The 72,089-nt window shown below is 37.4% G+C and overlaps 1 protein-coding gene across 2 annotated transcripts; it reads left to right on the forward strand.

The window, feature by feature from the left end:
* The first annotated feature begins 18,199 nt into the window (after window positions 1–18,199).
* On the forward strand, window positions 18,200–53,431 carry LOC135770956 (sialate:O-sulfotransferase 1). Of its 2 annotated transcripts, XM_065280915.1 has the most exons (10): window positions 18,200–18,559; window positions 33,459–33,566; window positions 33,700–34,158; window positions 34,345–34,459; window positions 39,736–39,920; window positions 41,901–42,022; window positions 45,379–45,550; window positions 48,145–48,309; window positions 49,020–49,220; window positions 49,585–53,431. In XM_065280915.1, the coding sequence occupies exons 3-10, from the start codon at window positions 33,741–33,743 to the stop codon at window positions 49,935–49,937; spliced, it is 1,731 nt and encodes a 576-aa protein (XP_065136987.1). In that variant the 5' UTR covers window positions 18,200–18,559; window positions 33,459–33,566; window positions 33,700–33,740; the 3' UTR covers window positions 49,938–53,431. The 2 variants fall into 2 exon arrangements, with proteins under 2 accessions (XP_065136987.1, XP_065136988.1); XM_065280916.1 differs by having other exon boundaries at window positions 18,200–18,513; window positions 33,459–34,158.
* Window positions 53,432–72,089: the final 18,658 nt, after the last annotated feature.

Raw genomic sequence — 72,089 nt, forward strand, 5'->3', positions numbered from 1 at the left:
CAATCAGTTACAGGTCCCCTGTCATGACTGTCAGCCTCATTACGTCAGAATTTTCCCAAGAAGTCCTTCACCCGCGCTCCCAAAGGAAGCCTCCGACATTGGCGCAGTAATAATGATTAAACTGCCATCAAATGCATGGCTGGACTCTCAAGTCCTCCGCTACTAAAGCTCAAGTGTTCAGCGAATAGTTTTTAGGTGTACTCATGGAAACAAGGAGAGAAGGAGCGTGAGCGGTGCATGGGGGAAGATGAATTTAATTTATGTTTCTGTAATAAAAGGGTATTTCATGGTTCAAGGAAGGATGGCTAATGCAGCGACGGGTCTACTTGAAGAGTGACATTATTTTAATTGCAGAAAAAACTCCACTCCAGGACGCGTTCAAGTGTGCGATGTCAGACAGAAAGAGACACAAACATGGAGGTGAGTTAGGGAGGCTGGCAGTGCTCGGTAATGAGAGTGTTTCATGCATGCAGAACAACCTTACAGTGTTGTGAGAAATATCACGCAGCTGAATTGAAAATCCTGGTGAGGGTTTGGTTACTATTATATTATATCAAATTGAATGATGGATTCTTTTGCACTTTTAAATTCAGACATACACTGACCTAAAGGATTATTAGGAACACCATACTAATACTGTGTTGGACCCCCTTTCGCTTCAGAACTGCCTTAATTCTACGTGGCATTGAATCAACAAGGTGCTGAAAGCATTCTTTAGAAATGTTGGCCCATATTGATAGTATAGCATCTTGCAGTTGTTGGAGATTTTTGGGATGCCCATCCAGGGCCATTTTAGTACAGTGAACTCATTGTCATGTTCAAGAAACCCACTTGAAATGATTCAAGCTTTGTGACTTGGTGCATTATCCTGCTGGAAGTAGCCATCAGAGGATGGGTACATGGTGGTCATAAAGGGATGGACATGGTCAGAAACAATGCTCAGGTGGGTTGTGACATTTAAACCATGCCCAATTGGCACTAAGGAGCCTAAAGTGTGCCAAGAAAATATCCACCACACCATTACACCACCAGCCTGCACAGTGGTAACAAGGCATGATGGATCCATGTTCTCATTCTGTTTACGCCACATTTTGACTCTACCATCTGAATGTCTCAACAGAAATCGAGACTCATCAGACCAGGCAACATTTTTCCAGTCTTCATCTGTCCAGTTTTGGTGAGCTTGTGCATATTGTAGCCTTTTTTTCCTATTTGTAGTGGAGATGAGTGGTAACCGGTGGGGTCTTCTGCTGTTGTAGCCCATCCGCCTCAAAGTTGTGCGTGTTGTGGCTTCACAAATGCTTTGCTGCATACCTCGGTTGTAACGAGTGGTTATTTCAGTCAAAGTTATCAGCTTGAATCAGTCGGCCCAATCTCCTCTGACCTCAAGCATCAACAAGGCATTTTCGCTCACAGGACTGCTGCATACTGGTTGTTTTTCCCTTTTTACACCATTCTTTGTAAACCCTAGAAATGGTTGTGCGTGTAAATCCCAGTAACTGAGCAGATTGTAAAATACTCAGACAGGCCCGTCTGGCACCAACAACCATGCAACGCTCAAAATTGCTTAAATCACCTTTCTTTTCCATTCTGACATTCAGTTTGGAGTTCAGGAGATTCTCTTGACCAGGACCACACCCCTAAATGCATTGAAGCAACTGCAGTCTGATTGGTTGATTACATAATTGCATTCATGAGAAATTGAACAAGTGTTCCTAATAATCCTTTAGGTGAGTGTATAATACATACAGTAGAAGAAGATTTGGAAAAAGTGTAATAATCGCTGTTGTTTTCCCAAATGTGTGTCTCCTTTATCTCTTGCTGTCAAGCTCTTGGTATAATCCAGTTTATCCAGCACAGCAGAAAAATTGAAATTGTTTTCCAACACTGGACATAGACATCCGTCATGCTGGAGAGATTGTTTGTGTAAAGGTTTGAGCAACTCCTTGTTATGATTGCCTCTGGGCCAACACTGGTGAGGTCCAGACCCAGGTACCTGTCATAGCGTGTCTCAACAGAACCAGCTATTGGAGGAAGTGGCCTGTCAACAATCTAAGATAAAATTGGACTGAGAAATGCTCTATGAATTGCTCTTCTGTCATCATTATTGCGTTTATGGACACAGCTTTGACTTGGCACAGTATTGAGGAATAATATGTGGGCCTAGGATACAGTATATGATTATACTGCAACTAAATATTTCATACAATGTCAATAAAACTATAAGTTTCAGTGCTCTTAAATGAGCCATTAAATTTGCTTGCCAAGACTTGCCGGTCATTTAAATTTAGACTACACCATGAATTGATATAACCTTCACCTTAGATTATACTGTAGCCTTTCCAGTTGACATCTCATTGGTCACAGCATTGGGCCATTACAGACACCTGTGCAGATCAGAAATATACAACTAAAACATAAACCATTAAGCTGTTCATAAGCAATGAAGGTAATACAACCACAACTGAAATATTCATCACTGAAGTGTAGACAGAAAGAAAGAAAATCCTTTTATTCTCAATGACATTCCAACATCTTATCTGAACTACATCCTCTACTATCTGTCAACTTTTTCAGGCCAAGAGCACTTGAGTTTTGTGAATTTTGTGAAGGCACGATTTGTATTAAGTCTAATCCATCTATCTCCACCCTCATCCTCTGCAGGTGGTTGCATGGAGCTGGAACCTGTAAGTAAGTCTTTATGTATTTTAAAGCTCAAGTGTGTAATTTTTTTGAAGCTATATGGTTGGTGCACACTCACCTGCCTTTCAAGCCAATTAGGTACAATTACACAGCGAAAATTTAATAATTGTTCATGAGGCAAGATAAGGTTTAAATGGCACCTATGGTCCAATTCAAGATTTCCTTTGGTGTGTGTATTAGTACATGTTAACGAAATGAAAAAGGTACAAACCCCAAAGTAAACGTAAATCTCTTTTCTTGGACTACAACAAACACACGGATTGTAGGCAACACTTTACTTCCTGGGATTTATGATGTAGAGAAGACCGAAATTATCATAATTCCTCCCGCTTCAGACTCACAGCCTGTAAATTAACTCCTGTTAGCATTGCATTGTGAGTGAATCCTTTAAACATGGTAAGGAGCGTCAGATTTTCCGGCTGACGTCAGAGGTATTCACGCCAATCACAACGTACAGATTAGCTGGCCAATCAGAGACAGAGCGCTTTTCAAATCGATGAGTTTTGTACCAAATCAGTTCGTTTCAGGAATGAATGAATGATAATATGTCAAATAAATATTTGGTGTCCCTAGAGAACGCATGATAAGTTCTAGCTCAAAATATAATTTTTTTTATTATAGGATGTTAAAATTGAGACTTTGTACATTTGTCGTTTTTGGGTGTGTCCTTTAAAATGCAAATGAGCTGATCTCTGCACTAAATGGCAGTGCCATGGTTGGATAGTGCAGATTGAGGGGAGTATTATCCCCTTCTGACATCACAAGAGGAGACAAATTTCAATTACCTATTTTTTCACTTTTTCTTTAAATTTCTAGGTTGATAGAAGCATTGAGGACCCAATTATAGCACTTAAACATGGAAAAAGTCAGATTTTCATGAATGGTCCCCTTTAATATTCATCTCATGGTGAAACCTTGTAAGGTAGCTGGTCTAAGTGTCAGTCGTTTGTGGACACTAAAGCAATAAAAAGTCCAGGTGGTGCTGACAACCAGGATTCAACCTTTCTATACTGGGCTGTAATTGGTTTTGATTATTGAAGGTTTACTTATCCTCATTATTTTTTTCAAGAAAATATGCCTCTGTGAATTTGTCAATTATTTATGCCATGTGTTTTTGCTCAGTAGTATATTTTAAATTCTTGAGGATTTTATATAATATTTAAAGTCAGATTCTAACTTACTTGAATGAATGCTGTTTATATTAACTCACATCTAAGGCTCTTAGCTTAATTTGGTTGCATTAAAGCAAACTTCACACACAAACTAGTTTAATTTTAGCTGAAAATCACGTTTATTTCATATTTCCTATCCAAATTCTATTCCATCTTCACGCTGCAGTATAGAATATATCAGTTTAGCGTGCCTTATTAACATGTATCTTTTAAAACTCACACTCTTGAGTGTAAACTGTCGTGATGATGTGCTCGCCATGTGCCGTCCCTCAGGTGCATCTCTGCTCTCACTATCTGCATCCATTCTGTCTTCCTCCTGCTTCTGTCATCTCCTCTTCCTCCCCCCTCTCCTCCTCTTCCCCCCATTTCCTCCTGTGAGCTCTTCAGTGTCTGTGGAGTGTGGGCTTACAGCGGAGCAGGGCTTTTGATGTACAAAGAGCTACGTTTTCTGCAACAATAAAGACAGAAAAAACACCCACTCCTACATACAAACATCAAACGCACATCGGCATATATAGAATAAGAGAGAGGTGGGTCGGAAACTGACAACAGTGAATGAGTTGTGGGAGACTTCCAAAAACATTATAACATTGTGTAAAGCCTATTTTTGCACTGGGGAGAATCTTTTTATAGCATTATTACTATCATTAGGCTGACGACTAGTACTGTTAAGTTTCGGGGGCATGTTTTAAAGAAATGGTGCAATGTTATGCTGTTCATCATTTAGTTTAATAGTGATATGGCCCTGAATTTGTGTGTAGTGTAAACAAAGCCTTTGATCCCAATTTAATTCAAAATGGATTTGTAATTATCTTCTTGTAAGCGAACCACAGAGGGAGTTATGTATATAGACTCATATATGTTCAATTATCCAGCTGGCTGTGCCATACCGATTCATGCATGATTAGGATCTTTTACCCATGGAAATTGGCTCCCTGTGACACAGAAATATCACTTAATTTCTTAGAAACCTACAGAGCAGGTCGGCCGGCCATGTTCGTCAGCTGTCTCTGAAGCTGAAAATAGCCCTTGTGATGGGCTGATGACACCAAGCCGGTACAACGAGAGTATTTGACAGAACTGAAGTTTAATTACGGCCAATGCACAAGCTAATAAATGTTAAGAAACACCTTCCTCAGAAAAGTCTTCAAATCATATTGACATTGTTAACAAAATAATTGGTTGGAAGACTCATGATTTTATTCAATAAGGTTTCACAAAGCACTCCTGTCATCTTTTATTGTTCATCAAATAGATTTTCTTACTCTAAACGTATTCTAGTAAGTAAATGTTCGGTCTGAGTAAATTGTTTGGTCTGCTTAAACAGACAAAGCATTGTTTTGTTGGTTTCATAGCCACTATTTTTATACTTTAAATTTTTAGGTTTATTTCTAAGATGGTACCTAATGTATGGCTAAAATAGAAATATTAAAAGCTTTAAAGCTGCAATTTGTAACTTTATGTTAAAAATGAACAACAATGAGTTTTTGAGCAAGTACACTGTGAGGAAAAATTGTCACTGTGACAGTATATCAGGTACAGAAAAAGGCCCTATTATGTGCCATTTAGGTACAGATATGCATAGATTTGGCATGTACTTTTGAGATACTAATCAATATTATTATTAATATACCATTATTATCATTATTAATACAATTATCAATATTATAATTATTACTATTATATAATTATTACTTTTTATTATTATTTATCATCATCATTGCTATTTCAACTTCTACTATTATCAGTGGCGTGTTTACCATTTTGGGGGCCCTATGCAAAGTCCAAGAACCAAGGCCCCCCATGCCCCAGCATTGCCCAAGGTTTTTCAATTGAATGCACAACAATAATATTCAGTATATAAAATTAAGTGAGATATATATATAAACCAGGTTTATTTTGTTTTACACTGCTTAAAATAACACTAAACTGTTACAGTTTGGTATGACAAAAATTCTTGGTTTAAAAAAAAATGTTTCGCGCCCCTCTCAGATATATCTTTTACTTGCAAATGTCTTATAGGATGTATTTAAAACAATGTAATTAATACTACAACTTCAGCATCTGACATCTTACTAAAAAAACTAAATGAGGAAAAAGAGGAAGCATTAGATTATGATTCAGACTGATCTAACAAACTGACCTAAAAAACACCAGCAAACAATATTGTAAGTTGGTTTTTGCTTGAATTTATGGATGGGAATCACATAACTCTCATGTTCATATTGTAAAAACAAACTTACTGTGAGATACAACAAGCATATAGACTAGAAATACACTAAAGATGAGATTTTAATGACAATGATGAGATACAGAATATGATTTATGTATTTTAGACATGATTTAAACCCCTGCGTGGTGTCTTTATCATGTTTATACTTGTATGAGTGTGAAACAAAATATGTTTTTGGACGGAAACACTCATCACCTGAATGGTGACTTCACAAATTTAATTTACAACAGAACATCATCAATAATATAAGAGCTTAAACCTCTATGACATTTTATTAACAGCTATTTAAGTAGTGACAGTTGTTATCAGTTTTAATTCTGTGAAAAAGCTGAAAATAATCAAAATATTCAGGCGCAAAGGATTGTGGGTATTCCTCACAACATGATCTAATAATATCAAGTTCAGTTTACTTGAATGTTTTAGGTTAATGGATTTTGTACGCTTAAAAGTTAAATAAACTATACTTTTTAAGTATTTGGTCCAACACTCAAAATATTAAGTGATATTTACTTGATTGTTTAAGTAAAGACAATATCTGTGTTATACTTAATGGTAAGAAATCCTAGTAAAGTCACTATTAATGTTATGCTAACTTTATGAACATTTAGTGTACAATAAACATTTAAGGATTTCAGTTGCTTAGTAATTAAAATACTTTGCCAAAGTGTTCTAGAAAACCATTAAATAACCAGACTACCATTTTTCAGAAACAAATAAAATAAAACAAATAAATTTTTTTTCAGGATGGCAAATGATTTAAACTAAATATTCATACCTCACAAAGTCGCCAATGTCATCTCCTCAACGTTCAACATCTGTCTCTGACGCTGCTGCATTTATATGGTGTGTGCAAAGGGACATCGCGCTTTGGTTTTCTTGTATTTGTGAGTTTTACAAAACAATGATTTGTTGACTGAACAAAAATGCCCTAAGTAATTTTTTTAGTGCATCTGTAACTATTGTAATTGTCTGTTTGCAAAATAAAAAAAAAATGAGTTACGCACGTTTTGGTAACAAAAAATACTGCATATTTTTTACATTGCAGTGACAGCTAGGGATTATTTGTTGACAATTTTTCTGGCAGTAGTCAAAGAGTATTGCTTGTATTAATTCATTATTAGTTAAGTCCACTGCCAAAGAAAATGATGGATAGAGGCTTGAAAGCAGAAAATCTTAAGAGAATGGTGATTTTTAAAAAAGTGAATTTTTATAATGGTTGATATGCACTGCAAGTCAACAAATCAATATAACAGACTATGCCCCCTCCTCTCTCTTGTCACTTTTGTCAGCACCTGTGTGGACAATCCACCAACCAAATGCTATTAAAACGCAACATACTTCCTCTCAAAGCCCCCGGCTGGGAATTTTGGTTATGATGGGGTCTTGACTGTAAAAGAGAGAATGGGATTTGACTCTGTGCTTTATTCCACCTAATCCCAGATTAATTGCACTTATAGACGGTTTCATCGGACGCACGTGATACACGTCTGGATCCGAACTTTACTTCCGGTTTCGTTTTTTTAATGGTCAGTTGCTAAACTGATCTCTTGAACAAATTCCTCGTCGAAAATAACAAATGTTTTGCACTCCTAGGTAATCTGTGTGTTGTTGTTTTTTTTGCTTGTTATATAAATAAACTACGTTTAAAGTACTTCGTTGTTATTTATTATTAGCGGAGTTTAGCGGAAGTTACGTGCGGACCGCGACAGCGGCTTGTTTATGTTGTTACTGCTGAAACCGTCTATACAATGTACAATAAGAGATTTTAATGAATACATATATCATATCCGTGGCAACTTGGTTTACTCTCCCTTGTGTGTGTGTGTGTGTGTGTGTGTGTGTGTGTGTGTGTGTGTGTGTGTGCGCGCGCGTGTGTGTTTCTTGTGAATTAAAGCCTGGCGATTCATTGAAATGGCTTCCATGACATTGTGCCCGATTGCCCCGGGATTGAAGTGTTTCTGAAAAGGTTTGGACCGTGCTCTTTCTTTGCCTCCCATGTCTATTGTGAATGGAAGGTGTTGAAGGAAGATAGGGGTCCAGTGACAAACAGAACCTGGGTACCAAAGACCGGCCATGCGGATGCACAGTAAATCCAGATGGAATTGAGAAACGCCGCTCCCTTTCATACATCCATCAAAAGTTTATTTCTCTCAGAAACAGACATCACTACACTGCCCATGGTACAATGCCAAGTCCTTTAGAAATAAAATCAATGATCATTCAGTCTTTCCTTGTATTTTTGTTTTTGGGTGCTAGTGACAATGCACGCCGTGCTCTTTCGTGTCAGAGACGTTGAAAGAGGGAGTTGCGTCAACTCCATTTACTCCAGTGAAACTGGAAATTGCAGTTCATGGAGCCTCTCAAAGGTTCCCGGAAGTTACTGTTAGCTCCATAGAGCTGCATCAGAACAGAATGAATGTGATGAACTTGATGTTTAAAGAATAAGATTGTATATTATCACTACATGTGATAATAGCCCATGCATGATTCTCGGAGGTTAACTAAGCTTTGTGGTGATAAAAGGTTCTTCAGATTATAAAAAGGTAAAAAAGTATATTTTTAAAGAACGTTAAACTAAATGGTTCTTAGAAAAATAAAAAATAAAAATAAAAATTCTAGCATCACACCCCTTTAAAGGGACATTCCACGTTTTTAAAAAATATGCTCATTTTCCAGCTCCCCCAGAGTTAAACATTTAAATCTTACCATTTTGGAATCCATTCAGCTGATCTCCGGGTCTGGCGCTAGCACTTTTAGCATAGCTTTGCACAATCTGTTGAATCTGATTGACCATTAGCGCTAAAAATAACCAAAGAGTTTTGATATTTTTCCTATTTAAAACTTGACTCTTCTGTAGTTACATCGTGTATAAAGACTGACAGAAAATTAAAGTTGTGATTTTCTAGGCCGATATGGCTAGGAACTATACTCTCATTCTGGCGTAATAACTTTGCTGATGTAACATGGCTGCAGCAGGCGTAGTGATATTACGCACTGTCCGAAAATAGCTATTGAAAGTTACCTAGGGGACTATTTTCGTCAAGTTTTAAATAGGAAAATATGGAAACTGTTTGGTTATTTTTTAGCACGATGCTAATGGTCTAATCAGATTCAATGGTTTGTGCTAAGCTATGCTAAAAGTTCTAGCGCCAGACCCGGAGATCGGCTGAATGGACTCCAATACAATAAGAACCAAATGTTTAACTCCAAGGGAGCAGAACAATGAGCATTTTCAAAAAAAAGTGGAATGTCCCTTTAAGTACCTTTATTTTTAAGAGTGTATGAATAGGTGTAAAATCATAATAAGTGAATCACTTTATTTGTTCTTGGTTGTCTTGATTTCCTATAATTATCCTGTAAACCAATATTGAGAAGAATTGTATAAGCTAAAGAGGTAAACTGCCTGTAATTGAACCACCACAAATAGTGGCATAGGGCCTACAGTAGGCCATCACGAAATGTGCTAACAAAACCCTTGGTAGCTAAAGTGTCTATTTGGCAAAAATATTATGAAAACAAAACTCTCTGTTACTGTACTCGGGAGAGGTTGCGTGTGCCAGTAATCACGTTTTGCTCTGCTTTTATATCAACACTGGAACTGAAGAACTGGCAGAACTAAATGGATGCAGAGACACTGACAGTCAGATGGCCCAGTGGTGTAGTCTAGATTTTTGTAGTGAGTATACTGTGATTTTTCCCTCTCACCCTTATGCTTACTCGTCCTAGCGCGACACCTCATAAGGAACACCACACTCACAGATGCATACAGTATCATGTAACTGAGAGCATTCTGAAAGTGTACTCATAAACACATAAACTGAATGTGTTCTCTTTTTTAAGAAAAAAAAAGACTTTAGAGCCAATGGGTTTACAGCTGGGGAAACTGGACTGATTTTTAGACTGGTTTAGTGTTAATCAACATCTAACTCAGGGACAAAAGTTATTTAACTGTTGATTAAAATTAAATAAATCTTCAATCTGTGGCTAACACATGCATTGAACGAGAACAAAATATCCACTCTTTCAACAGCTATTATCTGACAACTATTGATAACATACCATGTGTAATTTAATGGTGTAAATGTTTTTAATTAATACACATTTAAGATGACCATGAATTAACTCTAATTTGCATAGTCATTGATATAAAAGCTTATTTTTGCATATAATATAAGCATTGTCTAAAAATGAAAATAGGCTTATACTTAATTATTATTACAAGACCATCATGTAGCCTAATATTAGACACCCAAACCAAAGTGAAGAAAATGATATTTAATTTGCAAGTCTTAACTGAACATCAACGCAGAGATGAATTTCCTCACAGAAGTTTAAGATCATATACATCTTGAACGTAGATATAAATGAACACAGAGAAGGGAAGTTTAACACTGTGAAGCACAAGCAAACATAACTGAAGGCAGCTAAAAACCATCAGGATATTATCACGAGCTTATTTTATTGCATTTGGAGCCTTACCTCCAGATAAAGTAATAAACTGGACTGATGATTTAAATGTTGTTTACTCACATGTGCGTTGTAAACTCTATGGATTTTATGTTGCAGCACTCGTTCACTTCTCTGGACTGTTTGTTTACAGTGTCGCGTGAGCAGCTACACTGCAGGTTCGACTTCATTTGGCGCTAAGCAGACCTCTTGGTGATGTCAAAGTACCGCGAGAGCGAGTCAAAGCAGATTTCCATGTGATAACTGGAGTCTCTCTCGCGGTAGGGGAGAGTGGGGTAAAGTGAGACATCGGGTAAAGTGAGACACCCCCTGTATCTAGGCAACGGAACACATTTGTGGTCCTATGACCATTATGTTTTTAAGCCCCTCAAATTTCCCCTTGGCCATGAAGGACAGGACCTCATGCTGCTGTGGTTGACATGTTTTTTTCACAAAAATATATTTTTTGCTTGTAAAAGTAAATTTTCTTGCTGTCAACTTAATCAACCGTTGTGCCAAAGCAAATTGATTCAGGTAGAAAAACTTATATCACACATGTTTATGAACTACCAACATATAAAACCTTGTGTTGATGCTAGCTGAAGATTAGCCTGAATTTCCAAGAGAGAGAGTTTTTTTCCAAAATGTGGTGGTGGGGTAAAGTGAGACAAATGATGTGGGGTAAAGTGAGACATGAGGCACAAGTTCAGTTTAGTCTAAAACATATTTTAATGTAATATTACATTACATATGTTTTATTTTTAATGTTATAAACATTGCAGAAAAACCATTATGCCTAGTCAATACACCAGGAAGACAGCCTGGGGAAAAACACCCCTGGAGGAGATGGAGAGTGCAGCTGCTTAGGTCAAGGAAGGAAAGAATTCTCTAATGCTATGTACACACCAAACGCGAGGCATCATGGTACTGTGGGTTCACACCAGACACAAGTTCAACAATTTGCGCAAGTAGATTACATACAAAGTCAATGCAAAGACGCAATCAGACACGTCCTCGCATGTGGCGATGCGAATGACGTGATATGGGTGGCGCGTTTTCCACGAAAACACGCGCTATTCGCCGCAAACATGTCTTCGCCCAATTTGAAAATATTCAACTTGAGCGAAAAATTCCATTACACAATGTTAAATCCTGCGAGTAATCTAGATCAAGTAACGCACTGCCCCGCATTTGGTGTGTACGTAGCATTATTCACTCTAGATTACTCACGGGATTTAACATTGTGTCATGCAAATTTTTCGTTCGAGATAAATATTTTCAACTTGGGCGAAGACATGTTTGAGGTGAATAGTGCGTGTTTTCGCGGCAAATGCTCCGCTCATATGGCGTCATTCGCATCGCCCCAGGCGAGGATGCGTCTGATCGTGTCTTTGCATTAACTTTGAATGTAATCTACTTGCACAAATCGTTGAACTCACGTCTGGTGTGAACCCACAGTAAGAGCAGCTGCAAGGGATAGAAATATTGATAGATGGTTCTGATTGTCTTTTGCGCTGACCCGCAGACACTAGCTGGCTCTAAGGGTCCTTTGTTCTGACCCCCAGACTGCGTTCTAATCTAACTGGTCATGTCATTTGAATGTTAATTAAAAAAATTTGAATTGTTGGAGCCAATGGTCTACAGTGGGCAGCGCTCCGACATGTGGTGCTTTCACACTTTCTGGGAGTTCGATTCCCGACTCATGGTCATTTGCCGATCCAATACCCTTCTCTCCTCCCTTTACTTTCCTGTCCTCTCCAAAACTCACCGTTAAATAAAGGCAAAAACTGGCCAAAAAATATATACCTTTAGAATTATATTATGTTGTATTTGATTTTGGTTCAGAGTTACTGTACTTTCAAGTTTTTAGAAAAATAATGTTCTTAATTGACCAATCCCCTTGATTCTGTTACTAGTCCAACATTAGTTCTGGAATGTGTGGTTGTCAAGCTAGCCGTCAGGATTTTATCTGTTACAATATGTGCTGTTATGGTAGTTTCAGAGTGTAAAAAGTAAGTGGATCAGTTTACCCCGAGCTGGTTCACTTTACCCCCTTGATTTTTCTGGTCTGTCTCAGTTTACCCCTAAGCTGGGGTAAAGTGAGACACAAGACCACTTTTTTTAAAACAATCATATTTTCACTGCTCTTCGTCCTGAATACATTCTGGTAATTTCCATAGCTAGGAAACATCCTGAATTAATGGGAAATGTGTAAATTTGACTGCTATATCATTTTAGCTCGCTTAGAGGGGAACAAATATAAAAAATGTCTCACTTTACCCCACTCTCCCCTACTTTGCTGTCACTCACCAGTCTGCTCCCCAGTTACTTTCGCGTCACTATAGTAATCTGATTTCATAGAAATTAGGCTTGTTTGAGATGAGCAAATTCTGCGCAGAATCGATCACCGGTGATCAGCGCAAGATGCATTCCGGTTAGAAAAGTGTCCGACTTACGTCCGACTTGCTCTGATGTCACGCTGACGTGTACAAAATAACTCTCGCGATGGAGAGGCGGGCTCGTCGGATTCTACAGCCGAGCGCAGTTGCTCTCCACCGACTGCGTTGACGAAAAGCACGATGGTAAAAGACTTGCTGACGACACAGCTTAATGCTCATTTGCCCGGGAATGTCAGCTGATGAGTTTTTAATTCTAAAAACTACACTTCCTGTAGTAGTTTTTATATTTATTCAACTTGTTCTTGACTTATGACATTTATATTATTAATAAATTCCTTTAAACTTTTGTATTGGTGTTGTATTATTTGTACTGTGTGCTGTTTATATTTCACACAGAAACGAATTTGCATTACGTCTAGACTTAGATTACATCCCAACATTTACTAAGAAGCCTTTTCCAATAATGAACAGTTCAGCTTTGTTGATTCTCCTTATAAACATCCTAATGTAAATGCATTTGTTGGTATTTCAGTTGCATCTATTTAATCCGCGATAAAATACGCGAACGCGATCTCTTCCATTGCTGACGTTTGCAGTCAACAACACAGCGAGATTCATGAATCGTCCGGCTTGCCTACACTTTTTTCACTCCTCCCCTCACTGCAGCCGGCTACTCTCGCCTATATTTCAGGCAAGGCAAGCTGCATCTCAGACAAGCCTATTCATACGCCGATCGGATCGCGCAGTTCGGCATGAAGTATAGAGGGGTTGCAAGTTTACAAACATTGCAGGGTGCGCGCGCAACCAAGGGGCAGAAAGACCGATTGGTGAGCTGATCTGCTACTGCAACAACCTTAATTATTGAAGCGTTCTTTAATGTTTGTACATAAATAAGACTTGATTTTAGTTGTATCTGTTTTTCTGTCTTTATTTTTGCAGTGTTACTGTGATACATGTATGAATTATAATTTTATAATTATAATGCTAGTAACGTAATAGTCGCATCTACTGGTATGTTAACATCAGGCACCCAGCACTGACTCTGTTGGTACTATTTTCCACGCAAAAATTCCTTGGCATTTTGACTTACAGACACCGCTACTAGCATACAACACAATGCACGTCTCTTCTTTCTGCCCCTCGGTTGCGCGCGCAACCAGTTAGTGACGTCGCCGTGCAACCCGTCTATACATGGGTTTCAGCTGGCGTCACTCTCTTGTCTTCCGCCATTGTGAGGACCTGAAGTGGTCGCAAAAGAACTAGAAGCTATGCCTTCAATATGTTGTGAGCATCAAAATCGCTATTTTTACAACACTAAGAAGGCTCGACAAAACATGATATTTTGCTCGAAGTATCGCCTGTGTCTCTACACGTGAACTCGAGCATTGAGAACATTGTTTGTGAACAAAGAGTTTACTAAAAAGAAGGTTTTGAACAACTGACTTTGGTTGATTTGGCTTCCGCTCGCCGCCATCTTCCCAGTCTAGATGTATCGATCTGCGAATGGAACGTAAGGAGGGAGGAGAGTAAAGATGGATAGCTCCTAAAGCATAGTTCCATATAAATGCACAAATAATTCGTTGTTTTGTCGCAAGTGAAAAACAATATTGACCTTCTAGTTGAAAAAGGAGCCTCATATGAGATTCATTCATTCGCATTCAGAAATCGATTATTTCCGTCTGGCAGGGATGACGAGCAGACACCATAACAGCCAAAATCAGTTGTACAAAACTTTATTTTTATTAAACTCTGTGTACACAAACAATGTTCTCAATGTTCGCGTTCATGAGTAGAGATCCAGGTGATACTTCGAGCAAAGTTTCATGTTGTGTCGTGCCTTCTTAGTGTTGTAAAATAGTGGTAGTTCGGTAGCCGCGAACAGCGGCTGGAAGAACGTATCGGGGATTGAGTAGGCATCACACCCAAACCAAGGTATATTTTTTTAAAGTCGCGTTTCTTTTCATGACAGTCGAGGTGCGACATGTTGTCTTTCGTAGCCATTTCCCGTATCCATAAGAATCATAGACAGTAAAAGATAAGAAATCCGTAAATCGTAGCAAGCCAGCCAATGCTTGTCAGTAGCCTACTGGTACTCGGTAGGTCCTCAAGATGGCGGCATAACGTAAAAAGTCACATGACTGAAACCCATGTATATAGCCTAATATGTATTTCAACCCGCTAAAGTAGCAAGTGTAGCATGCTATGGTCAATGCTTCACATCTATATTATGACTAAACTTTAAAAATGTCACAAAACCATGCTGTTACGCATCCTCGCGCTATTTTTTGTGGGTATACGCAAATCCTTGATAATTTCTAGTGGGTATACGGCGTATACCTGCGTATCACGTAGACTACACCACTGAGATGGCCGTGTTTGGCTCAGATTTGCATATGGACAATGATCGCTTTGTGAGATGTCAACTGATTAAAGACAGAGTTCAGTGAAAGAACAATACATGGGAAAAGTTTGTCTGTCTTTGAAACGTCCAGACAGGGTTTAGCATTTTTACAAAAGTGGTTAACATGACAGCCTATTAAGCTTCAATGTTGACATCTTGGTGTGAGTTGCCATTTATACTGAATTGCCTCTATTGATGAAAATATCTAATTTCATATTATCTTTCAATGTTTTGAGTGTTCTCCACATGGGGTTTGCATTCTAATTAATAAACTCCACCACCCATAGAGAGTTTATCCTCTTATGCTGATCTATTTTATCATGATCGCACCAAACAAAAAATGCATCCCCTGTGAGTCTTTCAATGCATGTGAACAATTACTTCCTTTACAATATAAAACGTACTAAACAAAGGCGTTGAGAGAGGCATCGTGGGTATGAAGAGATTTATGACAATGCTTATGTTAACTTAATGAAATTGTAAATGATAGCGCAAGTAGGTCTCTGAATGCTAATACACTTATTGGCTGGTGCTGTAAAACTCTATACAGTATATGAGGTAGAGCTCATTTGTTATAAACAGGGGGGTGATAGAAAAGACTTAAATTATCTACTAACCCCACTTTGAAAAATATGTATCTGGGCTCTATCCAATTACCCTCGCAAGCATGATAACATAATCGCAATCTTGTTGTTGAACATTCATCATATCTACGTTCGAACCTATAGATAATGTAGAAGTAGTGGGACATTACTCCAATGAAATCTTCACTTTAGCAATCAAGCAGCCACGACACACTTCACACATGGCGGCGTTAGAAAAAGTCTAGCTCTCTACTAAAAGTGATTGGGCAACCTTTTCCACCTTTCATGCATTAGACTGCATTCATCAGCGTCACAATCAATCTGCATACAATTTATCTTCCTACTCCCAGTCAAGTGCTGCCAGAACACGACAGACGTGCAAGCATGGGAACCTATCCATCGCTTTTCTTCCTTGGACTTTAATTCAAGACCCCTAAATTGCTTCGCATATATGCTGGGGGGCCTGAAAGAAGCTGCCAGTGTAAACTAGTCATCTAGCCAGTCATCTGATCTCTTTTTCCATCTAAAATGTAGCAGAGGGAGTTTTCAGTATAAATGGCAGTCCCTGTTTCTGTCTCAGACCTGGAGTAAATGGGCCCTGATTCATTTTGTGCCTTGCATCTAAATATGCTCATTAGGTTACAACAACAGTTGCTTCCCTCTCTCTCTTGCATCTGCAGCCGTGGTACTGTATGTAGGGCATATGTGCTGCTGTTTCATGCACATACATTTACATTTATTCATTTAGCAGATGCTTTTATCCACCCTGACTTCTAAAGCTCTCAAGGCATACTGTAAGTACTGTGTTCACCCTTGAAATATAACCGATGGTGTAGCACCTTAGCGCTTAGCATGTGCATTTGTGTGTAAGTTACAGAGGCATTGCACACACATGTTGGCATAATTCATAGACGCAATGCATTTTATACTGTACAAACTGTATATTTTATTCCTTTGACCTACCCCAGTCCCTTACCCCAACCCCACAAAAACCTGTTGTCAGTCTATGAAAAAGTACCATTTAGTACTTCCTGTGTCCCCGTTAACCATGTTTATAGCGTAATAAACATGTCATTATAGACTATTCGTGTCCCCGTAAAGCACATATACACCAACCCACACACACGCACAAATACACACACACATAAACATCAGTGAGTTTCATGATCATTAATTCACAACACTAGATGTATGTCTATTCTTGCTTCTCTCAGCCACTGTTTCTTTATTAATTCATAAATTATTTATTTCGTGTCTGTGTGGGTTTATGTGCACACAGCATTGGTGTCATATACGACTACACAGGCAGAAGTGTTTTTTTTTTGAGCTGATAAATGTTGGTACTTCTTTAGCAGCATACAGCGACTGACACTCAACTGAGAGTGAATGTGATGTGCTATAAGCTCGCTTGTTAGCAATATAATGCATTGAGTATTCAACCAAAAAACATCTACATCTGTTATCAATCAGCTTTGGTTTAAAAAAAATTTAACGTTGAGCTTCCTTATTACAAAGTATATACATTTTATTGAATGCATCACATTTCAAGACTCAGTGACAGTGAAAGAAATGCTCTCGTAGATGGTTACCTGTAAAACATGATTAAAAAGTTGTTATTTTTTTAGCTTTTCTGCACCTCCACACATACACACGCACATTAGCATACAAATATTTCAATATTTGAATAGCTCTGAGGCTAAGCTCTAATCTTATTGTCAGATTTTAACTCACTTTCCTTTCAAGCCAGCCTTCACCACTCTGATCTGAGATCATTGTTAGTAGGTTTACTGAGATATGCACTATTATTTCTTAGAAACAGAAAATGTTGTTTACAAGTTCAAATAAAAGAGCAAAGACAATGCTATGGTGTATAGGGATATCCGGTGTCTAGTATATCAGTTGTATTCTGTGTATGCACGAATAATATAATCTGATCAATATACTACAATCTGATGAATTTACTTTTTGATTTTATTTTTAGAGTGCTTGACGATCAATACCTACTTAAAATGTAAACACAGTGAAAATGAACTAAAAATCTAAATATGTTTAGTGTTTGGTTATGTTTATAACAAAATACTTGCTTGTTATGCCAAGTTAAATGATATTTTTAGTGTGTAAAAATTTAGTGGGGGCATCAAATGTAGTGTTTTGAAGTGATTCACAGCTCATACAATCGTGGTTTGCATCAAAGTGATTATTTTTTCATCCGAACTCTCTTCCCCTGGTGCGGTCTGGTCCCTTCGACTTCGGCGCATGCGCACACCGGCAGCGCTGTCCGACTTAAAAACAGCTGGGCTCTTGTGCGCGTTCCCAAAGAAACGTGGGACCGCACAGCGATGGGGACACAACAAGGATTTAGATAAGGATTATAGCGGTTTCACAGCCATGCGAAATAAGAAAACGCAAGAGGATTAGTGACACGCGTGAAGTGGAGCAAAATAGCGAAAAGAGAGTGAGATGCGGCTCGCTTCAGATGAGAGAGATGCTTGTTGCGACTGCTCGTGCTCGTCAAGACGAGTCTCAAAACACAAGCACATCTGAAGATTCGCAATGCGTGCGCATTGTTGCTTTTGTAAGCTGTCGTTTACTTTATTCTTCATTGCCAGGAGGTAAAGGAGGTAAGGGAAATATCTTCTTTTAAAATGCATTTCTTTAGGGTTCAATGTAAACACGTTTCATAGCCTTAAATGTATCGCAAAGTTTATGTGCTTTACATACAATTGAACTTTAATGGATTTATATATTTGTTCTGTATGATGGGATTTAAAATGAATGCAAACCTGTCTTGTGCAAATTAATAGTCGTGTTTTGTTACAGTGCTTAAAATGTTTCAGTTTCACTTAAATCTCCATGAGTAAAATATGACTTTAAAGAAATACACAGAAGAAGACTTAAGCTTGCTCTTGTGGTAGGTCATAACAGTTACTTTGTAAAAAATTGAAGTCGAAGGTTCTTGAAATCACTTCTTCTAATACAAAGAACCTTTTGTGCAACGTAAAGGTTCTGTGAATGTTCTTCATGGAACCATATAGCCCCACAAATAACGTTTTACGAAAAAAAAATTCAACAGTGTATTGGAATAATTTTGCCATAAAAGGTGAAATAAGTCTTACCGGCAGCACTGATGTGTCTTGAGTGTGTGCAGATGGCATAGATTTCATTAGGTCTCCCCCTCTCATTCTTCATCATTATATCTTTAGTTCTTCATAGCTATGAATGTGGAATATATTCAGACCGACTGTTAATGAGGCAGACTTCAGAATTCATGCCTCACACGGTTAATCAAGATCATTTTGTCACGGTTGACCTTTCAGCAGCATACATTTGCCGCCAATGGGGCAACCAACCTGACCTCAAGAGTGGCATCTGTGCTATAGAGTTGAATGAATACATAATCCTTCATGATTACATTGTATCAGGGGGTCTCTGTGTCAAAGAACTCTCATTGTGCTAGTGTTTTTCGACCTGCTCTCAAAAAAGGTGCTGTTAAAGGTGCATTGATCATTTTCTTGACTTTATGGAAAGTTTTTAAAATACCCAGCAGACCTTTACTTTTGACAAAAAGCCTCAAAGGTTTTCATTATGTGATTAATTCTCTGGCAACAAGGTCAAGTTAGTAATTACAGCAAGACATATTTTAAGTTAAGGCTCAGCTACTGTAACTGAAGCAGTCAAAGTGTTTTACTACAGCCTTGATCAGGTCTAAATTAGAGCTGGGCGGTATATTGAGTTTTGGTAATATATTGGTATTTTTTTCCTTGCGGGATATGGGATAATACATAAACAATACCAAATTGTCCCTCATTTGCAACAGAAGCTTTGCCAGAAATGTTCTCTGAGGTCAGATGTAAGTTTTCCAACCAGGTTTTGGATGTTGTGCAGATGTATTTTTAAACAGGGAGGTAATCCATGATTATCCTTGATACATTATTTTATTAAAGGTGAACCCCTTGATAAGCCTTGAAAGGTAAACCCTTGATGCATTATTTTATTAAAGGTGACATCGCACATGAGACTGTGACTTGCAAGTAAACACCTTGTAGAAAACACTAAGATATTTATTGTATACCGACATCCATCCCCAAATTACCGAGATATGAATTCTGGTAAATACCGCCCAGTCCTAGTCCATGTAAATATTGGCAGTTCAGGCAGTATAAGCATTTGAATAGACTAGACTGTGAAATTAGGTAAAACCATACAGTAGTCTGCACAGATTCACATAATTTATAAAAGATTTACAATTAAAAACTACTACATGCACTTTCAGCAGCAAAAAAAATAAGTAAAAAAAATATTAAATATTACAATCCAATACAATATACAATCTTATACAAAATAATTAAAAAATTTTCAATGCCGTTTTCTTGCTAAAGTCATGCAGTATTGCTTGTTCACACAATGCAAGGAAACACTAATGTAGTATTTACAGTTTGTTCCAGTGAGGGCTACTGTACGTGTAGATGTGTGTTAAGTGTTCGTGTGTTGCGGTTGCCAGGACTTGCTCAAATCCCTAAGAGAGGCCCACAGAGCATTTACATTTATCTGTGGTCTGTGGGTTTTAAAGGGATAGTTCACCAAAAAATGAAAATTCTGTCATAACCCATATGTTGTTCATAATCTGAGTTTCTTTATACTGTACTGTTAAACACAAAATAAGATATTTAGATGAATGATAGTAAACAAGCAATTGATGGTAGCCCATTGACTTCCTTAGTAGGACAAAGAAATACTATGGAAGTAGGGATGCATAACAATTCATAAGTTGTGAACACACATATATGTGTGTGAACTGTGTATAATAACTTGGTATAGATAAATGCACACACATGCATGTATATATTTAAGAAATGTTTACATGTGTATACACCTTTGTTTTATGTATAATTTATATTTTATATAATTATAAATACTTAATATATACATATTTTTTTCTTAAAATTATACATGCATGTCTGCATATTAATATATACATATTTATTATACACAGTTCACACACATATATGATGTAAACAAAAACTTTTATTCTGCTGGAGATTAATCTTTATGCATCCCTATATGGAAGTCAGTTGCTTACCATACTTTTTCGATATCTTCTTTTGTGTTTAACAGAATAAAGAAACTCATTCAGGTTTTTTGGGTGAACTATCACTTGAAAGCACTGTGGTGTCAGTACCCCAGCTACATATTTTGTGCACATATCCGTTGTAGTTTAGTGGTCAATAAACACTGTCCAGGGGCCGACGTTTGGCATCAGCCAGCATTTATTGAGCGAATTTTAGTCATAGTGCCTTGTTTACAGCCAGGCTGTAAATCTGCAGATGTAAATGTGCCTTAAGCAACACAAAGCATAAATAAGCAAATGAAAGACTATTCCTAACAAAATTTTAATACAATGTCTAATTTATATTATTATTTTGCTTTCATCTATCTTGCTACTGTAAGGGTTCGGTAAATACTGTATGTCACCCAGCAAAATAATACACTTTGTATACACATACATATACACTTAATAGTATAGCTTGCTCTTCAATATGTTGATAGTTGTCTCTCTCACCTCACAACACACACAGCAATCTTAGGTTTTTAACGAAAAGCTTAGTAGGATTACAGGCAAAATCATGTGAATTAAAAACAAATAAACATTTCAATTTGTACGGAGGTTTTCAACGCTCCAGTGAAATCAATCCTTGCAGTGGGCGATCAATAGTTTGAGGAGACTGCAAATAAAGTGATTGACAATCACCTGCGGCTCAGCTCACAGCTAGAGATTCCTCTTTCAGAGGATTTGGATTAGCATTAAGGATGATTCTTAAATAAGTCTTTCAGTTTCAAATCAGATCAGACATGTTTTTGTCAGAATATCGGCAGACTTGGGATAATAATTTGGTTTGACTGAATAACATATCCGCTTGTTAAGTCATGACATAAGGAATACTGTTTCTGAGTCCAAGCCTACATTCATTTCAATAGATTATATTATTTAAACAGCCGTTTATGACACATTTAAGCAAAACATTTATAAACTTACAGTGTACACTGCAGTTTCCAGCCTCGCAAAATCTCTAACTGAAATATATTAATAATTCGTAAAAAATCTATGCCCATGAGTCCATGTCTGGTCATTTCGGAATTTGCTATGCATGGAGATAAAAATTTGGATCAGGTGTTTTTTGTAGTTTTGCATTATGATACAAGTGCATATTAGCATAATTTTTTGTTATTTCCATATGGCATTTAAGATCCGTTGGACACGAAAGCACTGCATGACATCAAACTTAACAAGCAAATTGGCTGTTTTTCTTCTTTTTTTCTCTATAAAATTATTTAAAACTGAGCTTTTAAAGGGTTAATTATCAAATGAATATTTCTTTAAAAAAGAAAGTGTTCTATTTTTTTACCAAAAATCATGTTATTTATTAAGCGTATGCTGTTATTTTTTTCAAGGAATAGTACAAATTTCTCTAATTCTTACATGACTCTTGCCATACAATGACAGCTCACATGAAACTTAGCATCAAAAACTAAAGAAAATACAAAAAAATAAAGAGGGATTATTAGTGAATATTGACTTTTAAGCCTGTTTCTTATCAAAAGCTATCAGATGGCTTTGAAATATATGAAATAAAGTCACCTAATGCTTTTTGGTTTTGGATCAATCATTTAAAACATATTTAAGTTTGATTTATTATATTTTTACACAAGCAGCACACACATCTCTGCTACAAATGAACATTTGGGGCCCTATTTTAACGATCTAAGCGCATTGTCTAAAGCGCACAGCGCAACATCTAAATGGGCGTGTCCGAATCCACTTTTGCTAATTTAACGACGGGAAAAATGGATTTTGCGCCGAGCGCATGGTCGAAAAGGGTAGGTCCTATTGTAATGGGAGTATTTTGGGCGTAACGTGCAATAAACCAATGAGAGTCTCTGCTCTCATCCCCTTTAAAAGCTAGTTGCGCTGGCGTTATGTCTAATCCCTATTTAGATGACGGACTTTGTAAACTGAAAAAATAAGCGGAGGAAGAAGATCCCCAGTTTAAGATTAATGTTAAATAATTGTGTTGTTTTTCACTTGTATTGAAATTGTTATTTTTTTATCAAAACCTTTAAAACCCGTTTTCTTTTAGTCATGGAAGTAAAAAGCAGGCTTGTAATTGCTTTTAATGTATGGCTATCCAATATCATCAAAAAAATTATTTACAAGCATGTAAGATAAGGTTTGTACTCTAAAAATACTTTATTTGTAATAAACAGGAGATAAAGAATTTACAAACGGCTCTCCTCACGTTTCAGCACTTTGGACAGCGTTTTTTTTTAGCAAAGAGTTTTTTTAAGCATTACTTAAAAATGTTTCTCATCTCACCATATCCACAGGTACAGAGTCATCATAGACAATAAATCCGTGAGGTAGCATTAAAAAAAAAACATTTAAAAACAGACGCATTTGTTTAAAGCAAAGCATTTATTTACTTAGCAGGCTGCAGGTGAAGCAGCTCTTTGCGCCTTCTAACGTCTCATAATCTGTCCTCATTTATGTCCAAGAGATTCAATAATAATCTTTTACATTCAATCCTTTAATCTTTCATATTTAAAAGCATTTTTGTGCTGCTGCGCATTATGTACCTTGTGATAAGCAAACCCGCGTTGTCCTCCCGTGTTTAGGCGCATTTTACTAATGCGCTCTTTAAATAACATAAAACACATTGCGCCATTGACTTTAGACTTTAGACCAGGTTTTTGTTGGTCAATGGCGTAGTCTATTTTAGTTGCCTCAAAATAGCAACGCGCCAACAATGCGCCTGAACACACCTCGTTTTCAGACCAGAACGCCCATGGGCGCAAAAGGGGGCGCAAATGCAATTGCTATTTAAACAACGCGGCGCTAAACGTGAAAATTAGGGTGGAAACTAGCGAAAGACACTTGCGTCGCGCATTGCGCTGCATTGCGCCGGGTGTAAGATAGAGCCCTTGAAGTTTGTTTCTAGTACTTACCATTCTTGGACAATTACACCAAACGTGACAGAAGTGAAAACGTTACAACTTACCCCATAGGTGGGGTTAATTGTAACAGGCAGGGGGTCAGTTGTAACACTTGCTAAAAATTAAGTTTTCAGGCAAATATTTCAATACTATTTTGTCTATATACTTGAAGTGGATATTGTTTATATATCTGTCTATAATAGACAGGTATCCACACTGTATTCATCCAGCCCTTTTCTAACAATAGTTCAATTATAAATGGATACAAATGTCTAAATATGTGAGAAAAAGCAGCACAATTATGACAAAACATATTTTTTTTTATGTGACCCAGTCTGTTATAACCATACTACAGTTTCAAAAATCTAATTCTAAGATAATGAGCATCAAAGTCTGATTTTAGCCATTCATTTCATAATGATTTCAATGATAAGACAGGCGATTTTTGATAAGACAGGCACATTTATTTTGTTGGCAGCCAGCAATCACAGGGTCAAAATATTTTCAAGGCCACCAAAAAAGTTGCTAAGAGCTGCAGACCTATTTCAAAACGATGCTATGTTTTTGTCAACAAGACACTGCATGGCATAGCATTGGATTTGGTATCTTACACACCCAACTTAGAAACCGAAAAAAAAAAAACATATTATGAAAAAATGTACTTACATGCCACCAAAACATTTGTTCATTAATAACTCTCTGGAAAAACATTATACATTTCCAATAATTTGCGGGAGATCTTTTGGCAGCGTGAAAATCAACAAACACTCAACAAGTGTGTTCCAGGGTACTATTACAGCAAATGGGTTTGAAATAACAAATAGGAGTTCCATTTTGTGGGACTACTGTTTTAATGACTTCATTTGGGATATTTATAATCTATTTTATTTTAAGCTGTGCCTCACATTAAGCATTTTAATGTACAATACTGTCACTGACAATCTGTACACTTGACAAATAAACTTGAACTTTTCATGCACTAATATAAATTCACTCACAGACTGCAAATCAGTGAACCGCTAGAAGCGTCTTCCTATATCTTTTTTATTACTATATTCAACTTTCTGAAGCCTGTGATTTATTACCCAAAACATATGACAGAATATATGAAACACACATTGAGTATAAAGACTTTCTGAGACTCCATTAGCCCTGCAATATACTACTTAACCGTTCTCAAGATGCAAGTAAAAAAAATAAATCCTAAATTTCAAGACTTCCGAACTGCTTATTCGAATGGAGAAAAAATCAAGTTAAATTTCGCTTCATATTGTGACAGATTAATAGCATCATCTGAACAGTTTTTCTTTTCTTAGACTCGGCCTTGAAAAAACATTAAAGGAGAACAGATTGGGTTCACTGCAGGCCAGGGGATCAGCAAGCAATCTGTCACACGTCTGCTGTCCCGCTGTGACAATATTCAGAATCAAGATGATCGCTGTAGAAATTCAAAACCTTTAATACCTTTTTAGACATATTTTTTACAAAAAAACAAGAAATGCTGTACTCAAAAGTGCTAAGAAGGACTTGTTAAGCAAGATGGTGAGAGATGGTGGCAAGATGCTTAGCCAAAAGAGCTCCATGGGTCAATCCTATGAGACTCCGTGATGGAAGTGTGGTCACCCTGGTGTAAGTAAGATGATAACATGCTGGGAAAGCAAATGAAGACAAATTAGTGCACCGGTTTAGACCCACTTGCTGCTATTCACTCAGCGGGATGAGGTATTGGGCATATTATGCCAACAGAAACATTAATAAAATGAATAATACAACAACAATATGATATAATATGCTTTTGAACTTAATGTCCTCTAAATGCACCTCCAAGCTATCAGACTAGCCAGAACAGATAATGGCACCTGTGCAAATAGAAATGACCGTGGCTTTGTTATTACTTATGAATGTATTTGTTTCTGTGTGAAAATGAATACGACTTGCAGCAGGCACACAATATAGCTAAATAGAAGGTAAGACTATCGAATTATATCTTATTGCAATAAAACTCATTATCAAACTTATATAATGCGCGGTCCTGCGATACACTGCACCACTTACATTGGCTCCATGAATTACAGTGAATTATATTAGAAGAAAAACTACACGAAGACTGTCATACTCCAAGGTTAACCGATATGAAAACTCACATCTCCAGCATTTCAGGTTTATTTTCAGCTGAATAAAGTGACATTTTTTAGGTCTTGTTTCAGAGAACATAAAAATAAACTGACATCAATATACCATATACAGTACTTATAATAAATGAACCCAGAATTTTAAAGCAACATTAAAAAAATATGCAACTCTTTGCTCTCTGTATTGGGGAAACAGCTATTTAGTTTTAGTGATTTGAATCTGGCTGTTAAATAGTCAACGGGTGTTTTATTGCTAGCTCTTTAAGAAGAAGAACAGAAATAATGATTTGTGACAACATGCATCGACTTTTACATTCAATCACGCTGAGATATCTTCATCTCAACTGAATGTATTGAGATGTGACCTTCACTGCCACAGTATCCCATGATCCTTTGCATGCAGTTTAGTAGTAATAAAAACGTTGTGTCATAGAGTGCTTTAAAATGTCATACATAAATCTATTACTATAGAAATAAAAGCATTGTATTCATCAAACGTTAGTGTGGTTACATCTCTAGCGCACTTAAATTTGTTTTTTATAATTTATAAGTCTGTTGGAAACTAGTCTCCTTACCTGTATTCGCAAAACTCTCCCTGTCGTTTACCGAAAAGTGAGACGGGAACACAGCTGCTGTTTCAAGCACAACAAAAAGTCCTCAGAGGTTTAGCATGCTAGTTCAGCTGATATTGTCTCTACAATAACTCTCATTATGCAGAGTGGTATGGTAATCCAAATGAACAGTTCAAATGAAGCGTAACACTGTACACTGTTGGGTGTTGACATAACGCGGCGTGCTGCCATGCGCTGAGAAGTGTCACGAGACAAATTCACCTGCTAATAAGGTTCATCTTTTGTCGTGTTTTAGGGAACTACTGTACGGATTTGGCAAAAATTGGTTTATTTTTTTATTACAACCGGCTGGGTGTACATTATGCTGTTTATTTTATTATAAGAAGTGGTACATTAAACACATAACAGTAGTTATGGTTAAGATGAAGCGGAGTACATGAATGAGCGGTACATTATCAATTTTAGCGGTTGCTTCAATAGACATATATAAATATATAGATGGGACACTGGCCACTTTGGTCCGTTTGTCAATAACACCTCGTAAAGATTGTAAGCCACTGAAATTTGTTGAGAAGTGGAAACGTTATTATGCTTTTTATCCAGATAAACCGCTCCTCCCCATTCCCTTGAATGTGTTTATGGGACACTCTTACCCAGACCTGTGTTGTGGCTCCGTTTACACACACGAATAGCAACCAATGAGTAATTATTATTTCTATGTTGACAGATTTCCAATTTTGAATCTGTGTTTTTGCTTTGTGTGATTATTTAGGAGCACGTCACCACAACTGATTTAAACAAAATAAGATATTTGTATAGTATGTCTGTGTGTCTCTGTTCTCTCTCTCTCTCTCTCTCTCTCTCTCTCTCTCTCTCTCTCTCTCTCTCTCTCTCTCTCTATCTATCTCTCTCTCTCTCTAGTCTAGGGGTATAGGTGGAAGAAACACTTAAAGGAAATTATTCCCACTGTGTGTTTGTGTATGATGGCAAAGACAAAACATACACTCCTAGGCTAGTGTGTCTAGTACAATAATAATTTATGCTGCGTGTGCACAATGTATGTCAAGGGACCTTTTACCTGTCCGCTTTTCCTAAAAAAAAAAAAAAAAAAAAACTCACCATCAACATGCAAAAGACACAGAAAAACCGAAGCAAAACAAGAATGAATGGTGACACAAAGACAGAACAAAAAGAATGGATATGACACAAATGACACACAATGATAAATACACAAAAATCAGGTTTAAATGCAAAAAATTTGCAGAAAGGACTTTTGTCCAGCCCTATGGCGTCCTTTTTAAAACTATGGGATAATTGGGATTGGCGCGGAGATCAGTGATGTCACATTTAAGAAACAAAAACAAAGACACACCAAGACAGACATAACATTGTATAATAAAAAAATATATATGGCAGGGATAATTGTTATTTTGATCGATGCTTGCATGATTGTCTTTTAAAGTCACCATGAAATTGAAATGAAAAACTATTTTTTTTTATGAAATATTGTATTTTTTGTATAAATGGCTTATCTGTGTGCTTCATTGTTTTTTTTTTTTTTAATTCATGTGCCCTCATATTTTATATCAAAAACACTCTTCAAGATCACCATAATTAGCAATTAGCAGAATAGCCCAACTTCCAGTGATCCAATCAGTTGGTCAAGCACCGGCCTACATTTTTTCTTATTTCAAAAGCAGTTTCACTCAGATATACGTCATGATACAGCTACTTCCATTTCATGATGACTTTAAATTCACCAATTATCCGATTCACGATTTTACATTTCCTTTGGTGTGCAAAAGGTACATACCCAAAATTAAACGATGACACGAGTTATCGTCTCCAAAGTGAATCACTTTTCTTGGACTACAACAAACACCGGATTGTAGGCAACAGTTTACTTCCTTGGATTGGTGATGTAGTAAAGACCGACATTATCATAATTCCTCCCACTTAGATGAAAATGAACTCCTGTTAGCATTGCATTGTGAGCGAATCTTTCAAACATGGTAAGGAGCGTCACATTTCAGACTGACGTCAGAGGTACTCAGGCCAATCACAACGTACAGATTAGCTGGCCAATCAGGGAAACAGCACTTTTCAAATCAATGAGTTTTGTACAAAATCAGTGCGTTTCAGGAAGAGAATGAATGTTATGTGAAAAATAATGTGTTTTTTTAACCATAAACCACGCATACACATTCCAAATACACAAAATAACATTGTTTTTAGCAATGAAATAGGTGGACTTTAAAACATAGATTTGTAGAAAGCCTCTTTATATACAGGCAGAGAAAAAAAATCTACCAGACGGCAGTCACTCACTGTTCATAACTTGAAGAATAATGAGCCCTGGGGCTGATCGACATTCTCAGCCCACTCGTAGTTATGATTTCGCCTTTTGTTGGCAGGAATATCCGCCTCTGAATCTCAAGTCTTTATGCAAATCTAGGCCTTTTGCCAGTTCTGGGTTAGGGGTACACTGACAAAAACATGTTTCTTTACCCAAGCTGCAGACTTGCAAAGGGCCCATTTATCTGTAATAAAAACACTCTTTCATAAAATAAGAAAAGGAAAAGTGACATTTTAACCTCAAAGTATGAATCACAATTGAAAATAGAAACAATACAAACATCATAAAAAATGGTTTACTATTCAAGTTTTACACATTAAATCAAATCCACATTCTTATAAGGTCTATGTGATTACACTTTTAATGCCTTATCAATGTGTGGCTCTGTTTTCTTCTTCTGCACACCCAGCAGACATAGATGAAAAAGACTTGGTGAAAATGTGGGGCGCATAGTGGGTTCTGTCAAGCTAGGCTCTCTTGATTGGCAAGAATGAATGGAACCAAGGGACAGCCCACCCCTGAGTTTAGTTAGACTTGTTACAAGGCTTGTTTTTCAAGTTTTTGCCACACAAAAGGATTCTCAGTGGAGCTGAAATAATGGGCTGAAAGCTTCAAGAAATCAGTGGAAGAAAACAGTGCTGCATGTTGTATTAACCGTTCGGTCCAAGATAAAAAACAGATTTCAACTAAAGAGAAAACTGCATTTGAGTTTATTGCAATGAGAAAAGGAATTATAATTTGAAGATTTTTTTTCTCTTACCATGGATTAAGGTTCATCAAGCGAGTCAAGATTAGTCAAATAGTAAGGAATAGATTTAGAATTATAAAATATATTTTCAGATATTTTCATATGCCTCAAAGTCAAATGAAGATGCATAAAAGGGAGGTTTCCCAGACAGTGTCTAAGCCTATTTTAAGACTAATATGCATGTTTGAGTTGTCTTAAGTAAAATCTGCTTGATCTGACCGATCTTATAATATACCAGTGCCATTGTTTTGTCTGAAGACAATAAACTACTGTATAAAACTACTTAAATGTCCTAATATAACCAAGGCATAGTCCTAGTTTTAATCTAATCCCTGTCTAGGAAACTGCCCCAAAATGTAATTTTTCATAAAAAAATACCTTTTTTTAATCATATGCTTACAGTGCCACATTGAGGAAGTTAAAATGATCTTTTATGTAAAATGTTAAAGAGCACCTATTGTCCGATTCACGTTTTTACATTTCCTTTGGCGTGTAGGTGCGTATTAGTACATGTTAAAGCAACACTATGTAGTTTTTTTACCTTTAAATAATGTCTGTAAAATTATTTCAGTGATAGAACAACTTTTAACTGGACAAATTGTACTGTTGCTGCAACCTGAGCAGCCTCCTAGCTGCTACAAGCACACTCTGAAAGTGGCGGTGGAGGGTAGGAAACACAGCTCCGCCCCTCCCCCTGCCTGCAGAAGAGTGTCTGATACCAGGAACTGTTGCGCTTTTCAACCACATGGGGGAGCTGTAAGTCGTTTTTACATGGAAACTACATAGTGTTGCTTTAATCATATGCAAATGGTACAAACCCCAAGTAAATGATGATGCGAGTTAGGGATGCACCGATACCGATACTGGTATCGGGTATCGGCCTCGATACCACATTTTCTAAAGTACTCGTACTCGTTAAAAGTCCCCCGATACCAGGGATCGATACCACGGTCTGAGAAATGTCTATGTTTGAGCGGCGTGTAAGAGGTTAATGCCTCTTGTGTTGTCCAAAGAGGCAGAGTTTACAACAAACTGGAAAACTAGTCCCTTGTTTTTTTGTTAAATTATATGACTAAAGCTGTTACCTGTAAATTTTATGCATGTTTTTTATTAAGTACTCGGTATCTGTATCGGCAAGTACTGAAATGCAAGTACTCGTACTCGTACTCATATTCCAAAAAAGTGGTATCGATGCATCCCTAATGCGAGTTTTCAACTCCAACGTAAATCTCTTTTCTTGGACTATACAACAAACACACAAATTGTAGGCAACAGTTTACTTCCTGGGATTAGTGATGTAGTAAAGACCGACATTATCATAATTCCTCCCACTTCGGATTCACAGCCTGTAAGTTAACTCCTGTTAGCAACAGAATCTTTCAAACATGGTAAGGAGCGTCAAATTTCCGGCTGACGTCAAGAGGTATTCTGGCCAATCATAACGTACAGATTAGCTGGCCAATCAGGGACACAGATTTTCACAGCTTTTCAAATTCGTGCGTTTCAGGAAGAGAGTGAAATCTGGAGCTACAAAAATCTGTGGTATGTTGAAAATAATGTCTTTTTTAAACCATAAACCACGCAAACACATTGTACTATACCAAATACACAAAATAACATTGTTTTTTAGTAATGAAATAGGTGCTTTTTAAAATATTTATGCCTATAATATTTACAATCTGAGCTCCTCAACCCTCAGGTTTTAATGCTTATATATGCTAAAGGGTTGGGGGCTCAAAGCACAGATTGTTATATACTGTATGGGAGCAAGGATAAAGATTGGGAACCATTGTTCTAAAGCAATGTTTTTTAAACGGGGTCCCCAGTATTATGACATTTTATAAAATACATACATTTATTATAATTTTGTGTAATTAAATGGAGTTGCATGGTCATGGGATCTAACCAATCAGAGCGAAGAGGTGCCTATAAATAGCTGTCCTTCACCTCTATCCCATGACAGTTTTTGCAGAATCCCTCCTTCACTCCATCACCTCACTCTTCATCTATCCCAGTTTAAGAGGGGGGAGTACTCTGGGTTCGGGCTAAAATTCAGAGCTCGGACCCCTCCCCTCGAAAAGCACGCCAAATATGCTTTATCTCATTCCCTATCGATAACATGTTAATGCAAACTCGTGAAACCTCAGAAAAATAAGGATACTAGACAATGTATTTTTTAAGGTTTGTTTAATACATTTTATGTTTTACGATGATGTCCTAAATTTTCTTTGGGGTGCCACATGCTGAAAAAGTTTGAGAACCACTTTTCTAAAGCACCACATCTGTACACCACTACACATGCACCAAAATAAGCAATATCAACTTTATATGTTGTTGTAAATTAGTTTACTGTTCAGTTAAAGCAACTCTTTACTGGTCAAAATTTAAAATAGAAAGTCAAATGACTTGTGATGCCAATTTGATTGTACTTAATAATGTCACATATTTTTACAGTGTATGTAAAACGTGTTAATTATCAACAACAGATTTAGAAGCTGAAATGTTACTGCCCTCGCCAGGGGTGTCATGCACCAATTTTTTTTAAGGGGGCAGTGTGCACAGTTCACAGAAATTTGTGCATACACATACATCAAACAAATTCTATTATAGAGCTTTCAGTCTTTTCCATGGCACTTACGTTTCTAACAATATGAGCGCCCCTGCCTTCATGCAAAAAACTCCAAAATAAAAGTGTTGACTCACTTTCACATCAAATACTATTCAATCGGAATAATGACATGATATTGGTATCATATTTAAAACAGAAACAACATGTTTTATTTATTTAAGTTTTGTTTAATGACTTGTTTCAATTGTGTCATTAATGCATTTTTTTTACAACAACTGCATTTTGAAATTAATGCCATTTTAATTCCATAATTATATAAACAACGAAAATGACATTATCTATAGCCACGTGATTGATTTTAATGTTCAATAATGATTTTTAAATTTTGTTGATAAAATTATTAGGGGAACGCATTATTGCATTAAATTTTACCTCATATGTAAGCATGTGTGATTCCGCGCCCCCGTGAACTCTGGCGAACTTTGGCGTTGTACCAAGAAGATGAATCTAGAAATTTCTACTAATATAACGTCGAGACAGTCACATTTTAAACCATACATTTTCTACACAGAGGAGGTTAACTGCACATTACCGTACTGGGGTTTGAAAATGTTGTGAGCGTTTCTTGCACGTTTTAATTCGCGCTCACGCTGATGACGTCTGCAGCTGCTCTGACTGCAGCACTTGCCGCCAGAAAGTAATGTAACATGTTCAAAACACTATCATAACAGCAAAAATCTCTGAAAAGTGACAAGGATGCAGCACAGAATTAATAATATTGGGCATATTAAACAGACTCAAGACAAGTTACCGATTGATGGACGCTTGTTTGATTTTCAGGTTGCATGCAAAATCCATTTGGCTTAAAAAACCAAGGGGGCACGTGCCCCCTCAGTTTGAATGGGCATGACGCCTCTGGCCCTCGCCCTCCTGTTACATATTTCACATTTGTTGTGTGCTCATAATAAAAGACTAGAAGCATAAACTGGAAGTGCTTCTCCAGTCAGCGATGCCTCTTCCCCTAATGGAGATATACTACCAGAATAACTGCCACACACTCTCTATATTTCTTTCTTGTCTCCAGCGCTCTGGTATATCTGAGAATAAACAAGTAAAGTGAACTTGCGGCTAACTGCTTTCTATTTTCCCACCAGGTTCCCATGAAGTCTTTGAGGCATAAGAGCTCCTAGTACATCTAAGCGCAAGTACCTGTGTCATCAAGAGATGTAGCGGCACAGAGTTTTCGCCTAATCCTCTCACAGGTAAACGGCAGGATATTTCGCCGGAGGAGTTTTTAAAAAGGATGTGAATAAGGAATCAGTGATAGAGCTTTCTGGAGAATTAATCTCGTGGATTCGGTCTTTGCCCTCCTTTTTCTTTTTGGAACAATGACAGCATAAAACCATAGGATTGAGGGTTATAGCAAGGAAGGCAACATGGCCAAACCCTTTTACAGGCTTCAGCGCTTCCTGCGACGGACTCAGCTGATCTTACTGTTCCTCGGCGTAGCCTACATTATGGCAGGAAGTGTCCTTCTTCTCCAGAGACATGGATTGGTGGTGTCACAACGTGGGACGAGCAGTTATTTTCTGTTGCCACCTTTGCCCTCTCCTCCCCGGTCCCTGGAAGCCCCAGCTTTACGGACAGGTTACGGCATAATGGGTCCACGGCTTACCGTAAAGGGAATGGGTTACAAAGGCGGACTGTCAGAAGACAACGCTGGACCGCAGTGGCTGATCTCACGAAACCAGGAGATCAGACACTTGAGACGCCGCTGGTTTCACAGCCTGATGTCCGAACAGGAACTGTCCAGAGTTGAGAAAGTAACCCCAAAAAGGAAAATCAGACACAAAGGTGAGACTTCACAAGCTACTAAATGAGCTCAGCGCTTTTCAGAATGACAAATTGGCTGTTTCTGATAATTATTTTTTCTCAGTTATCTCAATTCAAAGCTGTGCTGCGAAATCTTTGCAGCACATATGTTTGCATAGATAAAGGTCACATTTTGAATTTCTGATGAGAGTGTTACTCTTTACTTAGGCACATATGTCGGCTGCTTTCTGGATGATTCCAAGGACCGGGCCCTCAAAGGAATGTTTTTTTATGACTTCAGAAAAATGACAAGCACCTTGTGTCAGGACACCTGCACAGAAAGGTATTCGATTTGCATCTAGTAGGCTTAAAGGGGAAAACACCACAGTTTTTCAATATTTTACCATGTTCTTACCTCAACTTAGATGAATGAAAACATAGATATCTTTTTTCAATACGTGCACTTAATCTTTGTACAGCGTGTCGTAGGGCTGGGCGATATGACCCAAAAAAATATCGAGAAAATGTTTTCCATATCAGTCGATATCGATAATTATCATGATAAATAACAAATCTTTACTCCTGTCAAATTTAAAGGCAGATTTTTGCTCCTGAATGAAAATTGTAAAAACCAGACAGTTAATAATGGTTTTAAACTACTTTTTATTCAGAACATGACAAATACAAATACTAAAATCTTGTTTTAATGCATCTGTATTAAATGTAAATCTATTTGTTATGAAATCAACACATTTCTGACACAAAAGCCGCAGACTACTGTCCCTTTAAGACCCAAGACAGACTGCTTTAAGTTTCAATATACTGAGTAACAGCTGTTTATGTTCACTTAAACTAGAAAGAAAACTTAGTTCAGTGATCGCGCTTGTGTTATACATATACGAGCTATACACGCTGATAAATGGATGTCAAGAGTGTCACGTTGCTGTGGGAGCGCACATACGCAAACACTATATTCACTGCAGTGGTGGATCTGCTGCTTTTCCTCAGTTTCCTGAATTTGTGAATGTCCTGTAAATATACTTTTAAAGCTGTGCGGACGTGTGAGTGCGCAAGGCGGACGCTGAATGAAAGTACAGTATCCTGCACATCTAATGTCTGCTGTGTTTGAAGAACCCTGTTTGCACAAGAAAATGTTTCCGCGCATTTGGATTCCGTGATTCCGTCCGCGTTATCCGCATCGCGAAAATCATAGGTCTCTACTAATAAATGAATAACTTGCCTCATCTTCCACTCCTTCAAGTCTAACTGACACTGTGATTGTAAACCAAGAGCGCATGCCGCATCCGGAAGTGCTCGCGCAACATTACGCACAGTGCGTAAACATTATCGATCACTTATCGAACTGTCCTTATCGTTTTATCGGAAACGTTTATATCGGTAAAATTATCGTTATCGAATTATCGCCCAGCACTAGCCCGTGTCGTGAATGTGTTAGCATTTAACCTAGCCCCCTTCATTCCTTACGATCCAAACAGGGATGAATTTAGAAGCCACCAAACACTTCCATGATTTCCCTATTTAAAGAATGTTAAATGAGTAGTTACACGAGGAAGTATGGTGGCACAAAATAAAATGTGGCGATTTTTTAAGAGATGATGGCGGCAGTTTTTGAAAGAGTGTACTCCGGATCTGATATTTACAGCACATTGTGATAACTTTTGTATCTTTTCTTCATATAAATCCATTGTTGGACCTCTGTGCACTTCTATTTTAAGTACTTTAAAAAAAAGTTTTGACTGTTTTGTATGCTGTGTTTCATGTCATATAATAAATAAATAAAGTTATTTGCCCTAAATTCCTGAATAGTGTAATGTGTAATATAAATTCTGGCAGTTTAAACTGAAAATCATATCCCTATGTATGTCATCATACCACAAAATAAAATTTCATATCCTAACACATTAAGTTTCACCTGCTGCCGGTAGAGGCACTAATTTAGCAAACAACATCTGTTGGTCGTATTTGGGGGGATAGGTTGGATTGTAGTAGTAAAAAAGGCAAATTATTGAAGATAGTATGCATACACGTCTTCATAGTCCATGTACTCTTTCAATTAAATGCAACATTTATATCCTACAGCCTCTAAAATCAGACGCTTATCTTCAATCATGAAGAAATGAAAGAGCGTTTAGGGAAAAGAGCATACAGTGTGCATCCTTGTGCCAGCTGGTGGAGCTTATGCTGAGAATTGGATCAGGTCCAATAAATGGATCTGGATTTTGCCTTGTACTACTGGAGATACCTTCTGGTGGAGAAAGATCTATCTTCATGATGGAGTACACGCTTTCTCTAGTTTCTAGACCGGTGGATAATTGACCGCTAGAGAACAAGTTTAAGGTCAGGTTGATCTCAAGTAATTACTCCCAGCATTTCAGAGCTTATTTAATTACTTGGATGACATTTGCAATGTTCAGGCATAATCGAAATACTCTATTAACAAACACGAACAATCTTCTTTGTTTAATAAGGGCTTCTTATCAAGAAGATTTGATGTAATTAACGCGTATGTAATTGAGTGTTGACAGTCTCCTGATGGTTGCATCACACTGTAAGTCACTTTAGATGGAAGCACCTGCCAGATGGATTATTGTAATGGTTGTTCGAGCAGACATGGATCTGAGATCTCGTATCTCATTACAGTTCATAAAGAGGCAGCGGGGAGAAAATCTCCTCTTCTTCTGTTTCTGCAGGTACACGTCTGCTGCTCAGACTGAGCGATTAATTCCGACTGCAGATTAGAGATGAGAACGTCCCCGGCTAGGTTGCCATGGCGCTGCCGATGCCACGTTTCAAGCTGAGGATCAGGGAAACAATTTGCAGAGGAGCTCAGGCTAATACCTGTTGAGCCCTACACCAACACGCTCGAATAGAATCGTGCTGTGCCTTTTTTGCAACCTCCAGAAAAGTCAAGAGGGCCAGAGGACAAAAGCTTTGAGATGGAGGAAGATCTTTGCCTTTTGAAAACTTTGTAGAATAGGGAGTCAGACTCTCAAGCCACGCCCCTTTTTATGATAACCTGGAAATATCCAAAAAAACAATCATAACCCCAAACATACCCAAAGTTAAGTGGATTTTAGGTTTACAGATATAATTGTGGTCTTCTTGAAATTAGATCTTGTCTTCCAGAAGAGATTCATTGTGGATGTATGTAGAAAATGCGTGTTGCTGTGGTCATGCTGGCCCCTATGAAGTGACTTAGGCCAAATATTGGGAGGCATGTTTTGCTCAGCAAGCTAGCCAGTCACCAGCTGTTACAGTCTGGGATGGCCAAAGAGATGTTGGTGGACTTTGACAGAATCCCTACTGGGTCTCTTTATTCAAGGGCTTTAATGTGAGTGGCTTGGTTCAGGGACCTTTCTACGTATAAAGTTGCAGTGCTCAAAGGCAGGGGCTCTTTGAATGTGTGTTTAGAGAGTAGGTTTAGGGTATGGTCAATAAAAATGATGGATTATTCAAAAGGTAAAGTAAGTCATTTCTGTGCTCACTAAACAGAATTGATTTTTCAACAAGGTTTCTTCTACCGTATAAATGTAGAATTCTGTTTCAAACTCAATGTTGCTGTGTCAGACTAGTCAGGAGTTTGAAATAAACAGCATGTTTTGACAGCGCCACAGTATGTAAGAGAATATCAACCTATGAATGGCTTATATTTATCTTTGCATATTAAATGTGCAGTGTGTAGATTTTTAATTGCATCTAGTGGTGAGATTGCCACCAGACCACCGCTCACCCCTCCCTTTCGAAACACAGAGAGAAGCTACGATAGCTGCCACAGGACAAACGTGTTGTCGTCTCAGACAACGTTTTGATTAAACAAGCTTTGTAGAGCAGGTTGTCCGTTAAGGGTTACTGTAGAAACATGACTCTTTCCCCGCCATTGACAAGTTTTTAGGGCAATCCATGTTTCCGCTATTATCCACCAGATGGGGCTCTGACCCAACTTATAAAACACTGAAGCATCCACTAAGCCCAAAAACAGTTAAAAGTTTGTGTATGTTTTGATCATCGTTCTAAATCTGAACTCTAACAAAAGTCCTAAAAGGAATGTTCCATTTTCTTAAAAGAAAAATCCAGATAATTTACTCACCACCATGTCATCCAAAATGTTGATGTCTTTCTTTGTTCAGTCGAGAAGAAATTATGTTTTTTGAGCAAAACATTGCAGGATTTTTCTCATTTTAATGGACTTTAATAGAGCCCAACATTTAATACTTAACTCAACACTTAACAGTTTTTTTTCAACTGAGTTTCAAAGGACTCTAAACAATCCCCAAAGAGGCATAAGGGTCTTATCTAACGAAACGATTGTCATTTTTGAAGAAAAAAAAAGCTCTTTAAAACCACAATGTCTCGTCTAGATCCGGTCCAGCGTGACCTAACGTAAATGCGTAGTGACGTAGGGAGGTCACGTGTTACATATATAAAACGCACATTTGGGGACCATTGTAAACAATAAACTGACACAAAGACATTAATTAGTATCAGTTGACATACAACAACGTAGGAACGGTCCTCTTTCAACACACTTGTAAGCACTGGGGCGGAGTTTCGCGTTCGTCCTCTGTGACCTCTTGACGTCATGACGTATTGCGTGGGGTCACACTGGCGCATCACGACCGGATCTAGATGAGAATTTGTGGTTTAAAAGTGCATATTTTTTTTTTTTCTTGTCAAAAATGACAACCGTTTCGCTAGATAAGACCCTTATGCCTCTTTTGGGATTGTTTATAGTCCTATAAAAACTCCGTTGAAAAAACTGTTAAGTGTTGGGAAAAATCCTGCAATGTTTTCCTCAAAAAAAATAATTTCTTCTCGACTGAACAAACAAAGACATCAACATTTTGGATGACATGGTGGTGAGTAAATTATCTGGATTTTTCTTTTAAGAAAATGGACTAATCCTTAAACAAAAATGCAATTATATCAGCTTTTTGCTCAAAAGTTTGTTTTTTTGAAAAATCCTACCCATATTTGAGAGGTGATAAAAAGAGAAAAAATAAAGACAGGATGAAACAGGTTTTTATTTGAAAGCAGATGGTCTGTTCTTTCATTTGATATATTGTATGTTTATATATTTAAAGGCATTAAACTTTTGTGAAAATCATAAAAAATGCTGGCGCTGACTTGCAACTTTTTTAAAAAACACTGGCATGGGAAGAGTTACAGGAACCTCAGCGTATGTAGATGAAAATATCTCATTCTAAGGTAATAGAAATGTAACGATTCATTATGTAAGGTCTTTATACTGTACACCATTGAACACCACATAGTTATATTATATTTATTTTCTGTCAATAGATCCTCCTAAAAGTTACACACAGGACCTTTAATTTGTCATAAAATGTATGTTAACATAGAAAAAAATGACACCTATTACCATGAATACAGCCCCAAATCCTGTTATAGCCTACTCATATTAATGTAAGTAAATCAATATTGCATAAAGAAAAAAAAAACAAAGTTAACATTGCATTAACATTTCTTTATTACAACTGTTGAATTGTTTTGTGTTCAGACAAAGAGTTTAAACACATTACATTCATCTGTGGTGACTTTTTTACGAGTTTAATCTGATTTTGGATGTTTTGTTTCACACAGCGGGTACCAGTTTGCCGGCCTTGAATATGGGTCCGAGTGTTACTGTGGCAACCGCATCACAAGTGCTCGGATGAAAGAGGAGGAGTGTAATTTGGATTGCAAAGGCGAGAAAGGCTCCATCTGTGGAGGTGTGTCTCGTCTGACTGTTTACAAGGTGGAGGAAGTTCATCCTGGCCAGAGGAGATGTGAGTATCTCAAATAAGTTTACCTCACCACAGGGCAGAACTTCACTTCCCACATCCATATGTCAGATGTCAATTATTATAAATGTACTATATAAATTTACTTTTTTTATTTATTATGTGAAAAACTAAGTTTGTTTGGTTAAAATTATGGCTCTGATTTAAAATAAATATCACTGAGTAAAACATAAATATTGGGTATCAAGATATTATTTATATTAACCAGCTCTACCCTGCAGTCAAATATCATTCCAAATGTGTCATTAATATAAATATTAGAAAACACGCACGCACACACACACACACACATATATGAAGACACACACACACCTGCTACTTCTACAGGTGATCCACAGTCTGGCAGTACACTGTATGTGGCCATATGTTTGAAACTCGTACCTTCATCAATCGCTTTCACATGCTGTCTGATCTCAAAATTTGACTCAATGTCCCTATGCAGCTTGAGGCCAACTGGAGTCTGCCCAGATCAACACTCACAAACACAGCTATTAAACCTTGACCATATGTTTCGTATCCCAAATTGGAATTGCTATTCATTGTACCAGATAGTAATGTCTTGTTAAGAGGGATTTGTGTATTGTTCAGGCTGTTGGTTTTAACATCTTAATGTAATGTAATTGGAAAGCTGTCTCTAAAGAACCATTTGTTGTGCTTGTAAGCATAAACATGTTGGATGAATTGTAAATGTGTACATTTAACAGTGCTTTGAGATGCTACTTAGGCGCTATAGAAAATAAAGTTTATTATTATTATTATTATTATTATTATTATTATTATTATTAGCCATTATAGTAAACATTTCCCCATATCATAATTTTTTTATAAATCAATCTGTTTCTATTATTAGAACTGCAGTGAAGACTCTTACAGTGTATAGCATATTGTTGTAGACCAGTGTGAAATATATTTTAACTTAAAATATATGGTTTATGTGTCCAAAAATATCCAAAAACTTTTTCGTATATTACATTTCAAAGTGATTTCCCCTGCAAAGCTTCTTTTTTTGTTCTTTTTTATATTTTTAGGTTTGATTTAGTCCAAATACATTTTGATTCATCTGTTTATATTTCATTGAAATGACAGTAATGTCTTTGGCTCCTGTATTAGTGTCCAGGCACATGAGTGGTTTACCGTCAATCTCATCCGAGGCTTGCCTCTGCGCTATAGCCAGTTTTGTTTAATGTTTTTGTGCAGCTGTGTCTCATTTAAGGCCTTTACAAAGAATCTTGTGATCCCAACAAAAGCAAACAGCATTCTGCAAGGCCTCTTTATTTATTTGAAGAGGCAAATAAAAGCCCTGGGGTTTCACGGAGTGCTGGTTTACACCGCGGAGGTGATGAAGGGCTTCTTTGTGTATCATTGCTAATGCACCTGCATCGGTTTTAATCACAGCGTCCGTTTGGTGTTTGTTGAATCTGAGATGGATCGGTTTTTCTTTATTCAACCGGGTTTGTTTCACCGTAGGTTGGATATTTGCATCGGTTATATCGTGGCACTGCAGGCTCCGTAATAGCTTGTGACATTTATACAGTTATATACCAATAAACATTTATTATGATGACATAATTATGCAGACATTCAGTATATTGTGTGGGCTGAATGTATAGCATTATTATGCTTCCAAACCCGGTACATTGACTATCATGAGAAATGGGTCTGTAAAATAAAGACATTGTGGGTTGTCAGCAGATTCATTCATCTCCTTGCTAGAAGAACCTGCTAAACTAAATACATAGCTGTGCATGAAAAGGGTTCAGAAATGGCAACTATTTAAATAACTTTACTTTTCCCTCCTTATCTATATGGCTTGATTCCTTGAACTGTTTAAAGTTTCTTTAAAGCTCTGAATGGTTTTCAAATTATTGTAGCTAATTTCTGATTCACGTCAGAATTCCAGACCTTGGAGCAATGAAATAAACGCTGGCACTATTTTCTTTAACATTTTTTTTTCTTTATCTATAGATAGAAATGTTCGCTATCGGGGTTGCTTCAGACAGCCTGATGACACAACAGCCGCTTCTCTGGTCCATGTGGTTCAGCCCAACCTCACTTCCCAGTGGTGCATCAAGACCTGCATGGATCAGGTCTGACTTGATTTCATCAGATCATCTGAAACCAAATAAAATTTTGCTTCTCTGACCGACCGTGTCAATACTAGATTGTTGTGGATTGGACATGGTTGCCCAGTTTGCTTTAGTTATTGCTCTGCTAGGTGCACACCTGATATTCGAGGTTGCACAGATTTCTCCACATGATTTTCTGAACTGTGTGCTGTAATTTGACAAAGACAACAAATTTACTTGTAATCTATCTTCTTTGCTGCTTTAGTGCTTTGGTTATGTTGTAACTTTGGAGCCTCTTAATCAGATGGTCATGTTGTGTTCCACTCCAGCAACATGATCAATTGATTTATTCTTTTCCTTAGCTGAAAATCTAATTGTGTAGCTTTAGGGTAAAGCTGCTTATTCTCTATCGAATTGCAAGTTACTAGCAAAGTTACTTTATGTTGGTTAAAGTCAAATCTGTCCGCACCCAACAGCTTAAATTAGGCAGCTTAAAAAAATTGTCAAAATATGTACCCCAGCTGTCACTGGGGCAGTGCACTTTAAGAAGTGTATATGTTTAATATGTTCCATTAGGTATATGTATGCATTTGGTACCAATATGTACCTTTGAGGTATAAATGAATTTAGGTGCAAAGCTTTACATATTTTGACAATTTTTTTCTGATAGTTTCTGCATCTGAAAATGCCTACGTCCATTGTAGGTGAAAAGCGAGTAGTATATCCAAATTCATAATATTAAAAAAAGTACCCGGAAGAACTACTACTTACCCCAAGATTTTGAATTGTGAAATCAATAGACAGTTTACTATCCCGTGTGCAGCCGGGAGAGAAGGCACAAAACAAAGAAGAAGAAGAAGGAGAGGCGTTGTTATATTAAAAATGTCGGAAAGCGGTAACAAGGCTCGATTTAAATGTAAATACATAAGAAAACCATTGTTTCTAGTTAAGTTGCGCTTGTTTAATATCATCCAAGTTAACACCTTACTTGTTGTTATGGAAACGTATCTCACATGGGTGTGCCACATACATCTTGAAAATTTAAGCAGCTGGCTCTTTGATCGCCCCCTGGTGGCTGGCTGCAATACAAGTCATAAACCTCACCCCCTTCATGCAAACGAACGGGACTCGGCTCTGAATAAAATTTATTTATACTTCCAATAAAATTTTCCAAAAGATGGTTTTGGTCCTTTAACTCTTTCCCCGCCATTGACGAGATATCTCGTCAATTAAGAAAAAACGCTTCCCCGCCAATGACGAGATTTTCCGTCTTTCCGCAATACCGCTATTATCCACCAGGTGGCCCTTCCGCAACTTTTTAAAACCGGAAGTATTGCCCTATGGCAAGCTGCTGCATGTCCGTGTCTGTTTTTAAGATCGCTCTGGATGGGATCTCTATGAAAAGTCCGTCACAAAAATGGAATTATTTTTGCTTTTTGCTCAAAATGTGGTGTTTTTGCAAAAACCTACCCATATTCAAAAGCTGATTGCAAAAGAACCACTAAAGGTAGGATGAAACGGGTTTTTTTGTTTGAAAGCAGAGGGTCTGTTCTTTCATTTGGTATATTGTATGTTTATTTATTTAAAGAAGAACATTTTCTGGAAGGCATTAAACTTTGGTGAAAATCATGAAAAACGCTGGCGCTGGCTGGCAACTTTTTTTAAAAACGCTGGCGGTGAAAGAGTTAATGGTGCTCTAAGCAAATTCACACGTTTTAGGCCATAAAACATTTTTTGTTTCATACTTGTGTTGTTTTTGGCAGCACTTTTAGTTTTAGTCTTAGTCTTTTGGACGAAAACGCTTTTTAGTTTTAGTCACATTTTAGTCACTTAAAATTTATAGTTTTAGTCAAGTTTTAGTCGACGAAAACACAAAAAGGTTTTAGTCAAGTTTAAGTCAATTTTAGTAAAAAAAAGTTTTTCTTTTAACAAATTAATTTAGGTGTATTTAATACTATTAAAATGTGCATTAAGGTTGTCCCTGAGGGCTTGCCGTTGTTTTAGTCGGTGTGCCTTCTGCGCATGTCATAACAAAAAAGTTTAGTGTGAGTGTGAGTCATGTTGAGTTTGTGTGTTACGCTGAGACCTCGCTTATAAAGTTGAGAAACGCGTGCCTTGCCTTGTTATTTACATACACCACAAAACGTATTGAAAATGGGCTTAGGTTTGACAAGTAGATACATGTAAAAACCTTAAGCTTACCATGAAATGTGTCACAAGCTGAATGTCGAGTACAATTGAATGTATATGATATGTTAAAAGCGTGACTTGATAGTTACCTTTAAAAATATTAGCGTGATGAGCCTTCATATGCAGCTTGATGTTGGTGGTATTCTTGCCACCTAGTTTGTGGCCACATTTACCGTCATCTCCCAATATGCATTCCGTTTTTCTGTCTGATGGATTATACGGAAAGTATGTCCATATCTCGTTGTTCCCGTTTATTGGCGTCACCCACGGTCCTTCGAACACGCCACAGCTGCAGGTGTGTTGTTGTTTGAAATCTGGTGCGCGTGCGCGGCATGGCAGAAGCTGGGTGGTGGGCGCGAGTGAGACTGTGTTGACCCAAAACAAGGATAGGAAGCGGCAGCATTGCTGATACTTTTTAGGAAAAAACAGATAGATTTCACGCAAAATATAGGCAGAAATGATATAATCATTTCCGTTCCATCTTGTCTCGTCAACGAAAACGCGAAAGCGTCTCGTCATGTTTTTGTCACCTTAGAGACATTTTTAGCTAGTCATCGTCGCGTTAACGGCATAAAAATAGGTGTGTCAACAAAATAATTTTGTTATCGTCATCGTTGAAGAAAACAACACTGTTTCATACAGTAAACTATCTGCTAGCTGCCTGTCCCCTGAACACACTGTAAAGAAGGCGGTCTCTGTAGACAGCCCAGACTCCACAAACTGCAACAAAAACAAAGTGGTCAAACCTACCACCACGAAACATAACAAAGTGTACCAGCCAATAAACAACAAGAAGGGTTTGGGAGAGTTTCAGCTTTAATTAACAATAGATGTAAATTGAAGTTACAGTGTATAGAGATAGGGCTTGACTGTTGGCTTCAAACTTACACATATAAGGTTTTACATTTTTTTTTAGCTTTTAGTGTTGTGTGTCCACAGACAGCTGGATGAAACGCAACAGATAGGATCACAAATCTGGGGTCTCAAAATGTGTTTTTCCAGGTCTAATTATTTTTATGACACTGAAAAGCTGCAAAACTTGATGCAGGTTTTGTCTGCCACAATAACTTGCCTGGAAACTCAGTAGTTGGATTTAGATATTAAAAATATTAATTACTGTTGGCACAGTAATTGTTTGTCAGCCTTTCATATTTATTCAAAATTCTATATTTTGTGTATTTTCACAGGAGTTTCCTTTAGCTATGATCCGAAAGCCAGACTGTTACTGTGGCTTTGCCACCCCTCACTTTACTCTCCACAAGCCGGTGAGAGAGGAACTCTGTGCCGTGGATAACAGCAGTATATCCACACAGAATTCCCAACAGCTCTTCCTCCAGGTCTATCAAACACCGGTTCAAGGTAAGACATCAGCTACTATATGAAGACAGTCTCTGGTCTTAATAATTGCCTCAGTGCTTGGAATTTCCTTCTTGGACAGTTTATTCCTCTCACGTAGAGCTTGGCCTTGAGACGTAACCATGCTAGTTTTAAACGGGTTCCTTTTATTATAGTGTTTTATGAAACCGTTCCCTTCATGAAAAACTTGTGATGTGAGTGAAATGTATGAGTTGGGAACAGTGACTTTTGAAACAAAACACAGTAGCTGAAAGGCACACGTATATCTGTAATGCTTTGAGACTGATACGTGCTTGAAATGTATATGTCTGATCATGCTGTTGGTGGAACAAAGTAAATATCATAAACGGCTGTGAACAAAGCAACTGGTGAACTGCTTGCTACCTCAAATAATAAAAGGTACTGATACTGCACAGTACAGTACTGGTACTTTTTATTTCAAATATTAAAGGGGTCATGTACTGTACATTTATTTAGCAGATGGTTTAATCCAAAGTGACTTCCATACAAATAAGGGAGATTTAACATTTTGTCTTAAGAGGCAACAAAAAGCATAGCACACAAAGCTAAGTTTACAAATAGGAATAGAAACGAAGCTAGAGGAGAAGAGAACAGAGTTAGGGGCCGATCACACCAAATGCGTCTATGGCAGTTGCATGCGCCTGATTTTCTAAGGGCAGTGAGCGTTATGCGCGCTGTTTATGCATGCTGAACGCCTTGTGGTTTTCTCCACCTGTTGCAGTACGCATTTTTTAAGGAGTGCTGAGAGTGGAAAAGCAGACGAAGTTTTTCATGTCTTTTCATTGTCCAATCAAACTACACCTGCTTGAAGTTGATAGTGTCAGGAAAATCAATTCTGGGAAAAATTAGAGTAAAATCAGTCAAGTGCAAGCAAAATAGTTTTCATGTCTTAATTTTCCGACGCATGCGCATTGCGACAATTTACAATTGCAATAATTTACATTTGGGTGATTCTCGCGAAATTAAGACTTATGAGGTGTCATGAAAAATTTTGATAAAAAAGTAAATGCAAAGTAAGAGTATCAAAATAAGAATACAGTTAAAAACATCTCTTCATGTAATATGTTGCACATTACTTCAAATGACATCATACAAACCAATTTTTTAGTTTTTTGCACATTTAAGGGGAACGTTTCAATTACCGCAACGTGTCCATGACTGGATTTGGGTTCTTTGACATGGAAATATTTATAATAAAAAATCTAAAAAATAAAGCTTCAGTGCATGTTATACTATAAACATTTACAGTAAAGAAACATGTGGTATTTGGTGATCATTGGTGAATGTAGAGACAATAATAAGGAATATAAATGTGTCCAAGACCAATTTTCTCATCCTCCGCAACAATTTTCAATCATTGTTTAAGCCTTCAAGGAACTAACATTTTCAAAAAAAAAAAAAAATTGTTGGAAGGGACATAATTGACTGTGACACTCAAGATGGCTACCATATAAGCAGTTCTTATTTTTCATAGTACCTTGTCAACTTTTTAGTTCTCATTACCGAAACATGAGTTTGTAAATGCATATATTTAATGTAATATCATGTTGCGGTAGTGATAAGTTTTGATAATGATAAACTAAAAAATATAAATAATTCTATAGGAAATATTTTTACATCCTATAAAACAATGGTTATATTACGTTCAGACCTTAATCTTGTATGTGCAAACAAAAATATTGTCTTCAAGGGCTTTTAAAAAATGCTGATGCTGGACACCTTCTAAATCTGGATTTCTTGAGAATCACCCATTTGCAATTTTCATTGCAACAATTTACATTTGCAATACCTTTCTGGCCTACATACATGCATACGGGACCTGCATGTACAATGTACACGAGTTTTAACAAAAATCTGGCGTTGCACATAAAGTGCGCTTTTGATGAGGCACATTTTGTCACATGTACTGTATGCTGACCCTTGCGCACATGTATAAATGGACCATACTTTGGCCTTTTTGGCTCATATTAAATGTTTTAATGTCAATCAGTCTCAAGGGGGTCGCACACCGGACAAGAAGAATCATGCTGTGCCATAAATGTAAAAACAGAACACATTATTTTCTATAAATGAGCGTCTGGCTATGACTCTGGACACTGCTTAAATCCCTATCGCTCCACAGAGCGCCACTCACATAAATAACATCATATTTGTCCCAAATCGTTAGCAATTAACATTGTCTGCTAACGTATATTTTGCATTTTGAAGTAGACGCTATCTGACTAACCTTGCACTATTTAAGGTGCACTTACCTCCTGTACGATACCTCCAAGTTGTTCTAGACGTGGCGTGGCGCGGCACTTCACGTCCGGTGTGTGACCCCGTTCACACTTCATTTTTCTTAAAATAAAGTCTTGAACTTTCTTTTCTCATTTCTGCAGGTTTTAAAACAGAAACCAAACTTATTTTATGAAAATCTCAAATTCAACCAAAATCAACATTTTCCACTTAAACCTTAAGTAAAAAATTTGACAGTGCAGTGCACATTCCGACTGATTTAGACAGCACCGGTCACATGTATTTATTTACTAGCTTAGTTTATCATGTGGCCAATGACATACGATATCCCATTGAAGATTCTAGATGCACGGAAAAGAAATTTCTGCCGGAGAAGTCAAGCTCAGTGGTGGCATTATCCAGTTTTCCTGGGGCTGGGAACACCTGGGTCCGGCACCTGATCGAGCTTGCCACAGGCTACTACACAGGCAGTTACTACTTCGACGGCACGCTCTACAACAGAGGTAAAGTTATTGCCGTTCGATCATAAATCTTGTCATTTTAGGAGCTCACATACATCACCTCTATTGCGATCTGTTCCACAAATCCAGCCACTCAGAAAGTTATTGCATGAGCACTTGATGGGATGTGTTTATCATCACCGCAATGTCCTTTAATGAGCTAATGACACATACTTTAACATTTTCTATTCTTCTGCTGTGCACATCAGTAGGGTTTTTTTTATAAAAGCTAGGCATTAATGAAGTTTTATTGCCATAAAAAAATCATTGGCTCAGTGTTGTGAATTGGGCTGGGCACTTTAGTGATCAATGACAGATGTAGAGTGTTCAGGAAACCTTTTTAAAAGCAAACATCATTTATGCTGATTCTAGCACAGAAGTACACTTCAGCTTTAAGGAGCTGATGTGAAATAACTCATTTTTCACTCAGTGTGGATGTAGTGGGTACGGCTGACCTTCGGTTCTCTTTCAAATGCCAAACTTTATTGAGCATCATTAAAGAACTCGACCTGCCTCGAAGTCACAGCGCCTTTTCAAATCCATCACTGAGCCTGATACGTTTGCCTAAGGGCGATCTCGATGCTCACGTCTACCTCGACACCATTTTTGATGCAGTTTTTGAGATGCATCTGTTTGGGTTTAGAGGCGACACAGAGCAACACCCCGTGCACTTGGCTGTATAATCTAATGTTGTTTTTCATCCAACTGTGCAGGCTTCAAAGGTGAGAAAGATTACTGGAAGAGCGGAAGAACCATCTGCGTAAAGACGCATGAGAGCGGCCAGCGGGATATAGAAATGTATGACTCAGCAATCGTGTTGATAAGAAACCCCTACCGCTCGCTCATGGCCGAGTTCAACCGCAAGTGTGCCGGGCACCTCGGTTATGCCTCTGATCAGCACTGGAAGAGCAAAGGTATGACAAACATATTTTAAGTTCGGTTCTATTGCACATTTGTGTAAACATAAGTAATCAAGTAGTTTCGATAATGGACATTTTTTACGGCTCTTTTTTTTCCATTCATGTTTTTTTTGTGAAACGTATAGAAATATAAGGTTTAAATGTAACACCTCGCACTACTTTTTCTGGCACTTATTTTAGACAATCTTCAATATATTTAAATATGCTTTAAATGCCCTCTCAGTTGGTAGAGCATTGCAATAGCAGTGTAAAAGGTTGTAGGTTCGATTCCAAGAACACGCATATATAGCTTGAATGCAAAGTCGCTTTTCTGTGTAATATTTCATTCCCCTTCATTTCCCTTTCCTTGTCTTTCTAGAATGGCCAGAGTTTGTGGGTAGTTATGCATCCTGGTGGGCTTCTCACGTACTGGACTGGCTGCGTTACGGGAAAAGACTTCTGGTGGTCCATTACGAGGAATTGCAGGAATCGCTGGTGCCCACGCTACGAACCATCACGTCGTTCCTCAACGTCAGCGTCAGTGAGGAACGTCTCCTTTGTGCCGAGTGCAACAAGGATGGGCATTTCAAGCGCTCGGGTGCGCGGCGACCCACCTTCGACCCTTTCACCCCAGATATGAAGCGGTTGATTGACGGTTACATCGGCGCTGTGGACCAGGCCCTCAGAGCTAGCAACCATACTGGATTACCACAGGAGTATCTTCCAAGATGATTAACCCAGAATTAGAGCTATTTCACATTCAGGGCCTGAAACTATGATGTCCGAGACAAGCGTTGGAGTTCAAATTGATTTCCTCCCAAGTAATGGGGAAATAGTGCTTAGATCAAATGCTGTGGGGAATAACTGCGAAGATTAGCTCTTACAAAGGAAGAACATGTTAGTTTGGTGTTAAATGTAAAGTTTTTTTATGCATTTGGAGTGAAACTTATCTAGTTTGTTACTAATACACTTCAACTACAAGTCAATGGGAGGAAGTTATTGCCTTTAAACTAATCAGATGTGTCTACAATAATAGAAATGTTATTTTTTACCACAATAACATAAAATACCATTTCATTACTGTAGTAAACATTGACTACTACTGTATTTAAGAGCAGGTTTTAACTATGATTGAATGTTTAACATGTTTCAGAGCATTTCAATGGCGATATCTTAAACCCTACAATGGTAGTAGCCTAGGATGTCACCGCATATTCAGGATTGGTATGGAAGCCATATTGTGTATGGAAGACATATTTAACTCTTTCCCCACCATTGACGAGTTATCTTGTCAATTAAAAGAAAACATTTTGCTGCCAATGATGGTAATCTGTAATTCCGTTATTATCCGCTAGCAAAAACGAATCCAACAACATTTTAAACTCTGTGTATGTTTTGATCTTCGTTCTGAATCTAAACTCTAACAAAATTCAGCTTTTTGCTTTAAATTTTGTATTTTTGAAGAAACCTACTCATATTTAAGAGGTTATAAAAAGAGAACAAATGAAGATAGGATGAAAGTTTTTTCCTATTTGTTTGTTTGTTTGTTTAAGAGCATAGGCTCAGTTTTTTTATTGATATATATTTGTATGTTTATATATTTACGGAAGGCATTTTGTGAAACTTTGTGAAAAATCACAAAAAATAGGGCTGTCAAAAGATTAATCATGATTAATCGCATACAGAATAAACGTTTGTGTTTGCATAATATACCGGGTTATTACGGGTCCTTGAAATCCTTGAAATTTTGTGAATCTGGGGGAAAAAATTCAAGGACCTGGGAAGTTTTTGAAAATATACAAACATAGATACAGGTCATTGAAAGTGCTTGAATCAATTTTATGCAAGAAGTTACCTGGAAAAAAATCCATATTCCCTGTGTAGTGTAGGATAATATCATAAAAATTCTGGACTTTTTAAGCACACGTGCTAAACTGTTCACTTTAAATGCTTATATCTTCTGTATGCCGATGTTCATACCAAAATGCTTTTTTGCATAGTTGTGTTTGACACATCAAAACATCTCTGGTTACGTATGTAACTGCTATTCCCTGAGAAGGGAACGAGACGCTGCGTCTCCCTTGCCATACTTCCTGCATACCTGTAATGGGGTCTTTGGCAATATTTTAGCGATATACTTCCTGGCTCCCGCGTCACCCTGTCTTTGTCGTTAAGCCTCACCATTGGTTGAATTTGATATACACATTCAGACGCACTTGCCTTTGCAGGCGTCCCCTAAGTGTCACCGCAGTGACGCAGCGCGAGTTCCCTCCAAAGGAAACTGTAACAATGTGTCTTAAAAGGTAACACAATGTAACCTTGCTCTCACTTGAAATGTGTCCCCACATTTAGTCCTTGAATTTGAGGGTATTGGACCTGGAAAGTACTTGAAAGGGCCTTGAATTTGAAGTTAACTAAGGTGTGGGTGGGAACCCAGAATATATTTGTGAGTTTTTGGTGTAATTATTATCTATATATATATATATACATACATACATACATACATACATACACACACACACATTCTGGTTTCCATGTTTTGTGGGGACATCCCCACAACGTGATAATTACCAGGTACACACACACACACATACACACATATTTAAATGTTTCTAAAATACATGCATCTATGTGTGTGTGTTTATATATACAAAATAATTACACACAGTGCACACACATAAGTTATGCAAACACAAACTTTTATTTCGTATGCGATTAATCGTTGTTAATCTTTTAACTGCAAAAAAATGCTGGCAGGCAACTTAAAAAAGGCTGGCGGGGAATGAGTTAATGTTTAAGCCCATAATGGACAATAAACAACCCACTGTTCTAAGAAATATTATAAGGTACTGTAGCACAATGATGAAAACAGGTGTCACACTGAAGACGTGCGATGGCATGATGTAGCAATCAAAATCAAATGGGTGGTGACTGTACCCATCTTGCTAACTTTCTGAAACATGGACTTAAGCTTTCAGCTGGACTGATAGAATGATGCTAGCCTGATGCTAATCCTCTCAGAGCTGATTAGCATGCCGGCAGCAAGCTCCAGATGTGTATGGATTAAGAGCTGTGTTAATATGACAGTACACATCACCAAACTGGGATCAGCTGCAAATTCAGACAATGTCGCTGTAGTGGCAGTACTAGAGTCCCACAGGGTTCTGTTTCTGCAGAGCTATTTAACCAGACACAAATCATCTATCAGTTAACATCATGGATAAAAGGAAATGAAATTGAACCAGTGTTAATTTGTGTGTAATTTCGAGTTTGATCCATAGGTTTATGTTTATTTTCACCTTAAACTGTTACTTTTATTTTTTATATGTACCTTTATTCCATATGTATCGCTTTGTTGGTAGAATCCACTACGTAATGCCACGTTGAATCTGTGCACTTGTCCTCTAAGTTTCCTGTAAGATGTATTAGATGAACCATGACATGCAAAACGAATAGAGTCCAGAATAGATGGGAATACCTTTTTAAAAACCTCAAATGGTTACTACACTGAAGATGCTAAAAAAACCTTAAACTTTTCAAAGGTTGTACTGTATAGATATACTGTATCATTATAAATGGTGCATTCAGGTTAAACTGTCCCAAGCTACCTGAAATCAAACAAGGGTATGATAAGCATTTACATATTTCATATTTCATTAAATAGATCCGATTTGAATGTAGGCTGGTCTCATAGAGCTTTGAATTCTTTAAAATAGGGGTTCGGTAAGCCTCTGGTGTGGAGAACAGAATGATGTGCACCCAGTATGAATTATAAATGAATTCACAGTGATTTCCTGCAGGCTTGGTGCTGAGGTCATTGTGTCCTGCCTGGAGAACTGTGACAGATTAATGTCTAAACGAAAAGGATTTTGATTTCCATGCTCATGTTGCAGTTTGCTCCAGCACATGCGGGTATGTTATGTTAGTGTGCAGTTGTGTACTGTTTGTGCGTGTGTGTGTATGTGTTTTGTTTTAGTGCCTCATTCTATGAAAGAAATGTTTTCGTTTATGAATTATGATTGCTGATCTTACCACAACAGGAAATTGCTTTTTTTCAGCAAAGAAATGACAACAAGAGGGATAATGAGTTTTTTTTAAAGGCTTTTTTCGTAACTATTCCTCGGTAAGATTCGGTGACCAATGTTCAGTTGTGGAGCTGTTAAAGAGGGGCCGGCCCCCAAGGTTTTACTGCTGTCGTGAAAATACAATAAAATTCATGATGCTAATGTGCGTCTTTTTCTTCTTCTTCTTTTGATAGTATTATATGAAACTGTAATGACAATCTAAGCCATTTTCAAAGTTTTCATGGGCTGTTCACAAAGGATTTGAGGCATAAACTTAAACTTGCATTGTAAGGGACCAATCACACCAAATGCGTTTCAAACGGTTGGAAACGCAAGGCGCATCGCACTGCCTTTTTTTGTCACATTGGACTTTTTATATTGCTATGCAAATACTGTCAACTGTCTTGTCAATCAAATATTGATGCTTGAGCGCTATTTTGCTGTTAACTATCATATTAGCAGAAACTTTAAAAAGAGGACACTTGCTCTGACCTTGATCGAGGGTGAGAGGTGCACAAAAACGCAGGATAGAGTGAGTGACTTTGATTGGACAATGGAAAACGTGAATGGCGCTTTTCCGCTCTCAGCCCTCCTTCAAAAATGCGTGCTGCGGCAAAAAACGCAAAGCATTCAATGCCCATAAACTGGGAGCATAATGCTGCTTTCAGACCAGCTGCGGTAGAGTTGTCAAGCGCGAGATATTTCAATGTTAAGTTAATGTGAAGATGCGTTGACGCGCATCTGGAGGTCTCGCGGCGCAAATGAGGCATTTACGGTACATTCACATGGGGCGTAAGCATTGACGCTTCCCATTCACTTTTAATGGTTGACGTCATGCATTGCCGAACTGAATTGTGGATCTGTCGGCGCTGCGTCAGTGCCGTTGCTCGCGACTAGACTTAAGTTTAAAATTTCTCAACTTTTCAAGCGGCAACGCGTGCGTCAGCCAATCAGATCGCCTAATGCAAATAACCTAGGCAGAGCCAGCCAATTACGTTTATGGAAGACCGGAGCATAGGTTGCGACCACTGTGGTTGGCTGTTGGCCACGCTTCAGGCAAGCCTTTCATCAAGCGTTAATGCTTTCGCCCCGTGTGAATGTACAGTTAGTGCGGTGCAGTAGATGTGATTCCGCGTCATGAGCAATTGAGCGTTGCCACGGCAAATGCGCGAGTTGAACAATTTCAACTCTGGCGGAAAAAACACGGCGCGTTAACCAATCAGGAGCTTGTTCTAGAAGTGATGTGATTACTGAAAGTGAGCGGAGGCACAGAAGCCTCTACCATGATGCAAATTTCCACGTGAATGTCATGATGACTAGATTTTCATTCACGGCTTTCACGCGCGAATGAAGCGAGTAAACTCAAAATGTTCAAGCGCCAAACTAGACGAGGTAGACGCGATTTTGACGCCTCGAATGTGGCTGGTGTGAACCCACGGTAACGCTCACTGCCCACACAAAATCTTTCAAAAAAGGTGCCTGCAACTGCCATAAAGGCGTTTGGTGTGATCAGCCCCTAACTTTGTACTTTATCTGTATAAAACACGAAAATCCCTGTTCCAATTAAATATGGTTCGAAAATTTCTGTTGTCAAATGCTGAGCCTCTTCCTTCTTCTATAGCTATACATTGTTCCTTTACTTTTGTGTCAGCAGTGCTAAAGGTTGGGATTCAAACCCAGGGAACACAAATTCTAAAATAACGATTCTATCTCTGGCAATTTGTACTTATTTTACAAGGTGGCTTATTTGGATTAATTTGTATGACAACAACATTTGTGGATTTTTGTATGATTTGCCTTTGTCCCTGTGATGTTGGGGTTAGGGGTGGGGTTTTGTTATTTATTTTTATTTTTGTATAATCGTACATTTTTGCACGATTAACGATTAAGTGTGAATTCATACAATTTAGCCAACTCGTAAAATATCAACGAATTCTCGTGAGATCAGGCTGGAAATAAATGTAAACCTTGTGATGCACTGTAAGTTGCACCCCATTGGCACATAATTTTGCTTATTTTAAGCACAAATTCACTTAAATTGTGTATTTTTTGTCTAAAAACTAGACTTAATTTTGCTCATCAAGAAAAAACATCTTGATTTAATATTTCTACTGAAAACAAGACAAAAAGTAAGAAAGTAATTTTTTGCAGTGTAACAGTGTTTAAATTAATTTAACACAGTAACGTTAGCTCAGTGTAGTAGTCGATACGCTTTAGCTACGTTTTGATAAGGTGATTTATTTATTTATTTTGCTTGTAATCAGAAATAATCTACTCTAGAAGGGACCCTGTTGTTATTAATTCTATGCAGAAGTCTACCAGAAGTTAAGTTTGGGCCACAAAAGCCGTTTGTTTATGTTGTTGCTGCCGAAGCCGTCCATAAGTGAACAGTGACTACTTGTTTTAAGCAATATTGTACAGTCAAGATAATCCACATGTGCACATAAAGCTATCGATTTAAAAAATCTTGAAATAAAGCATGCATGTTGTATGGTTTGAACTTATGATGCTTTAATGGTGCTGTATGCACTTTTAGACTTTGCCAACACTTATTTTCAAATATTGCTTTTCCACGATGCGCAGAAGAAGGTTTGAACATAAATAAATGTGACAGATTGGAATAATTTTATATAATTTTCAATGTAATAGGCTTCAATGCCATGTTCTTCCACCTTTCTTAGAAGTCAGGGTGCCCGCATCTCTCTCTGCTCTGCATCAGACTATAATCATACTTTTGTTCTGTCTCCATTATTGCTTTGAGCCTCCTTTCAGCACAGCATACAGTAATACATCCTTGCTTTTCATTCCCTCGAGTTATTTGAAGCTACAGGCAATTTATCTTTTAAATACAGCTACGTGCTTCTCTGATAGTAGCCGAGGTTTACCTTTATGTCGCATTTGCATTGAAATGGCTTTTATTTCAGCTGACTCCTGCCCTCGCTCGTGTGTATGCAGTCGTTTCAGATGCAAAGAACTTATGGTACGGTAGCAAAGTCGGGAGATGAAAAAGTTTATCTGAAATTTTGAATTATCTAGAGAGGCAGGTAATACAAACTGCAACACATATAATGTTTGGTTTTGGAGGCTCACATTGAAGTTTAAAGGCATAAAATTATGATAAAATGGTGGAAATTATGTGAAATGCATTGTTCAGCTTTGTTCTTATACATTCATAATATTGAATCTGAATCTGATTATGACCTCCCAGATCCAATCAGCACATAGTCAAACACATCCAGATTATGTTATGAGTCGGTGAACAGATGGACCCCTGATATAAGAAGTTACAGTATTTCAACAAGGCTGGGACTGAGATGAATACTGATGCTGCCATACAGATGGCATTTCACCTCCAGTAGCAGACTTTATGTCACATTAGCATTAAAATGGCTTTCATTTCCAACATGCATCAAAAAAAAAAACAGGCTCATCCGCTGAATTCATATGCTTTTCTATCATTATGCTAATGGAATATTCAAACCTCTCACCCTTAGCCGGCACATCTGTTTTTAATAACATTTACAGCAGATTTTTATGAACGAGCACAAGGGACGTTTTCGAAAAGGAAAATAATCTTTGTGGTGTGGAAAGGACTTAAGAAAAAATATATATTTTTTTTACTTCGGTACATGCCCTTGGTGGTGTAACGGCGGACCATGACTAACTTGTAATCTTCTCGGAGTGGTAATGGGTACAAAGCATCAATCACAGTCCAGCTGAATCTCACAGTGGTGCAAACGTAGCCTTGAAATGATTTTACAATGAATTGATATTTTTACATTTCCACTGTGATAAAGGACATGGAGGGACGAAAACGCCTCACAAAAAGAGGTTGGTTTGGTTACCCAACCGGAGCTGTAATGCTGTGTTACTAATGTCTCATGCACCAGTGCAGGCTGGGAAGAGGGCAGATTAGGTTAAACCACATAATCAGACAGAACCCTTGTCATCGTCTGTAACCGTTAGTAATGTTAACAGGATTTAAGCTGTTATAATGTTCAACCACAACTTTTTCTGCATAGAGCTAAACTACTAAACAAAACCTTTAAATGTAAAAGCAAATCTCAGTGAATCAGACAATCAAGACAAATTCAAGACTATTGGTCTTTTTATATGAATATTGTTGTTTTTTGGACAAAGACAATTATATTTTGATCCTGCTGTTCAGTACATTTTTTTAAATAAAAAAAATTGTCAAGTTATTCCAAACCTGTACACATTTCTTTGTTCTGCTAAACACAAAGGAAAACATTGCAACCAAACATCTCCATACGCCTTATTCAGCCTGCCTGAGCGTGCGCTTTAAACCTATTGTTTTGTACCGGGATGCTGATCATTCAGCCATCAAAACACAGAAAATACATCATTTTACCAATTTCCACAAGTCAAAGAACCTCAGAAATCATGGATTGCTAAAATGAGAAGGGACATATGACCTAATTTTAAGATAAGAGCAGCGCAATGTGTACATAACATCCGTTTTGTTATTAGCCCTTGTCCCCAGTGCTTCTATTAACCTAGAAAATGTGAAAAAGATCAACCCTGTAACTTAGTGTTGGTAAACCATTTTCTGCAAGCATATGAAAAAATAGGTCATTGAAATCTGGCTCCCCATGTGATGTCAGAAGGGGATAATACCGCTCCTTAATCTGCACTATCCAACATTTAGATTAGCTCATTTGCATTTAAAAGACACACTCAAAAATGGCAAATTTTTGCTCACATGCACCTACAAAGTGGCAATTTAGACATGATAATAAATTATTTATATGGTATTTTGAGCTAAAACTTCACATATGTACTCTCGGGACACCAAAGATTTATTTGACATCTTAAAAAAGTCTTGTGAAATGTCCCCTTTAAGTCAATGTTTATCTTTTCAAAAAGCACAGGACATACTTTTATGTTCTATGTAAATGTAAACTTAGGTGTTGTCATAAAAAATATTGTATTGTTGCACCATATTGGTGTTTAAAAGGAAAGTAAACATGCTTAAAACATGATAAATTTGCAATAAGCCAACAGCCTTATATCCAAAACAGATATTATGCACACAATGCACTGTTCTCATCTCAAATAAGGTCATATGTCCCTTTCAATTTTAACAATCCACATTTTCTGAGGTTCTTTGTCCTGTGAAAATTTGTAAAATGATGTATTTTCTGTTTTGACCAGCATCCTGATACAATACAATAGGTTTAAAGGGCACGCTCTGTACGTCCATCAGCCTTGGTTTCTCAACATGGTTACGGACTAAGTAAGGCGTATTGACCTTCAAAGTGTTTATTTTCTGTTGAAGTCAATGGGGCTCCAGCTTCTTGCTTTATTACAAATATCTTCTTTTGTGTGTTCAGCAAAACAAATATTTTGTTTATTTTTAACTCGAGAGTGAGTAAATAATAACAGATTTTTCATTTTTGGGTGAATTATTCCTATTTCTAGCAAACATAAAATACCAAAGCAAGCTTAAGAGCCACAGATGGTCAGGAAGAACCACTTTATGGAGATTTATGATGTAATTATTGTTTTGTTAGGTGATCCTTCAATGTCATATTTTAGCAAAGCATATTCTTCAAATAATGCATCTAGTTTGACAGCGATAAACAAAAGCAGATGATTTCTCAGAAGGAGCACTTTGTGTCTTTTTACGGAAAAAGCCGCACTGTCGTCTCATGTTGTTTATCCCTTATATATGTTTCAGGTCAATTTAATCAGTTTAGATTTTTAAGCTGTCGTAAAAACCAGTTAACCTGTGATTTTATTCTTGATTCTTTAAACGTCTTCTCACTTATGGCCATGATAAGCATGCAAAGTTAGGATACATTTATATGTTTTAATAAAATAATTTTGTAAAGATTTTAAACCCACGTTTTTGTTTCAAAGCAACATTACAGACCCAAATTAAATATATGCCTTCAGTGTATGTTGCTATATTTGGTGATTCTCCTCACTTTTTTCAATACTAAAAAAGACTTTTACAGACACAGATGGTAAAAGTGAGCTATAATTTCTATTTACAATGTATATACTACTTAAGTTATCTTTTTCTGCAGACATTTTGTCATTTATTCTCATTTAAGGCAATGACCATGTGAGGATACACTGATGTGTGTTTTCTTTTAACATAAATAATGTTTTTTTTTTACGATTTTGATGTTTTTGTTCCAAGCAACTGAATAGACACAAATTAAATACATGTATTGCGTGCCGTGTTTTACTATTCTGGAAAGGGAAAAGTAAATATTTTCTCTATTTTCAAGACAGAAAAGTTGAACTATCATTTCTCTTTCAATGTATATGAAATACTATGTAAAGCAGATGATTCAGACCCACAGAAAATCCAAAGGTGAACACGGCTGATGCCAGTTGTGCCCCACAAAACATGACACCAAAACAAGCCCCATTTGTGTAAAATGCAACTAGGCAGACAGAAAATGCTTGATGTGAGCACATCATGTAAACAGTGATTACTTGAATTTGTTCAATGAGCCTCAAAAACAAAAGATGAGTCTGTTTAGGAAAAGAAAAGCTTAATTTTATTTCTCAGCAATATTAACTTCTTTTTTTTTTAAATATATGTTTGAAACCATATTGAAAAAAGTAACACAATACAAGGGTTAAAATGCTCTGACATGCCTAACCACGATACAATATGACAATTTCAAAATCACATACACTATTTGGGAAATAACACCACCATATAATCTCACTTAACTCTGATTTTATGCACATTTTAAGTTGGTGTTAAATTGTCCAGCAATCCAATGAATAATAATTGCTTGAAATTTTATGTAAATTCAGGACGCGCCTTAACAAAATGTTAAATATAAGATAGGCCAATGGTTTAAATTGATGACCTCATGAAGCTTTGCCCTTCACTGTTATTGCGAAGGGAAAATGTGCCAAATGAGAGGCAGGGGAACAAAGTGCAGTCAAAACAGGATCTCGCTAAACCACTAAAGATCAAGCACGCCAGCCCAAAGGCTCCCAGAAAAGCGTACAACAACCATCTCGAGGAATAAAAAAGAAAACACGCTATGGGTTTCATTTTAGTGGTAGATTACAGATGAAACCTGACAGGGACGGTTTCTTTTAGGAGTGTTTGTGTGGTAGGTTGTTTATGCTTAAGGGGTCAAAGAGATCGTGGGTGATCGTCGAGATTTGTATCAAACCAAGATGCGATAAGATTTGGGCTTTTTGCTTTTTCCTGGGAAAGTCTTATATTGACAATATTGGAATTAAAATCCAACACAAGTGTCGCTGTTTGTGTGAAATGATCTATAAATGCAAACATGTAGAGGCAGTGCTAGTAGTCAACAGATATGTTAAATCTATAATGTTTTAACAACAAAAGATAAAACACACACCTACGTATATGCAAGCAAACATAGATGGCAATGCAATGTCTATTTATAGATGGTATATGGGGTGTTGCTGTGTTTGTGATAGTGAAATACAGGGAGGGAGAGAGAGAGTGAAGAAGCATCATTTAGCTTTGTCAGAGAAAACCATTAAATCTCCTGGTGGGGACAATGAAATTATCCCATTTTGTTCACACAGACAGCACCATTTTTCAGAGGGTGGACACGGCCACAGACACAACTTTGAAAGAAAAGAAAGGGCTGTTCAATGGCTGATGGATGTGGAAAATATAGCTCTCTACTTATAGAGTACTTACTATATGAGCAGGGGCAGTTCGGGGCTGTGCCACTTTTTATATACAGGACATTGTCCTCTAGGCAAGGAGAAATGAGTTGGAGGTAAAAACTAATAGGCATTATATGTTTTCTGCTATTACGTGAAACAAAAAGAAAGTCTCTATACAATAGGACCACAGAAATAGTGACACAACTTGGCCCGCATTGGGGTAAACCTTGCCATGTCATGTCAGTGGTTCACTTTTTGGGCCCTATTTTAACGATCTTAGCGCATTGTCTAAAGCGCACAGTGCAACGTCTAAATGGGCGTGTCCGAATCCACTTTTGCTAATTTAACGAAGGGAAAAATAGTTTGTGCGCCGAGCGCATGGTCGAAAAGGGTTGGTCCTTTTTTTATGAGTAATGGGAGTATTTTGGGAGTAACGTGCAATAAACCAATAAGAGTCTCAGCTCTCATCCCCTTTAAAAACCTGTTACGCTGGCGCTATGTCTAATATCTATTTAGATGACGGACTTTGTAAACTGAAAAACTAAGCGGAGGAAGAAGATCCCCAGTTTAAGATTAATGTTAAATAATTGTGTTGTTTTTCACTTGTATTGAAGTTGTAAATTTTTTATTAAAACCTTTAAAACCCGTTTTCTTTTAGTCATGGAAGTAAAAAAGCAGGATTTTAATTGCTTTAAATTTATGGCTATCCAATGTCATCAAAAAATAATTTACAAGTATGTAAGAAAAGGTTTGTACTCTAAAAATACTTTCTTTGTAACAAACAGGAGATAAAAAATTCACAAACGGCTCTCCGCACATTTCAGCACTTGGACAGCGTCATGATTTTTTTAAGCATTACTTAAAAATGTTTCTTATCTCACCATATCCACAGGTACACCATACTGTATACAATAAATCCGTGAGGTAGCATTTAAATTTTTTTTTTTTAAAACAGATGCATTTGTTTAAAGCAAAGCATTTATTTACTTACCAGGCTACAGGTGAAGCAGCTCTTTATGCCTTCTACCGTCTCATAATTAGTCCTCATTTATGTCCAAGAGACTCAATAATAACCTTTTACATTCAATCCTTTAATCTTTCATATTTAAAAGCGTTTTTGTGCTGCTGCGCATTCATGTGTGTGATAAGCAAACCCGCGTTGTCGTCCCGTTTATAGGCGCATATTACTAATGCGCTCTTTAAATAACAAAAAAACACATTGACTTTAGACTTTAGAGCAGGTTTTTGTTGGTGAATGGCGTAGTCTATTTTTGTTGCCTCAAAATAGCAACGCGCCAACAATGCGCCTGAACACACCTCGTTTTCAGACCAGAATGCCCATGGGCGCAAAAGGGGGCGCAAATGCATTTGCTATTTAAACAACGTGGCGCTAAACGTGAAAATGATAATTGCACAGGGTGGAAACTAGCAAAAGACACTTGCGTCGCGCATTGTGCTGCATTGCACCGGGTGTAAGATAGAGCCCTTTATGTTACATAATGGAATTTAATGGACATAATGGAGTTTTTTTTAAATGGACCCTTTCCAAAAACTTGGTGAAGTGACAAAAAGCAATATTGATTAGTTTTTTAGATTAAGGAGATAACACAGCGTTCCTACTTAGACAACTCTTCCCTGTGATATTCTCTATGTGATAAAAAAAATCTTAAATTGGTTAAGGATGAATGGATGTATGGACAAATAGCTCTTAAATTCCAACAAGGTTAACACATTCAGGTTGAATGCCAAGATTAACAGTCTAAGGCTGTTGTTATTATGGGGTCCCATATCCTCCTTACACCGAGGGCACCTGCTGTTACTTATTACAGAGAATCATCCAGCTGTTGACACGCTGCATTAACTTTGCATGGCCCTCTTAAAAGCTCTTAGCTGCACAAGAGCCATTCACAGCAAGCTGCTCTATGCACAAATATTGCAAGCCCAGTGTATGAGATGTATATATAAAGTGCATATGAAATTATGGGCTATTTGAAGTTATGCTTTAAGGGTTGGTGTTTTTTTGCATGAGTAAACAGAGTTTTTAAAAGATATAAACATGGCAGAAGTTCTGCATAATGTATAATTCATGCAACAGGTCGATAATACACACAGCAGTTGGATTTGTCCCTTTCTGACCCACGCATGGATTAAAAACAACCCAGCATTTATTTATTTTTTGATTGAATCTGGAGAAACCTATTTGAGATAAAGTATGAAAAACAGCAAGATTGTCCACATTTTACTATAACATAATGACATTTTTCATGGTTTATATGTTGTCTGCAAAAACATCCTGGCAGATCACGCAGCTATTTTCAAAGGAGAGAAAAATAGAGAAAAATGCATTCTGCGGCAGGGGAGACTGTACTCTGCGAACAGACCAAACCTTGACCCTTGAAACAGGCAGAGGACCACTTCAAAAAAATATCTGGGAAGGGTTGGTGGGCAAGAAGTGTTGTGATGAGCACGCACAGAACTCGATGGATCTCAGTGGAGGGCAGGACACTGAAAAATATGTTACTTATAAGGTCACACTGTTCTGTATCAACACACTTCACAAACACACAATAAGGAAGAATCATAGGTGCTATAAAACATTGTAAACACCTTGACAACACAACTGTGATATGATTTTATCTGAGGAGCATTAGTAAACTACTTGTCATTTTAGCACACGTATCACTGACAGTTCAACAAATCTTGGAGTTAAATTTGCTTTACCATCTGTATATTGCGAGACGCATGATTCTTATGTTTATCATTGTACTGCAAATGCATGTTTAATCAATGCAGTTTAATGTGTGCCAAAAATGTGTGTTTGGTTTAAAGAGGTGCAAAACTAAGCATTTTGCAAAGCATTTTTAAATATGTCTCTGCTCAAAAATGCACAATAGTTCATATCGAAGTGGGTCATGTGTGGGTCTAATATGCCAACAGAGTAAAGAAAAATAGTCAGTTGGATGACTAGTCAACCCTTAGTAGTAGCATTCAGTTGCAATCTATGTAATATTTATTATAAGGGCTTTCAAACTAAACAGATGCCAATGATACAATATCAGAATCACAGCGGCAAATCCTAATTAAACTTCATCCAATTGGAATTTTCAGAAAAGATCTTGGTACTTCCTTTAAAAACACAGCTGGTCAACCTGCTAGAAATGTGTTGGTGGATTCAATTTCTGTCATTTTGTAAGGTTTCATTTTTATTACTCCTCAGTCAGGAGCTCTCAAAGTCACATAATTGATGCTGTGGGGGGCAATGAACCAAACTTCTAATGTTATTCACCGCCAGCAAATTCAGATTACATGGAGTTTTCTATTCAGTCAGAGTGACTCGGATCCCACATGCTGAGACAGACTCTTTTCTTTTCTTCTGCTGGATATCCACAATACTGTACATTATTTAACCTTGGGTTTCATCTATAAGCTAAAAGGGTTTTTTGGGTGGTGCTTTGATGCAGGTGGTTGTAATTATGGCATTTCCCTATTAAGATCTGTGAAGATGGTCATTGTTTTCCATAATTATTTATTTAATTATTTTGACTAGGTCAAACAATCTTGACAATTTTTTATATATTTAAAAAAAACAATATATGAATATACTGTATGAGTCCATAGACGTGAACATATAGGCCAGTGTTTCTCAAACTTTTTCAGCCCAAGGACCACTTTATCTTCCGATTTTTTTCTGAGGACCACCTAACAGAATCTGACTCTAACACGCCCCCAAACAACAACAAAATAGGAAGGATAAGCTTAATTTAAGTTTAATAAGCAACTGTTTTAAGTCAAAAACTATTTTTTTAAACACAAATGCAATGCTATGTTCAGATATTATTATATGAATTTTATTTCATTTGAAAAGGTAAATGTGAAATGAGTTGCAGCTTAATATGAATAACAAACTGCACATGTGAAAAAAAAACGCAATTAAACATATTATAACAGCCTAGGTCCCACTTAATGTCATTCCAAAGAGATAGTTTAAAACTGAGGTGGTGGGTATATGAAGTCTATGGTTGTAACTATGGTAACAATAAAATGCTAAAAAAAAATGTTCCCCTTAATGTCCAAAATCACTGAAATTACAGGGATTTTACATATGAAACAAAAACTAGTACATTACAAAACTAATAGATCTGTGGATTTTAGCTGCTTTCAGTTGATGCTTGATCTTTTCCTTTGACTCCTCTTTGATTTATCCACCAATCCATTTATGTTATTAAAACAAAATTGCAAGAACTGATATCACATTCTTACAAGTGCATTAAAAATCTACTTAAATAAGTGACGATTGTATAAACACTTGCCTAGTTTAGGTCATCTTTTGGCGGACCACTGGGGGGGGTTTGGCGGACCACACTTTAAGAATTACTGATATAGGCTAAACATCCATTAATATTGGAATGTAATTATAGCTATAAAACTGTAAAATTAACTATTGCAATCTAATAATAATGTATTAAAAAGTAATAACAGTTTACATAAAAGTGACAATGGCCATTTACAATGGCATTCTCACGGATCTCCACATTTTTCTGTGGCCCTGCAACGGACTTTCTTTTCCATGGCATTCTCACGGATTGGTAACTTCAAACTGCTTTTTCCTATTTTCAAACCATTGTCGCTTCGGTTTAGGTTTAGATTTGGTGTTTGCGTTAGTATGTCACTTTAAGTAGGCCTATTCACTGTAAAAAAAATTCAGTAGAAATTGCAGCTGAGTTGCCGGTAATTTACCGTTGATTTAAATTTATGTTTTTTACTGGCAACATTTTGTTCAAAGTTAAATGAACATTAAACATGTACAAGTCTTTGTCTTTACAGAGTAAAACTAAAAAAAACTGCATCAAGCAAAACATTCTGGGAAACAAAATCTGAAGCAAAAAACAGAAAAAGGTTGATGATGATTTCTGGTTCCCAGAATGCTTTGCATGAGGCTGTTATTGTATAGTTTTATTCTGTAAAGATAAAGACTTGTTAATATTTAACATTTATTTCACTTTGAACAAACTCTTGCCAGTAAATAACATAAATTTAAATCTACGGTAAATTACCGGCAACCCAGCTGCAATAACATTGTAATTTCTACGGAATTTTTTTTATTTAAACAATTTTTTCTGATGTATTCTTTTATATTTTACTTTAAACAATTGTCGCCTGGCGTTGGGGTTAGAGTTGGGTTTGGGTAGGGATGTCATTTTATGTAAATCTAACCCTAAACCGAAGCGACAATGGTAAGAAAATAGGACTAAACAGTTGAGTAACCAATCTGTGAGAATGCCACGAAAAAAAAGTCGGAGATCCCTGAGAATGCCACGAAAAATGAGCAAAAAATTCTGTGACTTTGCCACCGAAATTTGTGAGCTGCTAAGACCAAGTACGGGCCTAGCTAGTCCTTGTCTCCGGGAAACCACCCCTGAATCTTCTCTGTAGCTTCATGATTGAGCATAGCATTAGCAGCACAAAAGGTCATGGGTTTGAAAAGGGTTTTCCTTTTGTTTAGGGAAGAATAAGCAAAGCACCTTTTCATTTATACGCTATGTATGCTGTATATCAGTGGTCTCCAACATGGTGCCACGAGGACGAGTTGCCCACCAAAGTACATTCTATTAATCCTCAATTTTAAAATGTATTTATTACATATTTTCTTTTATGTATGTTAACATTGGAAGCAATGGTAAAACATCAACAATTAAAATGAAAAACAACAACAAGTAAAACAAAAACGTTTTAAGTACTACATAAAAAAAGTAGCCCTCCAGCCCTGTTTTATCCATTGTGGTAGCCCTTCCTCATAAAAACACTGCTGTATATCCTACTATATACAGTAGACTGATTTTTCATCTGTACATTTTAATGTTTTTAAGGATTGAGTCACAATTACCTGCATAAAATATCAGTAGACAATTCCCACATGATACAGCTGCCAAAATGTGCCGCAATGTTGACAGCTCTTTTGCACTCCTGTCAGATTTGGACTGAAGAGAGCCATATGGGACTGATTGCCCAAGCTGTCTCTCACCTGAGAAACACTTAAGCATAACAACCAGCTGGCAACAACCCCGAAGAGGGTTGATCTATGATTCAAAATGTAAAATTTTACTCTTGTCTTAAATACTATTTGTCCACCTAACTAGTTTAGGTGAAGTTTACAAGTAGGGTGCGATTTGCTGGGGGATTTACCCCCCTGCACTTTTTATCCCTGAATTTTTGTTTATCCCCGGTAGGGACAAAATGTAACCCCCCCCCACACACACATTGTGATAAATGGTCATCAAACGGCCATATATATGGCCTAAAGTAAAGATAATTTAAAATAAGTAAAAACACTGCCACGCAATAGGGTGACCATACGCACCATTCTTCCCAGACACGTCCTGGCCAGGATTTCGGTGTGTCTTCCGGAAATCGTATTTGTTGACCGCATAGGCCATTCAGTTAAAAACATAAGACATACGATCGTAGTTTCATTCTTACCTTAAAATGTAACGGTTGCTTTTCTTTAATAATAATTATAATCCTCTATGACGTATCCAGTCGACAAATAGGACGAACCCGAAATCCTAGCCAGGACGCGTCCTGAAAAAATGGCACATGTGGTTACCTAGGTTATGTCATGATCCTTTTTAATCCATGCCCGGATTTTCCAAATGTCACCAACTACCAATTGTCTATTTCAGCACGAAAACAGCTAAATAATAAATGACAAGGATTCCAAGCAGCATATCATTGTATTTTACAGGACAGTCCTACCCAGTCAACACGTGAGATCACACGAGATCACAGTGAATTCACACCATTCTCATACCGTGATAATTCCTAGTGTGAGCTATCTGTGAGCTCATTGTGATTTTATAATATTGAGCAGGTTAAAAGGAGGCAATACAACACTAGTAGGGCATTCTACTTTCTATATCTCATTAGAAAAAGGTGAATACTGGAGGATCACAGTGATGTCACACCGTTCTCATACTGTGATAATCACAGTGTGAGCTTTATTTGAGCTCATTGTGAATTCAGAATGTTGAGTTCATGGTATGAGTGCACAATGATTGTGCCATGACTTCACATAGTGACCATGATGAGCACACTTTGAGTGTACCATAACCTCACATCGTGACCAAAGTATAAGTCACGATCTGTGTCTCATATCATGGTCACAATGTGAAGTCACGGTACACTCACTATGTGCTCATACTATGGTCATAATTTTAGGGAACGGCACACTCATTCTGTTATAGCAGGACAGCACACATGTCTGGAAAATTTTGGCCCAAGAGTAGACTGTCATCCTTCTTACCTATAATTTCTAAGAAATATTACAGGCCTAGTGGTTAGAGAGTCAGACTTGTGTGTGTAACCCAGAGGTTGGTGGTTCGATTCCCACAGCTGACAGGAAGTGATTGATTGTAGGTGTGTTTCAGTGATAGTTGCTGTATGTGTGTATGTGCTTTTGTGTGTGTTCATGACTTGCAGTGGATGGCTTCACTACTCAGTGGAAGGGTTAAATGCAAAGACAATTCATGTCTCTTTCACTTTTTTTATTGTCCGTATATTATTTTTAACTAAACAATTAACAATTAAATGCTGACGTCTCTGCGACATGTTTCCGATTAACAAATGCTAGAATATAAGTTCTCTGAGCGACATCTGGTAATTTTCATACCAGGTGTTTTATGGGTAGTATGAGCTGATCAATACTATCAATTCCAATTCTCAAGAACACAAGTACAGAGGAGGAATGAAAATACCCGGATGTGTTCTTGATATCGAGGATGTATCGAGTGCAGACTTGCGCGCTGAAATCTGGAAAGGTCAGGTAACCAACAGGAAGATCGCACACATCTCAATTCTCACAAGTGCGTTCTGTGTTCTCGTGACCTTCTGAATTCGTTCTTCCAAGGTTGCCTGGCAAGACCAATCTTCACGAGAACGCAAGTCTGTTCTTTGCGTTCTTGGAATTGAGAAACAGCCATTCTGTCGCTGTTCACCTTATGCTACGTATACACCAAACGCGGGGCATCGCGTTACTCACTCTAGATTACTCGCGGAATTTAACTTTGTGTCATGCAAATGTTTCGCTCAAGTTGAATACTTTCAACATTGACAAAGACGCGTTTGAGGCAAATAGCGTGTGTTTTCGCAGCGAACGCGGCTCCCATATTGCGTCATTCGCATCGCCCCACACGACAACATGTCTGATCGCGTCTTTGCATTGACTTTGTATGTAATCTACTCGCGCAAATCATTGAACTTGCATCTGGTGTGAGACCCATAGTTACAGGGACTATTTTTTCAAGTGGAAGGGACATTTTTAGTGACTTGACTTTATGAAAGTTGTGTTGATACTTATATTTTTGCTTCACATCGTGGCTAAGAACTCCCTTCAGCCAGCTTCTCGTATGTTATTGCTTACATAACCATGAAGTTGGAAAGAAAATAAATAACTTTGTGATTATAAATGGCATCGATTATAGATAGCATAACGCAATAGGGACTGTCAGCTGAACTTTACTTAACAATACTGGTCTACACTGACATTGACTAAAAGGACACATCCAGTTTGTAGTCTGCTAAAAAAGTGCACCCAGAGGAGCAGTCAATCACTCTCAAAACAGGCCTACTGACACCAGAGCCACCATAACTCTCTTCACAACAAGAGACATTTGCTTCGGTCCCACGGTCACGCTTATCCAGGACTCGGCTAAGATTCAGAGCATGTTCTGTCTCACACACCAATCACTCTCTTGGCTAATGAATCGGGGAGGTCTTGTGACGGCAATTGAAAACCCCAGCTATACCTCCACTCGGGTGGCACATGGTAAAGTTGACCTCTCCCTTCCCCTGGTCTGAAAGACAGCCAAGCCTTTTCATTACGAAAAGTGGTTCGAGTCTCTGCCCTTAGATCAGCTCGCTCACTCATTTCTGTCTGCTGCCGAGCCATTACCGTGATTGAGGTTAATTGTGTAAATATTTCACGTGGAGCGGCAGAACGCATGTTGTTACAGCACAAAAATATCAAATGAAGAATAATGACATTTATTGTCACCCCACCCTGAATTTTGCTTCGTTCGCAGCGCACGATTGCACACACGCTTGCTGTATTTTTAAATGACAGTCGTTTTTTTTCTCGATAAATGCCGCATACTGAATTATTTTCCGAGTCTGCAATACTGTTTGTTGTTACTTGCTGGGACCAATCAGTGTAGCCAATTTTTCACATTTCTGCTGTTCTCTTCAACAGAAACATAGATTACAACTTACAACCTGCACATAAAGGAAGCAGGTCAAGGACCGACATGATGGATGTGGTACACTTAAAACATTTTTTACAGCTTACAGTCACCCAAGCTTTTTGAATGACAAGCAGATCTCTGGCAGATATTCGCCTTTGTTTAAATGATTAGCTGTTGTCTCTCATACACAGAGGCTAAATTAAAGAGTGCTTGGTTTTTCCTAAGTGACATAGTTACTTTTATCAGTAAAAGGTTATTGGCTCCTCTCTCACTCCTCTTGTGACCTGCCGGTGCAATCCGACAAAAAGCCTTCAAATCCGACTCCCAATAATTCCTCCGTGGCAGTTTTAAGCAGTGATTGAGGTGTGCACGACTCATTTAGATTCAGGCCACATACTGCATTTACTTCCCCCCTGAGCAAAGATAACCGCAGCTTGTTTGGGTAAATGGCATCTATCTTCTGTCTCGTCCTTTTGGAAATATATATATATATAGATCAGGTGTGAAAATGTCTATGTCATTAAACTTGACTGGTTTTAAATTTAATTACTACGTCTTTTTTGGTGAATCTAAAGAAAGTGGGCAATTAAATCCTATTGTTATTTTAAACTAAACATATACTTATAGGGCTACAACAATTTTAACCAGATTGTCCTATTAAATAGTTGCCTATATTTTTTTTAGGGGGGGGGGGGGGGGGTTCATTGGAGAGGACAGCAATGTACAAGATGGAAAGAGATAAACAGGAGTGGCAGTATTTCCACCCAATTCTAGAGATTTTTAAAGGTTTATTACATACAATACTTTATGTCTTGCAATTAAACCTGTTTGCTAAGAAATGAATGTTGAGCAATTATTGTGACTAACTAGCATAATATAAAACACATTAAGTAAAATAAACAGGGAATCATAATATAGCCTTTTCAGTTACTAGATCAACCACATTTTCAAGTACAAGGAAATACACAAGGATGGTAAGATTTGTTCATGACATGAACCACATAGAAAGAACTTGATCGACGACGTCTCCAGTGACACCTAAAGCCCGATTTATAGTCGTGCGTAAGCTCTACGCTGTAGCTACGTTGTAGGTTATCCGTAGCCTGTGTGTAGCTCTGCGTATCCTTACGTGCACCTCGAAAAAATTTTAACAGCGCGTCAGTTCTACACGGACCACAAGCGCTGTGATTGGTCCACAAGAACCGCTCCTGTGAGGAAAAAAAACTGCGTCATTGGTATTTCGGTTTGCGATGGTGAGAACAAAGATGAGCCAAGTTGAGGAGTGATTTAACTCAAACTGCAACAAAAGTCGCTGTTTATTTATTTCCATCATTGTATTACACCAAATACAAAAAATAGCGCTGTTTTTTTAGCAATGAAATAGGTGCCCTTTAACAAATAAAGTGCTGCCATTTAATGTGCTTGCTAGGATTAATAATAAACATACCATAGTCACTAAGTCAACACAAGCTTGCCAGTCGTGCTAGTTTTGTTAAATTAATATGCTAAAAATTTGTTGCAATAAATACATGGTTTTGAAGAAGAATATAAATCTGTTCTTCAGAAGTACAATTTTGGCTTATTTATTTTTCCTTTAAAAGTTGCTCTTGAGAATTTTTGGTTCCCTGCTGTTAGATTAAATTTAAGCCAATGCCTAGGGCTCAGGTGATTAACTGAAATATTGTTTATGATTGCATGAGAGTAAATCAAACATGACAGGGCAGGAGCAATGCACTAGACAAACAAACAAAAAGAGATTAACAAATTTACAAACCAACAATATAACTTTTGCCTTTCTATTGTTTGTTGAAAAACAATTTACATTTTCTGCGTAATCCGATCCATATCGACTTATAATAAGTTTATCATTATGAATTCTGATAAGGTAAGGAGCCACTGATTATTTACTTCCTTTTTTTTACAAAAATTACAAATTG

This window comes from Paramisgurnus dabryanus, chromosome 8 (assembly GCF_030506205.2).
Source record: "Paramisgurnus dabryanus chromosome 8, PD_genome_1.1, whole genome shotgun sequence".
NCBI lineage: Eukaryota > Metazoa > Chordata > Actinopteri > Cypriniformes > Cobitidae > Paramisgurnus > Paramisgurnus dabryanus.

Excerpts from the sequence above, each read along its gene's own strand:
- LOC135770956 (XM_065280915.1), top strand. The coding sequence starts at position 33,741 with ATGGCCAAACCCTTTTACAGGCTTCAGCGCTTCCTGCGACGGACTCAG. Across the intron at positions 45,551-48,144 it reads CTATCAAACACCGGTTCAAG|ATTCTAGATGCACGGAAAAG; the intron begins GTAAGACATCAG and ends ATCCCATTGAAG. Across the intron at positions 48,310-49,019 it reads CGGCACGCTCTACAACAGAG|GCTTCAAAGGTGAGAAAGAT; the intron begins GTAAAGTTATTG and ends CCAACTGTGCAG.